Source organism: Otolemur garnettii, unplaced genomic scaffold (assembly GCF_000181295.1).
Source record: "Otolemur garnettii isolate 467f Iridium unplaced genomic scaffold, OtoGar3 scaffold00004, whole genome shotgun sequence".
In the NCBI taxonomy this organism is placed as follows: Eukaryota; Metazoa; Chordata; class Mammalia; order Primates; family Galagidae; genus Otolemur; species Otolemur garnettii.
The window spans coordinates 19313981-19386069 of record NW_003852399.1 but is presented as its reverse complement, the minus strand read 5'-3'; the positions used below and the strand labels follow the sequence as shown (position 1 = coordinate 19386069).

The window sequence follows — 72089 nt, the reverse complement described above, 5'->3', positions numbered from 1 at the left end:
TTTTGTTTATCCAAAGAAACCCCAAAGTAACTTAATTACGCCTCTTTTTATCTGGGCATGGTGGCTCACACCTGTAATCCCAGCACTGTGGGAGGCCAAGGAGGGAGAATTGCTTGAGCTCAGGAGTTTGAAAATTGCCTGAGTGAGAGTGAGAACCTGAGTCCTAAAAAAAAATGGAAAAACCCTGCTGGGCACTGCGGTGAGTGCCTGTAATCCCAGCAGCTTCCAGCTTCCAGAGGCTGAGGCAGCGGGATGCCCACAGCCAGAGCCTGAGGTTGCAGTAAGCCATGATGCCATCGCATCTGCTCAGGGCATAGGGTGGGCTCTGTCTCAAAAAAAAAAAAGTTATAATTTTCATGTTAATAACATGTATAATACCACCAATAATACTCTTATAGAAAAAGAAGCATCCAAAAAGTGTAAAATTCATGTTCAAATTAATAATTGCATTAGCTTTTAATGTTTGAATTTCTCTTAAGCATTTATTATGAGCATGGCAGTAAGCTATGTGCTCTATCTGCATTATTTTGGTTACCCCTCACATATATATTTTTTTCTTTTTTAGAGACAGAGTCTCTCTCCGTCACATAAGCTGGAATGTAGTGGTGCAATCATAGCTCACTGTAACATGAAATTCCTGGGCTCACACCATCTTCCTGCCTCAGCCGCCCAAGTAGGTAGGACTACAGATGTACTCCTAGAGAAAAAGAGGTCTTGCAATGTTGTCCAGGCTGATTTCCAACTCTCAGCCTCATTTCTCCTGCCTTGGTCTCCCAAAGTCCTGGGATTATAGATTTGAGCCATCTTGCCTGGCCATTTATCTTATAGTGATAATTCTATGAGTTAAGAAAAAAAGATCATTATATCTATGCTATACATTAACTCTACATATCAGCATTTTCCAGTATGTTCCATAGATTATTAGTTTTAAAATGTCCAGTGAAAAAGAGGGCCCTGTTGTGAAAATTTATATCTCTTCTTAGAGATTTAAATATGTTTTATAAAGGATATGGGGACTCAGCATTTCAGCAGGCTGAATAAGAAAACAACTATGATCTTCTCAATAAATACAGGGAAATAATTTGGCAAAATTCAACATCCATTCATGATAAAATATCTCAAAAAAATTAAGAATAGTCAGTAATTCCCTCATGGTAAAATGGTAAAAGATTGACGCTTTCCTCCTAATATTGAGAACAAGGCAAAGATGTTCTCTTTACCATCTCTGTTCCACAGAACAGATCATTCTGTTCTAGTCTTCACAGCTTCTATTCAACACTGTTCTGGAGAGGCTAGCCAGTGAAATAAAGCAAAAACAAACAAACAAACAAAAACAGTTGACTCAGATTAGAAAGAAAGAAGTGAAATTTGCTTTCTTTGTAGATGATATGATCATCAATATAGTAAATCCTACAGAGTTTACAATATAAAAACAAAACTCCCCCAAACCCAACCTACTAGAACTACTAAGCTGAATTTACTAAGTTTGGAGAATAGAGTATCTATCAATTATATAAAAAGCAGTGGTGCATATTTCTGATTACTAACAACAAACAATTGGAAGTTGAAATTTAGAAGAAACCATTTAAAATGGCATAAAAACACTTGGGATATATCTTTTGAAAATATGTTAAGACATATGCTGAAAACTTCGAAGTATTAATTAGAGAAACTGAAGAAGGCCTAGGTAAGTGGAGACAAAAACAAAGTCCATAAATTGCTACTTCAATATTGTTAAGATGTCATTTCCCTCCAAATACATCTCTAGATTCAACAAAATCCCAGGAGGCTTTTCTATAGAAACCAAGTGGATTTTAAAAAATGCAAAGGACCTAGAATAGTGAGAACCATCTGCAAAGAACAAAGTTGGAGGACTCACATTACATGATTTGAAGATCATGATGCTATAAACTTATATAATCAATGTGGCATTGCCCAAAAGATAAAATATATAAAAAAATGAAAGTTCACTTACAAAAATATCAAACAAATTCAGTGGGAAATAGATTTTTCAAACAATTACCATATGGCCAAGGAATCCAACTCCTAGGCATTTTCCAAAAGCTATGTAAATGTATATCCATAGATACATGTTATGAATATTCATAGCAGCTTTATTCATAATAGTCATAAACCAGAAACAACCCACCAACTGCTGAAAGCATAAACAAATTATAGTACATTCACACAACTTAATACCCTTCAGCAATAACAAGGAGCTAATTTCTGATGTCTGGAACATCAGGTTGAACCTAGAAACATGGTAAGTAGGAAAAATCAGATGCAAAAGTGATAAACTGTCTAACTGTACCAAAGTCTAGAAAAGGAAAAACTATAGCACCAGAAATCAGATCAATATTTGCCAAGGGCTGGGGATGGAGATAGGGGGATGATTACAAAGAGGATAGAGAGAACTTTTTGGAGTTATGAATTGTTCTATTTCTTGATGGTGGGGGTGGATGCAACTGTTTACTTTTGTCAAAACTCATAAAGTTATTCATTTTAAAATAGTGAGATTTTAGGCCAGATATAGTGGCTCACATCTGTAATCCTAGCACTCTTTGAGGCCAATGACATAGGATCACTTGAGCTCAGGAGTTTGAGAACAGCCTGAGCAATAGCAAGACCCCACCTCTACTAAAAATAGAAAAAAATAGCCAGGTGTAGTGGTGAGCAACTGTATTCCCAGCTACTCAGGAGGTTGAGGCAGGAGGATTGCTTGTACCCAGGAGTCTGAGTTTGCTGTGAGCTAGGCTGATGCCACAGCACTCTAGCTGGGCAACAGAATAAGACTCTGTCTCAACAAAAAAACAAACAACAAACCAAAAACAACCACGTAAAATTTTACTCCTGGTAAATTGTACCTTAAAAAAACCTAACTAAGGAAAAAAAAAGACTCAGAAATACTTTAGTAAGAAACAACTTTAAATATTTTTTTCACTCACACTTTCTAAAATTATTGTTATTAAAAATAATCCTTCTGCTACTTCTTCGTGTTGTAGAAGGTCTATAGTGCTCTACTATATTAATTCTGAAATGTCAATCCAAAAGATCTTCACTGCTACAGGATATGTGAACAGGCAACATAAGACATTAATGATTATTAAAAAGAAAAGACACTTTAATATTTAGGATTGCAGATATAATAGAGGCATAATATTCTGTGTGTTTGAGTACAACCTATAGAGAAGCAACATGGAATAGCTCCCAAGAGGAAAAGAGTTCATTTTAAAGGAATGTCTACTATTTATTAGATGCTGGAAGAGCTGCTGAGAATAGAATCCACAAGACAGAGTTCTTGCCTTCAAGTGTCTCAGAAATAAATGTGGGAGATAGGCCAATCAACTGTTATGTCCAAATTTAACATAATGGATGGAATTCTCGAGGTGTTTACACAGTGATATGGAAGCACTCAAGGGGGACATGCTGTTCTAACTCGGAGGGGCAAGCAAGCAGTGGCTCAATGAAGGGTTCCCCGAGGTGGTGCCTGGCTAACTCTGTTAGCACAAGCTGACTTTAGGTAGGCCTGGGATGTGGGGAAGGGGAGAGAAGAATATAGTAGCAGAAGGAAAAACATGTACAACGTAGGAGATGGGTCTTTGAGAGAAAACTAAAATAGTTAAACCCCACTGGATGTGGAGATTTTGTGGAGATTTTAGTGGTGAGATGATATCAGGTTTGGATTTTAAGAGGCTATTCTAACTGTAGTGTGAAGATTTGGAGAGAGAAAAGCAAAACACAGAAACTAGTTAGGAGGCCTTTATGTAGGTCGAGGTGGGAAGTTCTACAGTGTAAACTTGGGTAGATAAGCAGACATGGGAAAGAGCAGACAAAAGACAGAAATATTTAGGAGGTAAATTTGATACTAGCTGAATTCTGAGTAGACTTTGAGAGTGAAGTAGAACGAGGATCTTTCTGGATCTTGTAAAGAAAACACATTAAGTGCAGTTCCAGGTAAGAATTTTCTCAAATTACTAACATAATACATATCACAATACTTATACAGTTGCACTCCTTACAGTTCTCTGCAGTGTTTAACAGGCAAGATATTATTGAAAATAGCTTGTTGGGTGAATGTACAAATAATGTTCATAATTTCAAATAGGTAGAAAAGAGAGAATTTTTATAATAGAATTTCAAGAATCTATAATTGTTCGCAAGGCCCAGAAAATTTAATTTCTTCTAAAATCCTAAGAATCAAATCATATGAAAGATTTTATAAGACTTAAGACTCAGTATCTTTTGATACTAATATGTATTATGAAGCTAAAGATAGTTATGATAAAAAATAAAGTTCTTTTAGCACTATCAAAGTTTAGACGTTCCATTTCTTTAAACCTTTTCAAAACATTTTATTTGCATTTCTCTTATCAAGAACTGAGGTGATTTCCCATTGCTATTTAAATAGTTAAATTTTTATCCCGCTAAAGTATATGCATGATTTGTATACATTTAACAAAAGTAAATCTTAGTAAATTTTCTGCCTACTGTTTACATCAGTCTAAATCTTTGCTGTTTCTTCCCAAATTCTTGTTTCTGTTCTTATCTCTCTCACTTTCTGTTGAAGACCCCATCTCCAGCTTTATGAACAAAATAAAGATATCTTGCCTGAACTCCCTCTAGCAGGAATTTTCCTTAATAGAAAATTACTTCAAAGATAAAGTTGTAAAAAAGTCCTTCTTAGCTCTAAAAGCTACATGCTGTGATTAAACAGAACACCTGTGAATAGGTTATAGGTAAGAGGAAGAAAAAGATAAAATAAATTGGCTACAATTTATCAAATTAAATTCTTGTTATTTAAAATCTAACATCTTTATTTTTAACTAGGCGAAAAATAAAGTGTATCAGTATATATGTTAATTTATTTGAAAAATATTTACTGGAAGTCTAACATGTGCCAGGAACTTATCTAGGCTATTGGGATACAACAGTGAACAAAATAATCAATAATATCCTGTTTGTTTGGGTTTATATTCTAGTGAGGAGCAACACAGAATATAAAACTAAACCCAAACTGTGCTTTATGTTAAACAGTGAGACATCTCCAGGAATAACAGAGGAGAAAGGGGCATACTAATTGGCCATGGTCAGGTGAAGGGAAAGTTAGAGTATTCTAAGTAGGATTTTTAGGGAAGCCCTCACTAAGAAGGTGACATTGGAGTAAAGACCTGAAACAAGGCTCGGCGCCTGTGGCTCAAGCGGCTAAGGAGCCAGCCACATACACCTGAGCTGGCGGGGTCGAATCCAGCCTGGGCCCGCCAAACAACAATGATGGCTGCAACCAAAAAACAGCTGAGCTTTGTGGCGGGCACCTGTAGTCCCAGCTACTTGGGAGGCTGAGGCAAGAGAATTGCTTGAGCCTGGGAATTGGAGGTTGCTGTAAGCAGTGAGGCCATGGCAGTCTACCCAGGGCGAAAGCTTGAGGCTCTGTCTCCAAAAACAAAAAGACCTGAAACAAGAGAGGCAGCCAATCAGGGAATAACTGAGGTGAAATGACTGGGAAGAGAGGGGGACAGCAAGGCAGCAGAAGGATGTGGGAAAGTGATTTTTTTTTTTTAAGAGACAGGGTCTAGCTCTGTTGCCTAGGCTATAGTGAAGTGGAATTATTATTATTACTATTTTGAGACAGAACCTCACTATGTTGCTCTGTGTAGAGCACTGTCACATCACAGCTCACAGCAACTTCCAACTCTTGGGCTTAAGCAATTCTTTTGCCTCAGCCTCCCAAGTAGCTGGAACTATAGGCCACAATGCTTGGCTATTCTTTTTGTTCAGTTGTCATTGTTGTTTAGCTTGCCTGGGCTGGGTTTGAACCTGCTAGCCTTGGTGTTTGTGACTGGTGCTGTAACCACTGTGCTATGGGAGCCAAGCCTGGGAAAGTGATCTTTCAGGCAGGGCCAAAGCTTTAAGGTAGAATCATTTCTGTGCATGTTTCATGAACAAGAAACCAGGACAAGGTCAGTGGGGTTGGAGCAGAATGAATGAGGAGAGAAGAATAGAAATAGAAATAGTAAGATATTAGAGTAGCAGGCTGCTATAAAGGCCTTATGTACAGAGACAAGCTGTTGGAGGATTTTTGAGTAAAGAAATGATGTGTTTGAACTTATTTGAAAAAATACCACTCTGACTTTTATATTGACAATAAGAGGACAAGAGTTAAGCAGGAACTAGTAAGAAAACAATTGCAATAATTCAGGTAAGAGATAGTGGTGGCGAGGAGTGGTTAAAATGTGGATGTATTTCAAAAGCAGAGCCTGCAGGATTTGCTGACAGACTGAATATGGGGCGTGAGAAAAAGACAACAAGGATTTTGGCCTGAACACCTGAAAGGATCAAGTTGCCAACACTGAGGAGGGGGAGACTATGGGAGAAGCTGGCTTAGATGGGGCTGAAAGAATGGAATATCAAGTGTCAGTTTTAATCATGGTAAGTATGAAATGCTTATCAGATGTCCAGTTGAGATGTCAAGTAGGCAGTTAGATATCTGAGTGATGAAGTCAGAGGAGAGGTCCATGTTGGACACACCAACATAGAAGTCATCAGAAGAAAGATGGTATTTAAAGCCAAAGAACTGGATGAGATTATTAGGAGTGAGTATAGAGAAAGTATTCAATGACTCAGCTTTGTTGCATTCTGATGTTGCCAGGCCAAAGATACATGGAGGAACCAATGAAAGAGTTTAAGTAGAAGTAGTCAGTAGGACAGGAGGAAAACCAAAAGAACAAGCATCCTGGAAGCCACTGTTTAAAATGCTGCTCATAGGACTCAAAAGAAACTATTAGATTTAGAAAGGTGAAGGTCATTTGTGTCCTGGACAAGATGTTTCTGGGAAAAGGCGCATACAAACTTTTGATGGGAGAAATCACAACATGTTTTTATGCTTATGGTTCAGAAGAAAGAGAAGCATGATGATGCTGGAGAGAGAAGAATTTCTGGAATGATGGCCTGAGCTGATTAAAGGGCTTGGTGTCTAGTGAACAACTGCAAATAATGGCCTTAGATAGGAGCCCAAAAAACTCACAAAGGGAAGGTAGAATACATGTTTGCAGAAAATAGCTTATGATCATTTATTAGTGCTATTTTTCTTAGATTTATATTTTATCAGTATATATATTATTTTAATGTAAATTAACTCCTTTTTGTTTTAATATTGTATATGTTTTATTTTCATACGTGACAAAACAATGATCTGTGGCTTTCTTACCTTCAGTCCAAAGAACCCTCCTGAACTTAAGCAATTCCAGCATGCTGTTACACTACTTCAAATTGCAGAAATAACTTGAATCTGTAGCAGACAGTCCAAGCCTCTTTACTGGTTTTTCTTACCTGAGAAAAAAGTAACCAGTTTAACTCATATGGCTAGTCCATGAACAGAGTTAGGCCAGAACAATATTCTCTCTAGTCTATATTATTTATAGGATTATGTCCCTATATCGTATTCCTCATGTCATAATATGCCCCAGGATAATATGATACCCTGGGGTAAATAATATACAACGAGATAATACTTGGTATTTTTTATATGTAAGCTAAATAAAGTACATTGATCTTTTTTCCTATGATTCCCAATGTGGAGCAGATAAGGTATCAATACATTATGTACACTTCTCAAATATTATTATTGATTTATCAATAAATCTAATAAATCAATAACCTAAAATGCCAGACATACCATACCATTTCATAAATTCAAATTGTCTTAAATATAAATTAGAAACTATATTCTTTTTCAAAAATGTTTATATAATTCTATCTGTAATATGCACATATGTGCATACATAAATATATTCATCTACCATTCAGCAACTTAGCATAGTAGTTGAAGTTAAGATTTCATTCTGGGAACTTTAGTTTGCTGAAACAAAAAACAAAGCAAATTCCCCATATGTTATTGATGGTGCCAGTGAACACATGATTGGATACCAGTTTTATTCATGAGATTTAAAACATTCCCACCTTTTCTGTTAATAAAATTTAAACTAAAAAAACAGAATTGGGCATAAAATAAAATGAAACATCAAATTAATAAAACTACTGATTTTATCTATTACTAAAAAAGAATACTTGGATATTAGCAAAAGTGATTTTTAAGAAGAAATGGATTTTATCTTGGGACACTGACTTAATTATCTTTTCCTTTGTTTCATTTTGTCCTAAACAGTTTCCTTTGTTTCATTTGTCCTAAACACCCCAAAGCTAAGTAATTTTGTTAGGGCTGACATAAGAAAATACCACAGACTGTATGGCCTAAATGTAGAAATTTATTTTCTCTCAATTCTAGATGCTAGAAGTCCAAGGTCAAGGTGATGGCAGAATTGATTAAGTGAAGCCTCTCTCCCTGGTTTGTAGACTGTCCTGCCTTCACATGCTTTTCCTTTTCTGTACATACCATAATCACTTTTCTTATAAGGATTAGTCATATTGATTAGACATGAACCAATCCATGGTAATTTACCAACTCTTTAAAGCCCCTATCAAATATAGTCACTTTCTGAGGTACTAAGAGTTACAATTCAAACATATGAGGTTTCTTTTTTGTGGAGGAGGGTTTTAATTCAGCCCTTTAAAACCAGCATAGGAGTCATAGGTAAAATGCATGATTAGAGAGAGCCTTAAGAGATATTTTTCCTTTATATATAATCTTTTAATTAAATTGTAGCTCCATCAAATTAATCCATTGGAATTCATTTTATTACAATTATTAGAATGTTCATTCCTTATCATTTTAAACTGAATAATTCCCCAGTATCCTTCGAACAACTCAAAATGGCAGAATAAATTATATAGATTTCTTTATAATTTGCAATAAACTTTCATATATCCATGTTTAATTTACACGTAATAACCCTGTGAAATCGGCAGTCACAGAAATGTAGAGAATATGGCTCAGTCTAACATTTTGTCTTCTTATTTTTCACTCAGTGGCCATTTAACTACTTTATGCTGTATCTGGAAAAGAGTAGCACATGAAAATTTACATGCATGAGAAGTTGGGAGACCCAAACACTACAAGTTGTAAGTGATTTCCTATCAGACCAAGGGGGCAGAATCAGGGTGAAATTAAGAAGACAGGAGAGGATTATTTTGTAAACTGGACTGAGCTATCCTTCTGAGGACTTATATTAACATACAGTTTACAATCAGACTTTCCTCAGACTCAGATAAAGTCATTTTGAAGCTTTGGCCAATGTATCAAACTTCACATGACTCCCAGGGGAGGACAGTGACTATGGTAAACTAAAATTCTGTGCTCTATTTTTAACGCTGCAGTTTAAAGGGCAGAGCCACATTTTATAGCATCAGTGGCAAACACATGACCTTCCCTTCCTTTGGGGATGTCCCAGAGATAGTTCACCCAGCTTGATCAAATTAACTGAATCATTGTTCCACTCATTGAGCCAGTGTTTTCATTGCCTAAAAATTCACAACTCTGCCAACTGTGGCTACTATTATGGTGTGGTTTTTTTCCTCTTGGATAACACCATGCTTAAAGTTCTCTGTGCAATTTCAGGAAAATCCTTCATGCTAATTTTTCATGTTGAAAAAGTATTATACCCAGGGATAAACTCAAGATCTAGAAAGAATAAGGTGGTTCCCATCTTAAGAAGGGAATCTGAATCTGAATTTATGCTTTATGAAGTGAGGAGAAAACTTCTGTTTAAACATGACTCTATTTCTTTCTCCTTTCCCTGAAGCCTCAATAAAATAATCAAAGAAACTTTTAAAAGGCAAAAAATTAAGAATGATAAAGAGCATGAGAAATTCTTTGAGACAGAAAGCAGATGGACAGTGACACTCAGTATGGGAAGCTACAACCTGCTGTCTGCACAGAAGGCTTTTCACGAAAAACCTTCTTTCATTTTCCTTCTTCTGTTTTTATTTTTACTCTAACTTGCCCTCCAGAAGCCTGGACAGGTTTAGAACATGGAGGTTTGGTGCTAGGGGCGCTGGTAGTAAAGTTCAATCTGAAAACAAGAAGAGTGGTGGAAAGTGGTAGGTCCCCAGATTTTGTCTTCTGCTCCATGCCCCAAAGCTAAGTAATTCCTTCCCTATTTTTTCTCTATTTTGCATCCTGAAAAATACCAACAACTTTGGATTCCAATTGAATTACTAGACCTGAGAGGCTCTGGACAAAGGACACTGGTCAGAAGGAAGTACGAGAAGAAAAGGAGACTGAAGGATTAAGTCCAGACTTTCCTAGTGATTAGTGGAACATCAGTCCCCTCTCTCAACTGTGCTCCTGGAACACTGTCATTGAGAGAAGACAAGAGAATTCTTCTCTGGAGAACCCAATGACCCAAAGGAAAGACCTATTAAAACTGATTTCCTAAAGAAAAGACCTATTGAAACTTAGATACCTATGGAAATTGGGATGTACTAATTTTTTTAAAGTAGTCTCAATGCCAATCATCATATAGTTAAGGTACCTTGTTCACAAACATATAGAGTTTCCACAGACCTTATGAAATAGCTAAGTATCGCAAGACATATTGAGTCTTCAATACTAAACACAGGCACTAACCTACCAAAGCAAACAATCAAAGAAACAAACACTCCTAGAGGAAATGAAAACATTGAAAGGAATAGAATATAACTTTAAAGAACATCCTCTGAGGTATTTCAGACAATTATTGTAGTTCATTTCTTAGTTATTGGTTGTTAGGAACAGAAAATCATTCAAACTACCTGAATTATGGTGGGGAATTTATATATATATATACCTCTTACATAATATAAAAGAAAAACAGCATGCTACAACAGAACCGAGACAAGAAAAACTTTTGGAAATAAAAAATAGGATAATCAAAAAATTTCAATGGGAGATTTGAAAGATAAAGTAGAAGAATGATAACATAGAGGCGATGTAGAAGAAGATAGTAAACAAAAATATCAAAGATACAGAAAAAAGAAATGAAAAGTAAAGAACTTACAGGATCCAACAAAAGATCCAGCTTTAAACAAGAAAATGGAGAGAATGAAATTATCAAAGGAAATACACAAGAAAACTCCCTAGTACTGAAACATCCAGAAAACATTCTAGATTAGAGCAGAGGGCTAGAAGGAAAAATAAAAGGAAGAAGAAAAAAATTGATACTACTTGGAAAACAATACCAAAAAAACAAAAAACAAAAAACAAAACTTAAGTAAACTAAGGCAAATGAAAAACAAATAAAAACAAGCAAATGAAAACTCCAGGTAGTTACTAATTCTAGGGGAAAAAACAAAGCGTTATATCAGAAAGAAGGAGTAAAAGAGGTGTCCTACTTGGGTCTGTGACACAGTAAAGTAAACCCTATGAAGGATGGGGAAAGGGAAGTAATGCAGTAGAGATAAGACTGATACATTGGGATAGTGGAAAAATACAGAAATACTAGAGGAAACATATTTAGAAGAATTCATACTTGGTTTGGGAAAGAAGGACTGGCATTTAGTGAAATTTGGATTAATAAAAACTGTGTTCCATACATCTGATAAAAATAAAAGTCAATTAAAACTAATATAGAAGAAAAATCAAAATTATAACAAAGAAATTGGGTAAGAAATATTGAAAAACTAAGAGTTAAGACTTAGACATTTGCTATATATATATATATATATAGCATTGTCCATAAAGACCATTTTCAATTTAAAATATTAAACTATTTTAAATTGTTTGGAGATGTGGAGCATCCATTAGAGGTAGACAAACTATTTTAAAGTGTACACACACTTTATGGACACCCTGTATATGTGTGTGTACATATATTAATGTATAAACTATATACACATAACATCAAAGATACATATCATATACACTTTATATATATGTATAATGTATTTTAAAAATCTTTTAAATGTAAAACTGACCCCAACTTATAATAGATTTTTTTTAGCATGGTGAAATATTTCTCTTATTTTCACATTCTGTTAATGCCTTGATTTACTAAACTTATGCTTTTGTTTGACCTATTTAATTTTCCATGACATATACACTAACTTTTAAAAAACAAAATTTAAAGGACCAAACTGTCATCACGGCATTCTACCAAGTTAATAGTAGTAACTCTATAAGAATATATCTCTGCAAAACTTTGCTTTCAAAGTAAGGCCAGTGACCAGTTTATTTCTTGCTATTGGTTGTAAGGAACAGAAACTCACTAAACTAGCTAAGTTATGATAGGGAATTCATTTAAAGCAGCAGTTCTCAAGCTGTGGGTTGCGATGCACAGGAACTGTATTAAAGGGTGTATAGCATTAGGAAGGCTGAGAACCACTGATTTAAAGCAATATTGAAAGAATAAAGCACTATTTAAAATTCAAGGTTAGGTGAGAGTAGAACAAGGAAATAGAATGCAATCAAGATAAAAGACTGTTAGAATACTCCCAGCTATGCACACACACACACACACACACACACGCACGCACGCAATCTTATCTTTCAGGATAGTTCCAAGACCTCTAATGGATGCTCCAAACCTTGGATGATACCAAACCCTATACTACACATATCAAATATTTTTTTCTACACATATATACTATGATAAAGTTTAATTCACACATTATGTACAATAAAAGATTAACAATAAGAAATACAACAATTAATACACTGTTCACAATTTCATGGATTTATTCTTTCTGTAGATTTTAGAAATCTCAACATATTATTTTTTCTTTCCTTATTAAGTCAAAAACTTTCAGCTTTTCACTTAAAGGAAGAATTTTAAGGTTTCTCTCTGGCACATCCAAACTGCCAGCATCACTACTCTTGGAATTTGGGGCCATTTATTAACTAAAATAAAGGTGATTTGAATGCAAACACTGCAGTATCTCAATAGCCAATCCAATAAGGGAAAGGGCTACTCAGATGATTGACCAGTGGGCAATGTACACAGGGTAGATGCCTGGATAAAGGGATAATGCATATATGGGTGGGACAAAGCTTGATGGCATGATATTTAATTATGCTATTCAGAATAATATGAAATTTAAAACTCATTGTTTATCCCTAGAATTTTCCATTTAATGATTTCAGACTGCAGTTGGCCACAGATTACTGAAACTGTGAAAAGCAATCTGATGGGTGATCAGGAACTGGACTTCATTCTCTTTATTCTTTCTCCAGTCCCACACGGACTCTCATCACATGAGCTTTCGATCTGCCTGAATCATTGTTCTTTTTCTCTGTGGAAAATATTTCTATGTGTCACCCAAACCCAAACCCATAGCCATGCCAGGGTCAGCTATGTAATCTTCCTAAATAACCCAAAGTTGCAGACTAGGATTTCTAAGTTCCAATTCTAAATTCTTGGAAAAATGAATCTAACTGGCTAAGTATGAGTCAGGTGCCTACAATAGATCCAATCAGGTGTGTGTGTATGTGAAAGTTTTGCAGGTAGGATGTCATAGGATGTGATGCTCACTCAGCAGGGGCTGTAGGAGAAAAGGCTGATAAATAGGCAAGTGGACTTAACACATTTGCTTTACCTTTTCAGCTCTCTTGATAAGGACTAAAAAGTATCCCTAGCCCAGGTCCTCCAACAAAGTGCATATTCAATAAAAATATGATGTGGTGGTGACATGTGAAAAGTGTAAAGAAGAACATATGTGTCTCGCTCTTGTTATTCTTGAATATCTTTTCCACACGCATGCAATGAAATTCTAAATTGGGGTTATTACAAAGACCTCACAGAAATATAGATTAGTAAACTATGGATAAAAATGTAACAAATAAAAGTTACCTTTGCTTGTTGAAGTATTATTTTTAAATTTACTTCAGGCTTCTATTTAAATAATACCATGAAAATATTACACGGTTTGCTAGATTATGTTCTACGAGTGTTGAATGATGAATGAAAAAGACTGTAGAAATGGTCCATGAAATGATGACTTTATTGCAGTGCTTATTCTAACCACTTACAAGTTACTTTATTCATGTGTCAGCTGCTGTGCTATGCTTTCACAGACATTTTCACATTTATCTTCTCAAGAGCCTTCTGGGATAGGTATTATTACTTTCTATCAAATGCAGTAGTCAAATATTAAATGTAAAATTGCATTGGCAATAACTGCGAAACCCAGAAACGAAGTCAAAGCTTTAGGATCCTAATGAGTATCAGTGTTTTAATATATTAGCTGTGATTGAAAAACTACCTAAAGCAACAGTTTATTTTTGGCAGTTAACTGTGAGGAATAGCATGTCCTTATCTTTGTATCATGTATTTATTCAGATTGTTATTTGCATGCCTATGATTTCATTTGGGTGTCTATTCCTTAGTGACAATTAAAATAAATGTCTCTTCATAGGTTTGTCCACTTGTAGTTAAAAGATATATTTTAGAAGCTCAACTGCTTGAGTCTTTTAGCAAAAGAGTTTTTATATTTTACTGAGTAATAATGCGTATACTTTTTCTTTCTCAAATAAAAATATTCTTTATCTCTTCCACTTTTAAAAAAGCTGCCTATTTATCTGCATGTAACTGATATTAAATGACAGTACTCTGAAACTTTAGTGAATTCTCAAATCAGACTAGTGTACTCTGGTTGAACTTTTGTTTTCCAGCTAATTGTGCTTAGTGTGCAGCTCAGGTTGATAACTTGTCTGTGTTGACATTTGAGTATCTATTCAGATACCGCACTGCCAGTTGTAACCATTTTCATAACTGGTGAGCCAAATTTAGCCCCTGATAGTTCAAAAATATTTAACTGTTATCATTAACACTTCTCAAAAAATGATACTAATATCATTTTTGTTTTTCATTTCCTAGCATTTTTAGAACGGGAAAACTTGTGCTCAAAATTAATGGTTTGGGTACCATTTAGTCTACAAACTAAATGTAAACCTACCAGACAAGTTCACATTTTAAAAATATATAATGCGAATCTGACCCTTTCTGCCCTATAAAGGCATGTTGAAACAAGCTAGATTAGTAACAGCCATAAATACTATTTCTGGCTACTAAATTATTTATTCCTTAAATTAATAAACTAGGTAGTATCTTAATTAGGGTAACCAATACATTAAAATAGATTACTTTTCATGAATGAGACTGTACATGTGTATTTAAAACTGGAACCAAATGGATTAAATGTTTTTATTTTCAAAGAATTCTGATGACACAAAAAACATTATATATAAAAAAACCAATTTTAAGAGTTTTCAGTGTGTAGAGATCTGTAGTTCATGAGATTTCTTCCTATGTATGGATACTGCTTATTATTTTATTGAGATGCAGAACTTTAGCTGGGCAATTTATCTGCAAAATTATTTTATAACAGAAAATAACGTGCTTTGCTTTTTTGTGTGTGTGTGTGAGGAGGTCTCCCACCATTTCCCAGGCTGAAGTGCAATGAATGTCATTATCATAGGTCACTGTAGCCTGGAACTCTTGGCCTCAAGTGATCTACCCACCTTAGTCTCCCTAGTAGATGGCACTCTAGGCATGTGCCAGCATGCCTGGCTAATTAAAAAGAAAAATTCATAGAGACAAGGTCTTACTATGTTGCTCAGGCTGGTCTCAAAGTCCTAGCCTCCAATGATCCTCCCACCTCAGCCTCCCCAAATGCTGGGATTACAGGCATAATCCATCATGCCCAGACCTTAACATGCTTTGCTTTCAATATTACCATTTGTTCCACTTTTTCCCTGAAGTGTGTTTTGAATAAATATTATTATTATAAAAATAACTGACTGACACTAAAATATTAAGGGTTCTTTTCTCCCCCGATGGCCTCCCCAAGGACAAGGAAGTTACAACAGAAAGTGAAATAAAAATGAGAAAGCACGGATTTGAGCAGGCACAAGGTAAATCCAGACATTTCTCCCAGCCTAAAGCATTACAACAGACACTGCATGCAGGCGGGGTTTTTCAGGGAGTCTCCTGTACCATCAAGGGTCCAGATTACATCACCATTGATTTAATCTTTTCCATCTCCTAAGTTTAATGGTTCTGCTTTCCCAAAGGCTATAATTTATCCCATGGGTTCCCAAAGTAAGTGAAATTTAAAATAGAAATATTGCTTCTGTGTTTTCTTTATTGTCTTTGCCATTTGCAAATACCACACCTATTGGTAGAGATACATGTATCTTTTGCTGCAGTTCCAATGAAAATATTCTTCATATATTGACTATTTTGCCACTGAGATCAAGAAGAATTTTTGTGATTTATGAAATGAAAAACTAGTAACATATTTACTCTAGTATAAAATTTAACCAAAATGAATTTTGCTGAATTTATGAGACAAGAGCTATATCCAAAATAAATTTGCCAGAAATGTTTTGAGTCATGAGATACTTCAAGTATAATTTTATTTTTCTTCTTAGATCAGACTGGAGCAACCCTTCCCCAAACATGTTTTAAAAATAAACAAAATTACAGTAGTTCTTACTTTCTAATGTGTTCACTCCTTCAGAGATTTACTAGGAAAGGGGGAAAAAAAAAACCTTGAAGAGGATAATGAGTCCCAGCTGAGAATCATGTGGCAAGATGTTCAGCGACTTTTTTTTTCATTAAAGCCATAGACAATGAGGATGGGGGGGGGGAAGTTTTAGTTAAATGTAAATGTTTCTTTAAAAAAAATTAAAATTCCAAAGTTGCTATTTTAAATTAAGTGAATTACCATTTCATATGGCCCTGGTTTATCTATTAGAAGGGATGTAAGAAGTCAGTGGTTCTTCAAGTGGCTGCCATGTGGTGCTAATCCAGGTAGAAGTTGTCACTGATCTCTGATAACAAAGTTTATTCTACCACAACTATTGTTGTTTAGTGAATCCTTACAACTCCTTCGGTGTTATATGCACATATAACAATTTCAAGATGAAACAATGTGAAATTAAATTGTAGTTCTTACTTTTAAATTGTAGTTCTCACTTAGCATAATGAAAAGTTGGTAACCTTTTAATTTTTCTCTCTACCTTTTTCGTTACAATTTCAGTGGTTCATAAAGCCCCCAAATTGGTGAACACCAATTTAATGGAGATTCTGTCTTTCCACAATACTTACCGAAATATTCTGTGCACAGATCCTGAACATGACACAGGTGTCAAATAAAGCCTAGTGTCTAGTGATAGACACAAATAAGAATTATAATTGAGTGCTTTGGGGGAGATGTTAAGTGCAGAAAATACTGGCACGTATGAGAAAGACACCCAACCCCCATCTAGGGAAGTCAGAGAAGGATTTTCAGGAAAAAAATTAAAAATGGGTGTAGAGTATGTCGTCCTCATGAATAAAGTTATCTCCTATGTGGTATTTAGGTACTTGGGAAAGCAAACCAAACGGCTGCTTTATCATCATGCTCTTAGACTAGATGGCTTTAATCAGAGTCTGCTGAATTTTGATGAAATGATCATGTCCCTGCCTAAACAACAGTACTTTAGCACACAGGGTAGTGGGACAACATTTTTTTTTTTTTTTTTGGTCTACCTAGGTTTTATCTTAGGGTCCAGGAGAACCATTTTTGAGGTAAGAAGTGATATGTGCTGTCTCTGTCTCTTCTGAAAGGGAAATTTTTTTTTTACCCTCTTTCATGCTCTGAATCATTGTTTCGAGAGTGTTGGGGGAAATCAACTCAACTCTATAGCTCATCTCTCTGGCTTTGGTTTTCAAAATCCATCAAAGAGGGCACATGCAGGACCTCTGGATAAACCTCAAGACAATGCCTAGAGAATAAAGCCCCTGAGGATGAGCTGGAACTGCCCTTGGAGACTGTAATACTGTCCTCACAGGAATGGTGGAGGTGGGAGAGGTAGAGAGGAAGATTAGGGACCCCAGCATAACTTGAGGAAAGGTGTGGTTCCCAGGGAGAGAAACCATGTTTAGTCAGAGTCTGAGAGAGGTGAGAGCATTCGGGGGAAAATAAAAAAGCCTGGTAGGTGTTGCTAGGGAGGGAACCTCAAATTCCCCTGTGATCCAAAAGTCGTCAGGAGAGCCACAAGACCAAGAGATACTTGTGGAGAGAAACAAGGCCAATACTACTAACCAGAATACCAAGGGCCTTGAGACCACTGTAGAGGATGGCTGACTGTACTGGTTGATAAATCATCAAATTTAATAACTAGTCATTATCTAGAATCACTTGTCCTCCCCTACCTAAAAGAATAATGCCTGGAATAGAGAAGAAGTCTCCAGGACCCTGCTTAAGTCCTAAAGCCAGTGTCTGCTTCCTTTCTGATTGGTTGATACACATTTATTAGTCATCTATTTTCATATAACACTACTCTAAAAATTGGTATCTTAAAGCAACAATGAGCATTTTTTTAATCTCACAAAATTGCTATGGGTCAGGAATTTGGAAGCAGCTTGGCTGGATTTTTATGGCTCGAGATACATTTGCGTTTGTAGTCAAGATGTCTGTTGGGTCAGCAGTCTTGATGGAGGCTAGAGGATCAGTACTAGCATCTCACTCATGCTGCTGGCAAGTTAACACGGAATGTTGCAAGAACTCTCAGTTCCTTCACACATGGACTTCTCTGTGAGAATGCTTGACTGTTTTTATGGCATGGTGTTTCTTTTTCCCAGAATGAGTGATTCAAGAGAGGACAAGGCAGACAGAGGCTTGGAAGTCATACTCCAGCATTTCTGAAATATCCTACTGACAACATGTGCCATCCGTATTTAGTGCAGGAGGAACTACACTGGATGTAATAACCAAGAGGTGAAAATCACTGGGGACTAGCTATCTTGAGTGCTCCTACTACAAATTGGTGACCCTTCCATATAGGTTGTTAAATATTTTGAATGTCACATTCACGCAAGTCTGAGTACCCTGCAAAAAGGTAAAGGCAGCAGAGTAGGGCCCAAATGACTGAGATTAAGTTTTTCTCTTCCTTAAAGAGTGGTACTTCAAATAAAAATTAAGTTTAATAAAAATGCAAAATCTTACACACTAGAATTTACTGAGATTCATGATTACTGTGTATCATGTAAATGTTTCCTCAAAATAAATGCCAACATTTTCTTTCTTAGTCAGCCCTCTTCTATTGCTACAATTGTTTAAAGGATGCAATCCCTCAATAATTTGCTATTCACAATGTCTAAGAAGAACTCTGCCTCCTCCTATTAAGTGATGATTTCATTATATCTTTCCTTCTGGCACTTCAGAGTATGTACCACTTGTAAATACCTTCCCAGAAGAGCATCTGTGCAGCATAGCAGATGCAAACTAGGACTCCTTTGGCATCCAGAGGAGAGAACATCAAGTTGGCAGTGAGCATCTGTATATTAATGAAGCATTCATAATTCACAACTGCAATTAGGTATCTATTGTTGGAGGAAATACTAATATAAAGTTTAGCTTTGATTCAGTTTGTTAACAAACTGAATTAATGATAGCATTGCAGCTAGCAATGGAATTATCAAAGGGTATTCTGAGTGCAATGTACATGGAATTTTCTAGTATTTCATGGAGATCTTGAGTTCTAGAATTTTAGAAATGCTGCCATTTTCAGAGTAATCCTGTTACTCTTTGAAAGACATTTTAACATTCTAAATTACTTGGATATAAAGTTCTAGGTAATTTATCAATGATAGTAGTACTAATCCCCACCCAAGAAAAGAAAGAGTACTCATTTATGTCTCCTAAAAATAGGCCTCTGTGGATTATATACATTCTACCTCATATTTTCTTTAGCATAGATGGCCATTGCTGAGCTATTCATCATATACTAGAAAAAGATATTCTCTGGACTTGAAATATAATTTCCATATATCAAATAGCTAGCAGCTTCTGAGTCTACCTATTTCAAAACAACATAAACTCCTCTCATTTACCTAATGGCATTGAGGTTGTACAAGCCTAGAATGGAAAAATAATAATTATTTTTAATAATTATCAAAAAGAACTTGCTGGTCAGCTGCAAAGAATGCAGAAAGTTGCAGAAAGTTTAATACCTCCGGGTATTAAAACCCTCAGGATTTAACTCAGGTTTTGAGTCAACATCATGTCCTTCTGGAAAGTTCCCAGTCAAAAACTGAGCAAACAAGGCCTGACTATTTCTGGCCTATGGTGGGACTCATCTAAAGGGCAATCTTAGCTCTGAAGCTTCTCAAAAAGTTAGCTGATGCTTTGTCAGATCTAAATCATGGTCTGAGGCTCTTACTGTCCAATATTGCTTCTGACCCACTTTTCTTTCACAGGTTATCAGAAGTGTTCAAGCTCTAAAAGCTCTTCCTAGCCGATTTTGCCTCCTTCCCTTTTCATATCTCACATAGAAGGCTACCAATAAACCTCTTGCATTTTGAACTCCACCTCAGTGTTCACTTCCCAGCAAACCAAAGTAACACAGCTACTGTTAAAAACCTACAATGTGAAGGAGGACATCACAGTGTGTTTAGAGAAGTTAAACAATCTTTCCTAATGTGAAGGAGGACATCACAGTGTGTTTAGAGAAGTTAAACAATCTTTCCTAACTTTTCTCTCATCTGTAAAGTAGGGTTGTTGTAGGAATTAAATGAAATAATTTGGAAAGAGCAATTTGTACAGTTCCTGGTATATAGCTAAGTACTTAATAACTAGTATGTAAATTAAAAATATTCTTATGCCAGACACAGAGGAATCATATATTTATTGTTTATAATTCTTGTTATAATCAGCAAGCCATGCTCATAGTACATATGAGAAAACTAGACCTCGGTGAAGTTAAAATTACTTCCTTAAAATTACTTATTTTACATAGCTAGAATGTGTAACCTGGGATTCAAACCCAGTAAACTCTTTCCATGTCCATGTATGTTGGCAAAGAATCCACTGCTGTCACCTAGCACATAAAGGAGTTCCATAGCTTCTTTGACATGCATGGTACATAGAACTGGTAATCAACACAAACTATTTTGGGGATTCTTTTATACATTTAAGTCCATTGTCTTAATCTCACCAAATATACAACATTACAATCTATCAATGGATGCTTAAGACTAAGTATTTGTCTAAAAGCTTAGAGAGAGTGACTTAGTCACTTGTAGCTATAGTGAGGCTACCAAACCACCAGAGAGATTATTCAGAAATGAAAATTACATCTGTAACAGAATGACGTGTAGTTCTAACACTTATATAATGTAATATTCAGTACATTTTCAAATGAGTTTGCTATAATGCAATTTATTTATTGTGAATAAGTAACTTTTAGAACATTTTTCAAGTAAAAAATTTAGTTATGTTCCTATTGCAGAGAGTAGAGTCTAGATGGTCTTCAGTGACCATCAGGTCATAAGAAAAGTACTTAGGGATTCCTGGACATTTGGTACCCACAAGAGATACTTATGAAAATACATTTTGCCCAAGGACTTACACTGACACAGATGTATGTGTGCATCAGAACAAAAGATGTACTTTAAGGAAACTAAATAAAAATTGTTTGAAAATGTCGACTCTTAAGTATAGTTACAAATCTCAAAAAGAAACAGTTCTGATTTATTGCCCATGTGGGAGAATTCTGGGTGTACTCTTTCCGGATGTTCTTTCCTCTTCACTGTTACAACTATGGCACACAGGGGTAATTATCAGTTTGTGAGTTCTGTGAAAGGACCAAAATGATCTCAGTGGAAATATTTCCCAGAGACTTTCCTTTGCTTTCTAAAATAATATAACTGGGTATAAAATGAATGGCTGACACATTTTAAAACATACATTGCAAGCAACAGCAAACTTGGAAAAACTCAAAGCACTTAAATGCCACAGTTGTGCCAGTAAAGGGGGAACAGGGTCTTGTGTTTTGAGGAGAACATATTAATTACACAATCTTCTAAAATATAATAAAAGCAAAGTTTTGTAGATGCCTAAAAAATTACATGTTAATCTGGCTTTTGGTAAATAAAATTTCAAGGAAAAACTCCTTCCAAACAAGATGTGCTACTGACATGGAATGAAGATTAAGTAATATTTTCCTTTAAATAAAAAGAAATTATGGTTATTACCCACTAATTAGAAACAATAACATCATTTAAATCTATGGTAAATTTTATATGAGAGTTGTAGTGAGACCAATTTACTTTGATGGATAATTGTCATAGTAAATAGGAGTTATAAGCTCTGCTATGTAGTGGGACACTTTAATTCATTATGATTAAGACAGGACAAAGCAGACAGCAGATCCAAATACAATATTTGATGAAGATGCTGAACATTGTAAAATCAATTAAAATGATATTATGCTTTAGCCTGTTAAATAATGTACATTTTATAAATGCCATAAAGTTCGTTAAATTTAAAAAGTTGCTTTAGTCTTTTATACTGTCTGAAGATATTAACTGAATTAAGTGAACCATAAAAGAGATTACTCAAAAGTCTTCTGTAGGCCAATCTGGCTTGATAAATAACTAAACTTTATCCTGCCTCAGAGAAAATATGAGCTTATTCAAAGTTGTTCCTGTCTGAATCTACTTCATTCTGTTTTACTAACATTCTAACTGTTCAAACATAATCTTGTAGAAAAATAAAAAACCCAAATCACAATTTAGCTCCACATAAAAAAGTCATGTCATAGGCCACATTCATGTGTCTTTTTCTTTGTTGTTGAGATCATTAAATGAAATGTTTCCTATGATGTCTGACACATTTTATTCACAATGTGGGTACTAATATAACCTAATATTTGTTTGCCTGGACATTTCCTTGCTATTTGTCAACAATATTGGGCAGTATGCAATAAAAAAAAAAACTGGGTTAAATATTTGAAACATATGTGAATTGAGAACTGTTTTTCAAATGAGCAAGAAAGTGAAAGGCAAAGCTTTGAAAGCCCTTTTAAAGGTGGAGTTACTGAAAAGGACTGATCTTCCTTTTCTGTGTTAGTCTTTCTACAGAAGACTTTTCTCTTTTATTTACTTATAATTATACAATGTTAAAAAAGAATTTATAATTTTTGCCACTGATACACTAGTTTTTTCTTGAGTATATCTGAGGAAGGCAAACTTTATTAGATATTTGAAATGTTATAATCTATACACAATCACTTTCTCCACTTCAAAGAGTACTACTGGTGACAAAGTTTCCCTTAATTATGTTTTTTTCTCACAAATATTTAATCTTTCATCTGTGATCTAAATAACTTATCTCTATGTGTATATGAATCTCTATCTTGGTTACTTACTAGTGCCTAGAATTTGGGGAAATGATTTCACTTTTGTATAGTCTACTTGAAATTTGCTAAGATTGACCTTAAATGTGCTTACTGCCCCTCCCCCAAATGGTAATCATGTGAGGGAATGGACGTGTTAATTAGCTTAAATTTGGTAATCATTTCACAATGTGTATTTATATCAAATCATCTCTTTGAATACCTTAAACATATAAGGTTATGAATATATAATTTCTATTTATCAATTACAACTCAATAAGTTGGGAAATAATAATAAAAACCTTTCCAGTCTCTTGGCTTGTGGGACAGGACTCTCTCTTCCTCCTTCCTCAAATCTTGATGAGTTCTTCTTCACTGACCCTTACCTATGGCTGCATTGCAGAGATTTTTTAGCCTTCTTCCTTCACTTCACATATCTCCCTCTACAATCTCCTGTTCTCATTGCTCCAAATACTAAATATATGTTTACAACCTTCAAATTTTCTGCTTGCAGTCCACACATTGCTCCTCAGCTCTAAGAGACTAGGTCCAAATGTTTCTGAAAGCAGTCTGGTGGCACAGGGTGGGGAAGGAGGTACCCCACCCACTTAAAGAGTAAATAGGAGTGCTGCCAAAGTCTTAATTCGTACACTGCACAGTCATTCATCAGTTATAAGCACCGACACATTGATCGTAAGGGGTTTCAAATTAGAGTGCCAGGCAGAAAGAGACAAAGTAACTACATGCACGATAGTTAACTAAGGGTAAGGGTTGGTACCAGGGCATTCACGTGCACATTAAGAAGTCCTCAGCCACAGGAAGCTAAAGCGCAAAGGAAGAATTCCACTTAGTTCCTCCAAGACATTTAATAAAAATGTTGGAGTTCATCAATTTCGTCAAGCATTAAAAAGTAAATGGAAAGCAAACCGCTTTACGGAAGGAGGAACGTTGGGGACAGATCAGGGATCTGCGCAGCGCAGAACACTGCATTACGGCAGGCCACGTACAGAACAGGGTGTGTGTGTAAGAACCAATTCATCTATATGGAGAGAAAACTGAAAAACAGGAACCGGTGGACATTAAAAATTCAGCAACTGTTTAAAATCCACGGTATGAAAGACACCTCACCCCAAGTAAGACAGGTCCGCCGCCCGGCTGGCCGCTAGCTTTTCCTCAGCTTCCCAGCACGCAGCGCACAGCCCGGGTAGCTCCGCCCCCTTCCCCCGAAAGCCCCTCCGCAGAGCGGCGTGCACGTGCGTGGCTGACTCCGCCCCCTCCGCTCTTTTGGCCAATGAAAAAGAGCTTCGTAATTCGCCACCGCCCGGTCGCGAGTCACCTGACCACATCTCCCCGCCCTCTCTCCTGCCGCCCGGGGTTTTGGGAAGATGGCGAAGGTGTCAGAGTTGTACGATGTCACTTGGGAAGGTAACTTCGGATGGGGTGGGTGCGGGAAGTCCAAAAGCCCTGGAAAGCGGTTCAGGTATAACTGCTACCTTCAGAGAGCTGAATTCTCTGGTTTCTCTTCCGCACGGGAGCTCTCTGTAACAGGCCAAGCTCAGGTGGAGGTGGGGACTGACCCCTTCCTTGGCCGGGCCATGGATTCTGCGGCTTTCCTACTGTCTGCTCATCAATTAGACTGACCGACTTACTTCTACGCTTATCCAGCCGCCCGGGGCAGCTTCCTTTTATGAGGCGAGAGGGACCTGGGGTTGGGACTGTCATTGTCTTTCTGTGGTTTCTGGGCGGCGCAGAGGAGGCAGGATAGGTTGTTGCTGAAGCTTCTTTGGAACCAAGAAATACAGAGCCCCTAAGGCCTTATACTAAGTGTTGTATAAGGGGTACACCACTGTGCTGAAAAGTTGTATTGAAGAGAACAAATCCAATTCTCTTACACTGTCACTTTATATTTTCTTTCTCATCAAAACCGAGTTCCCATTTCTCCCTTTTTTAACTTTTGTTTGTCCCACTCCTTCTCAAAGCACATTTACACGTACAACACAACATCCTTGTTTTTTACAGATAAGGCCTCCCTCTGTCGCCCAGGTTGGAGTGCAGTGTGGCTATCTTACCTCGCTACAACTTCAATCACCTGCGCCCAAGTGCTCCTCCGGCCTCAGTCTCCCAAGTAGCAAGGACTAGAGGCCTGCACCACATCTGGATATTAAAAAAAAAAAAAATTTTTTTTTTTCCGTAGGGACAAGTCTGGATGTGTTGCCTAGGTCGATCTCAAACTCCTTGCTTCAACCGACCCATTGCTTTGTTCTCCCAAAGTGCTGAGACTGTGCCAGGCCCGTAACTTCCTTCTTACTCCCTACCAGTAATTCCTTTTCTGAAGGGGGAAGTAACTGGTTAACTCTGGGGCATGTGCTCATGTGTGATGTGCTTCTTTCCCTATCGTTTGTTGATGTAGAGTGGAGTGTGTTCTTTAAATTTGGAAGCAGCTAAACCTTGGACCAGTTATGTAAGAGAGTTTTTTTTCCCTCTTCAAAAACTTTAGTAGGAGGTATGCTTAAATGAAGAAATTTGGGTTCTTTAAGGCATGTAATTTGTGTATTTCAAATTCATATTCCACCATTTAGTATAGTGCAGTAGTCTGTAATAGCTAATTTAAATGAGTGCCTTTGTGGGATGTTTAAATAATGACCTGATAACATGTGGGCCAAAAGTTTATGTTTGATCATGCATAAATTTTTCAAGTGTTATAAAGTTGCAGACATGTAAGGGGAAAAACAAAATTCCTTTATACTTGAATTGAGTTCAGTGATTTATTGGCATTTTTTTGCCGTTAGCACACTGTGAACTTCAGTATTTCTACCTGTTTTGAGGGAATCCATTATACTAAAGAAAAGTGTTAAGTGCTTATTGCAAAATCTTGCATATTTCAAGTTAAGTTATGCAGTCCCTACTTTGGAGGAGTTCATAATTTAATGGAGAAGACAAGCCAATAAACATAATAGTTTTAAAAGTCTTGTATTAGGATATGTTCCTTAAGCTGGTTATTAGTTCTATGGCTGTTATTTTTAATGCCTTTTTTAAAAGGTGGTAATTTTTAAGAAGTGCTATTATGAAGGTATTTATTTATTTATATATTTATTTGAGACAGAGTCTCACTGTGTTGCCCTCAGTAGAGTTCTGTGCCATCACAGCTCATAGCAACCTCAAAGTCTTAAGCTATTCTCTTGCCCCTCCTCCCGAGTAGGTAGGATTACAGGCACAGACCACAATGCCCAGCTGTTTTTTTTTTGCACTTGTCACTGTTGTTTAGTAGGGCCTGCCTGGGTGTATGTGGCTGGCACCCTAACCACTGAGCTATGGGCGCTGAGCCTATAAACATATTTTCAATATAACTTTTTTACATGACAGCAGCATGTATAGTAGACTGTTCATTCAGTATAGTTTTTTCAGATTAAAGTAGCGTCTTTCAGGACACAAGTGGTGTGTAACTAAAGGCTGGCAGGATGATTTAATTAACTTGGATCATAATCTTTTGGGTATTCTAAAGAGGAGTGATGTAAGTAGATTCAGAATAATAAATAATAATTTCTTCACAAGTTTGCTGAAGAACAGAAGAGAAAAGATGTTAAAGTATTTTGGAAAAGTACTGTATAAAAGATTGTGTTATTTTTAGTTAATACTAATGTGATTATGTCCCTCCCCTGTATGTTTTGACTCTTGCAGTATCTCCAGCTTTATCTTGAGCCATTCTAATCCTCACTTTATGAGCTGACTGTGTTGTCTTTGTTAAATTCCCTAAATTCTGTGGGCAGTCTCATCCACACCCAACTTTGAGTGTCAGCTTACATGCTAAATAACATGTCTGTTAAACACATATTTGGATACTTTGTACCAGGTACTTACTGTTCCAGTTCTTGAAGATACAATTCTGAGCAAGAAAAGCAAAGTCCCAGATTTCATGCAATATGCCCTGAGATTTCTCTTCCAAAGATTTGTGTTTCCAGTAATCTATAGGGCACACGTACTAGGTGGTCCACAGTTTATAAAACTCAAAACTGAACTAACTCATCATTTGCCTTTTGCTTCAAGTACCACCATTGTTGCCAGTTTTTTTTCTGAGTTTTCCCTAGAAAAGCAGATGGCACCATGTTTCTGCCCTCATTCCTAAGACAATTCCTGCTCATCCTTTAAGATGTAGGTCTTTGAGATTTGTAAAGTACAGATACATATGGGAAATATATATATATATGGTAGGTAATAATCAGGTTTCAATGAAGTGTATGTTTTGTAAGGGTCATTTTTGAAAGATGAGAGCTAGAAAGATAGATTGGTGCCTTGAAGGCTAGACTGAGGAGCTTGGTCTTTATTTTGTACATAGTTGGGATCCACTCCTAACAACAACAACAAAAAAAGGAATCATTGGCTCCTTTCATTGAACTTAAACTTTATAACTGTATTTGTTGCTACAGGAGAGGACTTTTCTTTGATAGGAATCCCCTGATTGAAATGTTTTGTCATGTTAAATAAACCATTTTTTTAACAAGGAGCAGGGCCCTACTCCATGTTAAAAGACCTTGCTATAGCAGCTTTGGTGCATGAGTTTTAAATTTTTTTATTTTCCTTGCATTATTTTTAATTAAGTCCCCATAATTAATATGACAGCAGTTTTTCAGAGCTAATTGCTTTTATGGAGTCTTTTCTATGTATCCAGTGTTGTTTCATAGAACTATGTCTATCTTTTTGCACTCAAGTTTTCTTTGGCTTATTATGTTTCATTATACTATATAATTACATTACGTTTAACTGGCATGAACTGGTTTGGATCCAAGCAGTTGAATTTTTTAAATGTAATAACTGATGGAAACAATTAACCAAGAGCTAGCTGATGGGATTATTAGGCAAGAGTTTCTAAAGTGGTGTGGGCATCATTAGTATGTGTTGCAGAAAAGAAATTCTTTGAGTTGATTATAAGTGTAGAGTGGTTAAGAGAATTTTTATTGAACTTTACTAATCTCACTCATCATATTTAAATTACTTTTTCACATTCGTTACGCATGTAGATCTTCTCAATCCTTCCATTGACCAGCTTGGCAAATGCTTTTTTGTTTAATGAGTGAATGCTAGGGCATGAAATTTGTTTTTCAAGTTTGTTCAGTAGTATCTATAGTAATGGCAATAATGATGAAAATAGCTTACTAAAAACATTTAATATATATCATCTCATTTTATCTTCACATGTATCCTGTTTCGCTTTTACAAGTGAGGGAGCAAACTAGAGAGGGGAAGTGATTTTCCCAGTGTCCCACTGAAAGTGCTGAGATTGGAGTTGAATTTATGCTGCTGTCCTCCTCTCAGTTATTAGCTGGTTCATTAGACTGCCATGCTGTTATTCTTGGAACATGCCAAGTTAGTTTTTGTCTTAAGAAAGTAGATTTGCTGTTTATGGTTGACTCCTTATTCTTCCCTCCACTTAGAAACTGCCATCTCACTGAAGCTTTCTCTCCACTTCCACCCTTTTACAAAGGCTCCTCCTCCCAGGGTCTTGACTTTCCCCTATCATCCTTTAATTTTTTTCATAAGAATTATCACTATCTGAAGTTAATGTGGTTCGTTGCCTTTTTACCCTGCTGGAATGAAAGCATTATGAGAACAGGAACTTTATCTTATTCCTTTATCTTCAATGTCCAGATCAGGCCTGGCATGTAGAAGGCATTCAGTAAATAAGTTGAATGAGGAATAACTCCAAAGAATAACTCCAATTATTGCACTATACTGCCCAAAAGGTAGTGGGCATCATTGGGTATCTTTAGAATTTAAGTTGTCTAATGAAGTAAATATTTTTAAAAAATCTCTGGTAATGATTTGCAGATTGAATATGGGTAGAGAGTCCAGTTTGGAAGCTGTTCTAGCCATTTTAGCATAAGATGATTAGAGCCTGAGCTTGGGTAATAGTGTAGAAATAGTGGAAGGTATAGGTTTTAGAAGTAGTTTAAAAGAGCACACAGGAATTAGGTATCAATGGAGTAGTCAGAAACAACAGTCACACTGTATATAGAAATGTTTTTGGTCAATGATTGAGTATATGACAGTGGCCCCATAAGATTGAACTACCTGATCTTTTCCTATACCTTTTCTATGTTTAGATATGTGTAGAAATGGAAATTCTATTGTGTTATAGTTGCCGACAATATGTAGTACATACTGTCCAGCTTTGTAGTCTGGAGCAATAGGTTGTATCATACAGCACAGGTGTGTAGTAGGCTGTACCATTTAGATTTGTGTGAGTACATCCTATGATGTCTACATAATGACAAAGTCACCTCAGACTGCATTTCTCAGAAGATATCTCCATTTGTTAATCAACACTGTATAATTTTTTGCATTTGGGGAGGAAAATAATCCCTACACAATTCCTAACTTTTATCAGACTTGAAAGTAGTCCCTAGCTCCCCAAAAGTTAACACCCATAGTTACTTTAAAGGGATAGAGGACTTTTTGACCCACACTATTCATTATCTTTGAAGATAGTTGCAATGTTGGATGTTGTAGTGTCATTTTATTCTTCTAAAAGATTTTAATTGATTTTCTACCTTACCAACTTTGAGATATCATAGATTTCTACATTAGTGTGAGTTTATTTTCTTTACCTAAAAAGTTGATTTTGTTTTGTCAGATTTTCAACATCTGTCAATTAAGTGTGTGTATATATGTAAATAACATGCTTATTTTATTTTTTTCCAGAAATGCGAGATAAAATGAGAAAATGGAGAGAAGAAAACTCACGAAATAGTGAGCAAATTGTAGAAGTTGGAGAAGAATTAATTAATGAATATGCTTCTAAGCTTGGAGATGATAGTAAGTTCAATTAATTTATCATGTTCAGGCTCAGCACATGTCTCGTTTATGGGTCTTTGGTTTTTTAAAAACTGTCTTTTCAGTTATTTTTTTTTTCTCCTAATCATACGTATCTATTCTGTGACTTTTTGTCCCAAGAAGTTTAATGGTACTTTAAGGATTTCTAATTACTTGGTAGTAATAAAACAGTCAGATAGGCTGTTTTGTTGTAAGTTAACAGAGCTGGCCAGTTTTAAGCTCACAGTGTTTGGCCAAAATGTATTTCATGAAGATATTCCGGTCTGGCCAAAATATGTCATAAAGAAACTTTTAGAACAGTAAAAGTAGTAAGTAATTGGAGATTTTTACCTTATAAGACGTTAAAATATTTAACATTACTGAAAGCATGTAAGGTTGGTTCCTTTTCTTAAATTCCAGAAATAATAGAATAAAATCAATTTTCAGTTATAAAGATTCTTTAAAATGTCATAAGCTAGAAGAGTTCATTAATCTAATTTCTGTTTGGGGGAGTTTTATATTAAATTTAGTTTTCCCCCCCTGTTTGTGTGCTTAGTTTGGATCATATATGAACAGGTGATGATTGCAGCGCTGGACTATGGTCGGGATGACTTGGCATTGGTAAGTATTTAAACTAATTATATATTACCTTATATTTGCTAGTAAGTGGTACCAACTAGATACTTTTTAGGGTATAATATCTTATTAAATCTTTTAATAACCCTGAGAAATGTTATTTAGTATCCTAATTTTATTGAGATTAAATTAGTTGCTGAAGTATATCTAATTAATAGGTTACCTTTGCTGTATTATAGATTTTAAAATAAAAAACAACAGTGTTTAAAACTACTTTGGGGGTTGTTAAACAACTTTCCTAGTATATTGTGTTAAATAATGTTATACGTTAAATTATTTAAAAATTCTGACTTGTACAGAATATAACTTAAAATACTAATACTACTTTTAGAATAAGACCGTAACAACAGCTATATTTTTGGACTCTTATGTGCTAGACACTATGCTGATTGCTTTCCATTGTGCTTTTATTTAGTCTTCACAGTTATTTCATGACGTGATTTGTGTCGAATGTCCTCCTTATATTATTTAATAAATAATGAGACACAGGCTTCTGTTCTGCTGTTGCTGTCATCCTGAATTCTGAAGTACTACTTTATGCTGCCTGCTCATTTAAACCAACAGAAAATACATAAAAACAAATAACAGATCAGGAGAACATTCATGTCTGATCAGTATTGTCTTTTTGAAGGCAATCACCTTGGGTTGGCTATACACATAATTCCAGTGAAGCTGTAGTGGTAAAAAATATCCTGCAGAACTTTTGTTGGATTACCTTCAGAACCTATGAGGTCTGTCCTTTGAATATCCACAGAGGTGGCAATGTTATATTTTGAGAGAAATTTTGATTTCTTTTTGAGGTAGTCAGATGTCATTTCATACAGTAGGAAGTCAAATTAGAGAATAGTATTAGTAGATAAAACAATTGATTAAATTAGACACTAACTTATATATCACAGGGCTTTCTTTAATGATTCAGATTTTTAATACAGGTGGCTTGATTGATTGCCTAAGTAATATGATTTTGTATGATATCAAAGAAATAATTAACATATCTTCATTTTTAATAACTTAAATAGTTTACTTAGTATAGCAAATTTTTAGCCACAAATGTTATTATGATTTCAGATCATAATAAAACTTATGAATAGTTTATAGTTTTTTTTGTTTTTTTTTTTTTTTTTTGTAGAGACAGAGTCTCACTTTATTGCCCTCAGTAGAGTGCTGTGGCGTCACACTGCTCACAGCAACCTCCAACTCCTGGGTTTAGGTGTTTCTCTTGCCTCAGCCTCCTGAGTAGCTGGGACTGCAGGCACCCACCACAACGCCCAGCTGTTGTTGTTGCAGTTCGTCCGGGGCTGGATTTGAAGCCACCATCCTCGGTATATGGGGCCAGCACCCTACCCACGGAGCCACAGGCACCATCCTAATAGTTTATAGTTTTATCATCAATTAAATGCTTTTCTTTTTGTCACTCAGGCTTAGGTTGCTTGAATAGACAATATGTATAATCTTCAACATTTCTAGCACTTCCAAGACTCTTATAATCCCTCATGTTACTGAGAATATAGGTACTTAACAAATATCTGATCATTTATTTAGTTGAATTGATTAATACATTATAGGTAGCTCTCCAAAGAAATTGGTATTGCTTCATGAAGTTGGTGCTTGTATTTTCCGATCTACATGTCTAAGTCAGGATATGTAGATGAAAAGAATATATGACTTCAATAGGAAAATATTTAAACTGTTAATATTTACAAGGGTATCTGGATGACTACCAAAAATCTTAATTCTTACAGGAGAATGCTTGTGTTCTCATTAGGAAGAAAAAGCCTAAAAACTGCTATTGGCATTTGAGTAGGGTCTGACACATTAGGGAAGCAGATTTTAAGGAGAAGCAATATGATTATAGTATTTGAAGAGTTACTAGTGCATCTCGTTATGATCTGCATATTTTCCTGGCTAAGAGTATGGTCATCTTTATCAATTATTTTTTCAGTTTTGCCTTCAAGAGTTAAGAAGACAATTCCCTGGCAGTCACAGAGTCAAGAGATTAACAGGCATGAGGTTTGAAGCCATGGAAAGGTAAACAAATCTTGTGAACAATGTGATGTTATTTAAAATTGACAAACATCCAGCCTGAGCAAGTGCGAGACTCCATCTCTAAAAATAGCTGGGCATTGTGGTGGGCACCTGTAGTCCCAGGTACTTGGGAGACTGAGGTAAAAGGATTGCTTGAGCCCAAGAGTTAGAGGTTTTGTTAGCTATAATGCCATGATACTCTACCTGGGATGACAGAGTAGGACTCTGTCTCAAAAAAAGAAAATAAAATAATGACAAGTGTGAAGCCTGTTAATCTTAGTAGTGTTAATCATTTTTGATTCCAAGCATTCCAGTGCATGTGAAATAGTATGTCACTATGTCTTTAATTTGTATTTCTTGATGACTAGTGAGGGTGAAAACCTTTTCATGGCTGATAGAATACTTATATAACTTCTTTTTGAAACATCTTCTTTATCTTTGCCTATTATTTTTAAAATTGGGTTGTTTTATATTTTATTGTGTTCCTTATACGTATATTGTGGGTAAAAAGAGCTTTGTCAGATATATGTTCTGAGGATATTTTCCCCTATCTCTGTCTTGAGTATTTTTTAAATTGTGCCTTTGGAATCATAGAAGTTGTTAATTTTGGAGAAGTTCAGCTTATCAATTTTTCTTTTATAGTTAATGATTTTTTTCTAAGACTTCTTTAACTACTCCAACATCTCCATGATAATCCCTATTTTTTTCTAGAAGCTAGGACCATTTTAAGATAATTGTTTTTCTTTTTGGTTTATTAGAGTGCTTTCAGATCATTTTTTCCATTGTCATCTACTTTTAAAATTTTATTTTCAGTACTTCTGTGTGATTGCTTGTGCTTTCCAGTCCACTCTGTCCTTACTGATTATCTGCCTAATGCAGGCGTCCTCAAACTATGGCCCACCTAGGATGTTTATCTGGCCCACCGGATGTTTTTGCTGCTGCTGTTTGTCCTGCTTAGCAGCTGACTTGTCCTGGGGATGCAGTCCGGTCCTTCAACAGTCTGAGGGACAGTAAACTGGCCTCCTGTTTAAAAACTTTGAGGACCCCTGGCCTAATGTGTCAGTCAGTTATTGATAAAGGAGTATGGATTCATCTATTCTTACAGTTCTATTAGTTTTGACCTTGTATATTTTGATCTGATTGTCAGTCACATATGTAGTAAGGACTGCAATGTTTTTTTGAGGATGACCCCTTTATATTATGTAATTCTCTTCTTTATCTCTGGTAATTTTTCTTGCTTTGAAGTCTGCTCTGTCTGAAATTAATAAAGCTACTCAGTTTTTTTTTTTTTTTTTTGATTGGTGTTACGGTGTATCTTTCTCCATCCTTTTACTTTTAATGTATTGTGCCTATATATTTAGAGTGAGTTTTGTGTCGACTTTTAGTTAGGTCATGACTTTCAGTCACTGTGGATAGTCTGTCTTAACTGCAGTGTTTAGAACATTCACATTTAAAGTGATTATTGATGTAGTTGGTTTAATTCTGTATCTACCATATTCTTAACTATTTTTTCTTGATTATTCTTGTTCGTTCTTATTTCTTTCTATCCTCTCATTGTTTCTCTTTCCTTCCCTAGTTTAATTGAGCATTTTCTATGATTTTATTTTTTCTTTTTCAGTATATCAATTAGACTTTATACTTCTGTTTAATTTTTTTTTAGTGGTTGTCCTTATGTTTGCAATCTGCATTTACAACTAATCCAAGTCCTCTTTTACATAAAACTACACTGATGAACAGGTGGTACAAATACCTTACAAAATATTTTAAAATGCTCCCTTTTTTTCATTTTACTTGGCCATAAACTGTAATCACTGAATATTTTGTTATTGTTTTGAACAGACTGTCAATTAAAAATAAGAAAAATAAAAGATTCTATTCACTTACTCATTTTTACTGCTATTTCTTTATATAGTCAAAGTTTGGTTTGTTTTTCAGAGAAAAACAAATATGGTTTGTTTTGAAGAGCAGCTTTTAACTTTATGTGTAGGGCAGTCTGCTGTCAGCAAAATTATTCAATTTCTTTTGTCAGAGAGTTTATATTTCTTCCTCACTTTTGTGGACAGTTTCTCAGGGTACAGAATTCTAGGTTGGTGGTTTTAAATATTTCACTTCACTCTTTTCTTGTGTGGTTTCTGGAGAGAAGTCTGATGTAATTGTTACTCTTACACCTGTATAAACGAGGTTTTTTCCTCTGCCTTCCTTCAAGATTTTCTGTCTCTGATTTTCTGGAGATGTCAATGTGTTATGTGTAAGTGTAGTTTTCTATATATGTATTCTGCTTGCTAGTCTTAAAGCTCACTGGGTCTGTAATTTTGTGTAATAAATTTGGCAAACTCTCAACCATTATTATTTCAAGTATGTCTTACATTCCTTTTTCTCTTTCTTTTCCCTCTTTTTCTCTTTCTGTTCCTTTTTCTCTTCCTTTTCCCATTACACATATGCTACATCTTTTGTAATTGTCTTAGATATTTAGTCACATTGCTATATTGTTTTTTCTCTTTGCATTTCAGTTTTGTTAAGTTTTTCTTGATACTTCTTCAAGCTCTTGGTTCTTTTTGGGGGTCACATCTAGTTTATTGATAAGCCCATCTTCAAAGGCAATCTTCATTTCTATTGTGCTGTTTTTAATTTCTAGCCTTTCCTTTTGATTCTTTTTTTTTTTTTTTTTTTTTTTTTGATTCTTATTTTGTGTTTTTCATTTCTGTTTACATTCCTGTCCCTTTTTTTAGTTTTGAGTCTTGTTCACTTTTTCCATTAGAGCTTTACACATATACATAGTTGTTTAAATTCCCAGTTTGCTGTCTCTTATTTCTGAATCTGGTTTTGATGCTTGTTCTGTCTTCAACCTGTGTAACTAGTTTTTCCCTCTGTATTTTGGTCAAATTGAATCAGCATATTTTTGGAATAAGTTTTTTCATAAATACTTTATACATAATTTGTCTTTGATAAAAAAGTAAGACTATAGTAAAGTTCTTCAGTTAAAGGAAGATGAGAAAATTTAGATAGCAATTATAAATGCACATAAAGCCATGCCATTTTAATCTTTAATTTTTGTATTGACTATCGCTATATTTTTAAGGTAATATTTCCTGACATTTCTTTTTTTTGTAAATAGATATGATGATGCTATACAGCTGTATGATAGAATTTTACAAGAAGATCCAACTAACACTGTAAGTTTGCAGATTGTCTTGAACATAATTTGGAGTTTAGTTTAAAACATGAAATTAGGAAAGATACATGAGGAACCAGGTTTTTTTTTTTTTAATCTAAGATAGTTCAAGCTGGGTCACATTTCATTTTAAATAGATTTATTACTCTCCAATAAAATTGGACTTTTAGTAGATATCTTACTAGAAAATAAGCTAATTGAAATTAGAAAAGATAGACTATGTACTTACATGAAAGCCCAGCAAAGCCCAATGTTTTATAATATTTTAAAGCTTATGACATGCTAACTTGTCTAGTTTGTATAGTTAATTTTTAGGTGTCTTAATGAAAAATCTATCTCAACAATAATTAGGAATTAATAAAAAAGAGGAATTAATGAAGTATTTTGTTTTATTTTTGCTTTTATCTGCCTGATACATGCATAAGAAGATAGGCGTTTTTGTGTGCATAGACATTTAATTTACTCTGATTTTGAACAACTATTTATTGAACAGAATATTCTAAAGATACTTATATAGTAGTATTTTTTTTAATGTTGAAAATTTTAGTTTAATATACAGGGCGGACATAAAGTTCGTGTGCATTTTTAAAAAGTAGTTTAACAGTAAATTTTACACGAACTTTATGTCTAATATGGGTGTATTAGCTTCCTCTGTCTCCCTTTTACTCTCTGTAGTAAAAGGGAGTATTGCAGAGAGACTTTAATAATATAGCAATCATTTTAAAATTTTATATCATTTCTACCAGGTGTACATATGCCTGCTAAAAGAAAATAAATATGTTTTAAATTTTTAACCGGAAATCAGATTGAGTTTATTTTCATTTATAGAAGGAGAAAATATAGTAACACAATACAAAGTGAAGGTTTTTCTCTTTGGCAAGTATTTAAATAGACATTTAAAAAATCATAACATATGGTTCTGGATTTTAAGATGTAACATGCTTGACAAGTAAGCAACGGTAAATTGATTCATTGTAAATAAATTATCGTAGCATGGGAAATTAGTATTAAAGTGTATAATTCAGATACCACATTTATTCCAAGCATTGACCATAAATTGTCATTTCTGTTTATTTCTTTTGATATTTTCCAGTAATACTTATGTATTACAGTAGTCGGTATGTTGGTTAAATGACAGATTCTTTCTTTTAGTAGTATCCTATTCCAGGGATTTCTTTTTTCTGGAAATTTACTAGGGTTTTTTTGGGGGGGAGGGGAGGATTCTCAGAATACAAAGTATTCAGGGAAAAGTTTTGACAGCTGCAGACCTATAATAAAAAGCAAGAATAAGAAATAGGTTCTGTTTGTCTGTCTATAATATACCAATAAAGAGACAGTTAAAATTGGAAAGTTTTAGAATAATTTTCTAATCTTAACTATCCTAATAGCTTACCATCAGTCTTAGTATTACAAAACAGTTTCTTATAAAAAGCATCATTTTTTTCTTACGATTTTCTCATATACCTACTTCAATGATAACACTTCATGGCAGTCAGGTATATTAGTTTTCTACTTTATCATAAATTGAAAAAGTGAAATTAAATTTCAGAAGAGTTTCTGAGTTCTGTATATTTTTCTTATACTAGGTTAAAAATCATTTTTGTTTTGAAATCAGGAGTTAGATATTTTACTTCTGTCTCAGGGTAAAGTGAAGATCTTTTTTTTCTCTCTTTTTTTTTATTGAACGATAACTGTGTACATCAGTGCACTTCTGGGGTACAGTGTGGTGTTTTCATATACAATTTGAAATATTTTCATCATACTGGTTAACATAGAAAGTGAGGATATTCTTAATAAATTATTTCACTTCAGGATGTAAGATAATATGTATTTAAATATTGTTTTGTCTTTTAGTAGTACTTTCCATATTTTATGGTTTTTTATGACTTTCACGGTATGTTAAAAGAGAAATCTAGATGGTTCCCCCCCCATAGAATATAAGTGAAGTGATGCAGGTTGAGAGCATCCCTAATGTGAAAATTGGAATTCTGAAATGCCCCCAAATTTGAAACTTTTGAGTTCCAACATGACACCACAAATGGAAAATTCCATACTTGAGCATGTGATGAGTTGTAGTCAAAACTTTGTTTCTTGCACAAAATTACTTAAAATATTGTGTAAAATTACTTCTCTATATGTACAAGGTACATAGAAAACAGACGAATTTTGTGTTTGGCCTTGGATCCCATCTCTGTGATATCTCTTTATGTATATGCAAATTTCAAAAATCCGAACAAAAATCAAAATCCAAACACTTTTGGTCCCAAGTGTTTTGGATAAGGGATACTCAGCCTATTGTAACTAAATCCCTTTGTGGCTAGGTAAACATTGTAAACAAGGTGACTAACCTCAGCTTTGCTAAATGTATAACTCTTTCATCAAACTTACCTAGTTCACTCAGTTTCTCTTTTCCTTCTGTAAACACTTGTTGATTGCCTCTCATGACCTGCCAAGTGTTGCTGTTACTAGGAATAAGGATACCGTTTCTGTAGGAACCATGAGAAAACAAAGCCCTGTAAGACCTAGAACTAATAAAGACTAGTAGAAGACTTAGTTTAAAGGCAGCAATGAAGTTACTGTGTAGAGGACATCACTGTTTATATTTTTGCAACTTAAATGTGTTATCTCAAAGGTAGAAAAGTTTAGCTTTATCCCCATCCATGGTTGTAATTCATACTTTTCTGCTGTTACTCTCTACATTGTTTAAAAGTGACCCTTTTGTCTTGTTCCTTGGTATCTATGAACAGTGTAGAAATGAGGTTGTTTGTTCAAGCTGTAAGAGCACTCACATTCATTATTCTTTCAGAAACACGTGTTGAGTGCTTTCAGTGTGTCTGGTACTGGGAACAGAAGGCTGAATAAAATATAGATAGCATCTTGCCTTTGCTTTTAGGGAAGCAACATTATGAAATGAACATATTGTGAACTTTGAAATAGATTCATGAAATTCTGATTCTTGGTGACTTGCTGCTGATTCTTGGTGACTTGCTGGTGAGTTTTGAGCCTTGTAGGCTGTGAAGGATGAGTATGGCTTATTAGAGGTCCTCAAACTTTTTAAATAGAGGGCCAGTTCACTGTCCCTCAGACTGTTGGAGGGCTGGACTTTGGGCCCCGGGACAAGTCGGCTGCTAAGCAGGACAGGCAGTGGGTGGCAAAAACACCCCGTGAGCCGGATAAATGTCCTAGGCGGGCCGCAGTTTGAGGACGCCTGGCTTAAATGAACTAAAGATAGTGGGCTGGAGAAACAGTATTACAGTATCCCAAGTGATAGTGTGAATAAGCATGAGCATTATTAAGTGTAGTGTCTGCTTAGGAAAGAAAGAGTAAGATGATTAGAACAGAAGTTTTCAAATTTTTCTTTTGAAGGGGTGGTGAAATGAGATATCTTCTCCCCATTTATTTTTAAAAGTTGTGAAATACTCTTTTGAAAAAGTAAGGTATACTCATGTTAAAAATCACAAATGGTACAAAATAATACATGCTAAAAATAAGTCTGTCCTCTTACCCCTGAGCTCAAGTCCTCCTTACCCTAGGCAAATACTGTTAATTTTTTGTGTTTGTTTTCAGAGCAGTTTTTTCATGCACAGACAAATAGGCATGTGTGTATGTGTATCCCTTTTGCAGAGATAATGCTTAGAATTGCAAATGTGGCATATTCTACTTAATATATTTTAAAGATCCTGCAATGTTAGCACGTCCTTTATCTTATTCTGTTGAGTAGCTGCATAGCATTGTAATGAGTGGATATATTGTCCCTGGACTTGATTAAATTGTAGTTTCTTTAAGTTCTCTTGGTGAGCCCTTAGGGTGATTCTGATACCTTCCTCTCAGAAACAGGGTTCAGTGGATGCCATTTGTGGGATGAATCCTTAGAAGTTATGAAATTTCACCCTAAAAAGGCTTTATTCACTTCTGTGGTCTATGAGAGTGCCACTTTGCCTGATCTTCCCATATGGTATATTATGAGCTTTTTTTGTTCGAATCTTTGTAAGTCTAATTGGCTAAAAATGTTATCTTATAATTTACATTATGAGTAGTATTAAACATTTTTTTAATATTCTTAAAGACGTATTTTACTTTTCTTTTTAACCTGTCTCTTTTTATACCTTTTTCATATGAAATTCCATTTCTGTTCTGGTTGAAGATGGGACAGATTTCTGGTACTCTGCCTATTTAGTTACTCGTCTCCGTCCCCACTGATTTACCTCTGGGGACAACAGTGTTTTATGCCACTACGTGGCTCACTGCAGCGCAACTAGAGATGCAACAAGAGGATCTACATTTATGAATATTCTGGTGCATTATATTTCAAAATTTTAATTTTTATTCTTAAAGAATGGAGAATAAATTTTGATTTGGTAAATACCATCAGATATTTTTGGAGGTAACTTCTCAGCAATATGGAGTATGATATGGAGGTGAGAGGAAAAAAGTAATTTGTAGAAAAAAGTAATCCAGAGATTATGGGGATCTAAAACTAGGGCAAGTGGGATTAGAGAGGATAGAGAGATGAATAAAAGTATATATTTTAATAATACAAATAAAACTTAGAGTGAATATGTTGTTTGAGAAGAATAGCTCTCGTGTATAAAAATGTTAGTCACTGGGCTTTCAAAAACAAGTATTGGAGTAGGCTTACTGTGACCTTTTATTCTTCAGATTACCCCTGTTTTGGTGGTTTTTGTTTTCCTTGCTTTTTAAATAAAGGTAGACCTTTTACCCAAAGCAATCTATAGATTCAATGCAATCCCCATTAAAATAAAGATAGGCTTTTCATCCCTTCAGTGTTCCTTGAGGGAAATGTTCTTTACATAGAACGGTGCCCAGCGTTCGGTAGACTTTCAGTGAATACTTGTTGAATGAATGTCTTTCAGAATGAAAATATAGTAATTATTATATTTTAATTGGTTTTGCATTTTAGAAAAATTAGGTTTTGCCCTGAATTACAAACTATATTGTAATATGTCAAATATTTGAAGTCTTGTTTGGAATGAAATATAATTGCATGTAAAGATGTTTTTTAAAACTCACATTTCCCACATTTGTGAGCATAGGCCTTGGGGGCAGGAGAACCAGACACTCTGCTTTCTATGTCCTTAAAACTGAAGTGGACTTTAAGGTCCAGCTCCCCTGTTTCTCCTTTTATTGTTTTAGTAAAAAATAACAATAACCTTTTTGTTTGCCCTGAAGTTTAAAAGATATTGTACCCAAGTGTTCATTCTTGAGTTTATATTATATTACACATATATCAGCTAGAAAATGTGAATTATTTGAGGCTAGAGATTGAATCTTTTTTATTTCATGCTCACTGAAGAAAACAGTAGAATGTATGTTGCTGGCCAGTTGATTTACTTTTAGTGGAGTGAATTGTTCATGGTCTATGGTATTCTTTTAGAAGAGTGGTTCTCACTATCATACATGGACTTCTCAGAATCATTATTGCATTTCTTAAATCTTCAGATTGCTTATTGAGAACATTAGTTAGGGCAGATACATAACTTGAAGTGACGTAGATTAAGATTCTTCTGAACTTTGTGAGGATAGAAAATGCAATAGTTAGCATCGATTAGGGAATGGTAAAATTACTAAATGTGCTCTGATTTTGTGAAATTTTAAAAAAACTTTTGATGTAATAAAGCACGTTCATTTAAAAGAATAGTTTATATGATTATCTTCGTTTTTTTCTACTTTACACGTGACTTAGATTAAAGCTGTAGCTTTCTACAAAGCAGAGGTTGTGATAAATATGAGGACAGGGATGAAAATAGGAGTGGTAGAATTGAAGAAGATGGTGATGATGAAAGATAATGGTTATTGAATATTTACTATGGGCCTTCACTGAGCTAAGTACTTTACAGATGTATCTCATTAAGTATCCCTGCAGTTGTGTCAGATATTGTCCATATTTTATGGGCAAGCAGGATCATAGAGAAGTTAAGTAATTTACCCAATATTATACAGTTAATAAGAAACTATGGAAAGGCAGTTGGATTCCAGAGCTAGACACTCTTAATCATGAAAAAAGAAAGAACCCATGGTAGTGAATGGAACTGGGACTAGAGAGTTAATAGACATAGGCAATCAGCTGTCCCCCCTACAGAAATTTCATTATGTAAATTTAGTTATTTGACTAGACTCTACTTGTCACTGTCAATGAATATGTGAAGAGTAATAATAACTTGTTACTATTTTTTAAAATCTCCTAAGCATATATTTTGCTTTGTAGAATATTACTCTCGGGAAGCCATAATAGAAAGGAATTTGTCTTGTTGTGTGTGCTCTAGGTAAGATCCAGAAGCCAAGGATCCCTTTTTGGAACCTTACTCAGGTTGCTAGGGTTTTATGTGGCTTTGGGTGATGTGGTGGTTGCCTGTACTCACAGTGAGACATATGAATAAGTAATTGGACAGTTGAGTGCTAAGTGTACAGAGAGCAAGAGGCTGTGACAGAAAAAATGGGAATAGATTCAGGAGCCCTAAGATTTGCTGTGTAAGGCTTGGCTTTGATTTGTATCTATTTAAAATGAAGAGATTTAATTGTCGCTGCCTGTTCCTTAAGTTCTTTCCAGCTGAAGATTCGTGGTGATGGGTGCTGAGCGTCTACTTCCTGCTGTTCTGTGTGAACATGCAAACACTGAGGTGGATGTTTCTGTTTTTGTCTTTAACTTTTTGAACCAGTATCCTTGTTATTAGTTATATATTTAACATGTGATACCTTATATATTCTATGTTTATTTTAAAATGTAGATATACTACAAGTCGATGACAAAACTTTCAAGACTTTAAATGGCTTTTCTTTTATAATTTATTCTAAATCATAATGAATACTTTTTGAAGTTTCATATTTTATAATACAGATCTGTACTCCATATATTAAGACAACCTACAAAAGGTGGAATAGTTTTCATTTTTAAGGCTTAAATTTACTTTTGCAAAGTGATCCAAACAAGGTTTCCAGAAAAATTTAGAACTTAGGCATGTTTTAATGCAAAATTAAAGTGTGTATGTATTTAAACTTGGCATTTAGTCTACACTTCTTTTTAACCCTTTTAGCATATAATTAACATAGAAGAAACAGCACATATTTAGGGTGTAATTTTGATAAGTTCTGACACCTGTATAGATACCTTTGAAAGTGTTACCGTAATCAAGATGGTGAACGAAACTGTCGTCCTCAAAGATTTCCTTTTTCCTCTAACAATTTTTGTGTTTTTATAAATATTCTTGGGTTTTTTTCCTGGGATGTAGTTTTCAAACAGTTTGGAGACAGTTTAAAGCTTTTGAGTCTTAAACCAGATCAGAACAGTGTGTAGAGTTAATTATTTGCCATTACAGAGGCAGTAAACACAAGGCTTACCTGCATTCTTCTCCACCTTTCAGGGATCACTGTCTTTCATTGGTTGGGTCTTATACCTTAAGACAGGAGGAATAAATTTGGTCCCTATTACTTTATTTTGGCCAGTATTAAGTTTTAATGCTAATTTAAAAATGATCAAGATAAATAAAAGGTTGATACTTAAGCCAGAATGTGGTATTTTTTTTCTTTAAAAGAAATAACCTGGAAAGAGCAGTTATTTAGTATAAAATGTATGTCTTAATGACGTATCTGTGCTCATACAGTAGTGATTGCTGAGTAGGTTTTTCTTTGAGCTGCCAAGTATAGCAGCTTAAAGGAAGACAAGCTATTCATAGCTGAATGGTCACCACTTAAAAGTTTGTTTAAACTTCAGAATATTAGGATGTGAAATACTGTATCTTAGGTTTTACATGACATTGTTCATACGATTGAGTTTTAGGGGTATGCTTTCCGAATTGATTAAGAAAGGTTGTGTTTAAAAGCTTTGCTTAAAACTCATTGATGTTTTTGTTAAGTTGAAAAACTCTTAGTTTTTAAAATTTGCTATTTCAAAGTTAGTGCTAACTTTGTTTTACATAATTATTAAAGAATTATGACATTCTACCCACTACAAATTCACATCATTCAACATAATAGCATAGCTTAGCATTTAATTTGGAATATTTTAGCTTCTTCCTTTCAGGAAGTCTCATAGAAGAATCTAAAATGGGAATCAGAAATTTTGGATCTCCTAATTCTGCTTCTTTTGATACATTTAAGTTGATTAAACCTCTGTGTTTGCATCATTTTCTAAAGTATTGTCTTTGAAGTCATTTTTAAGACTAAATGTTTTTGAAACACTATAGAACAGTGCTTTACAAACTGTGTTCTGCAGAATGCTGCTGACCTAAAAATGTTAGTGCTTGTTCAGCAGTAGAGGCATGTTCTTTAGTCAGACAACCAGAAAAGATGAATTTAACAAAAAGGTTTTTTAGTGCACTCTTTGTGCATGCTTTCAGAGTATGTGATAATGTTCATTACAGTCTTCATATCACATTCTCATTATGAGTAAAGATGTTTAATTGTGTTAATTTATATTTATACTTTGACGTTTTGTCTGATGGGTGACCTTTTTTTGTTGTTCTTGAGACAGAGCCCCACTACGTCACCCTTGGTAGATTGCTGTGGCCTCACAGCTCACAGCAACCTCAAACTCTTTGGGCTTAAGTGATTCTCTTGCCTCAGGCTCCCAAGTAGCTGAGACTACAGGCACCAGCCACAAAACCTGGCTATTTTTTTGTTGCAGTTGTCATTGTTGTTTAGCTGGCCGGGGCCAGGTTTGAACCCTCCACTCTTGGTGTATGTGGCTGGCACTGTAACCATCGTGCTACAGGCGCTGAGTCATGATGTGTGACGCTTGAATGCAAAATTTTCAATAAGTTTTCACTGTAGTATCTCATCTCAGCTGTTACAAGTCCTTTAAGGATTAGTGCAAGGTATAAATATAAAACAAGTAAGTCTGTGTTGGACTTTAAAGATCTCTTAGAGCAGTGGTTCTCAACCTCCTAATGCTGCGGCCCTTTAATACAGTTCCCACAGAGAATTGCTGTCTTAGAGCTTTGTGGCAAGAAAAGTTCTTAACATAGAACTGAAGGGTTTTAAAGAAGGGAAGTTAGCAAGTACCATGTTAGTTGCTTTACGTTGATACTTGGAGGTAAATCTTTTCAGTGCGGTTTGGAGAGATAAAGAAAGCTGATTAAGTGACGAGATTTTTTTTCTTCTGCCTTGTTGCCTGTGGAAGAAATAGTGTCATGAAAAATGAAAAGAATAGATTTTGCAAAAATCTGGGGAAATCAGATATGATACGCCCAAAGGAAATCTGTTTCTTGATTATATGTCAGTTTATCCCGCACAAGGACAGACTCCCAAGTCTAATATTCTTCCCAATGGCCTTAGGATTTGAGTTACTTTCCAAGATTTACTTTTCTTTTGAATCCTTAAGACTTTTTAAACTTAACATTGTGGTACTTTTTTGTTTTACATAGTAAAATTATTTTGAAAATATTTAAGTGTGCCTACTGTGTGGTCAGGCTTTTGGCATGACCCAAATAATCAGGGATAGACATTCTTAAAATATATTTTTTAATTTCTAAAATGTTAATCACAATTATTATAAATATTGCTTTTGCCTAATTTATTGAGAGTGTCTTGGTCTCTCTCTTCTCCTTTTGACTTCGTCAGAGTCAGGTTACTCATTGCCCACCCCAGGACATGTAGTTTCTATTACTCTGAAGAGGCCCCATCCATTTACTTCTGTCTGCTTTTTGTGGGTGTGCATTATATAAAACAAAAGAAATAATGTTCATATTATTTCAGTATGTTCATCTTATAATCAATAAGCTTATCTTTACATTCAGTTGTAGTGTGTTTTATTGTTTGTCCTGTGTTTGAGTTAAACAGAGATGGAAGGATATGCATTTAGTGATTTATAAGGTGCTGCACAGTCCCTGACTGGTCACTTCAGCCTCAGACTTAGAGTTGGATTACACACAGTGCTGCTTTCTCCCGTACCCCTGCTCACGGGTTCCTCCCATTATGCAGTGTCCCCACATTATCTTTCTGTTTTGCTTTCTTAGTGTGTACTCATTGTTTCAATTTCAGTACCAGCATCACATCACCTCTGGGACCCTCTTTGCTTTCTGTTCTTTCATTTCCTCCACTCTGCCTCAGCCTCTGTTAAGGTCTCCTGCTTGTTGTCCTGACACCTCAGATATCTCTATCATTGCTCTTAGAGCATTACAGTTTTTATACTAGTTGATGTGTCATTTTCATGAGACTGAGCTCCTACAAAGCAATACCTATTTCTTTTTTTTCTTTTTTTATTATTTTTTTATTGTCTAGCACAGTACTGGTGAACAATAGAAGTGATACACATTTGATGAATGCATAAATAAATGGCATTCATTTCTATATTTGTCATTTAAATAACTATAAAATGCAACTTTCAAATGTTTTGTTTACTATAAAATATTTCTTTCAGGACCTGTATTATTCTTTTGAAAGACGCACAGGTAGATTTTTCTCTTAAAATTGTGAAAAAGTTGTCAGAAGCCATATTTGTATAATGATATTCAAGTGGCCATGGTGAGATTTTCTTTCCTAATCTCCACTATCCTTCTTCCTCTTAAGATACAGATCTTATGAATGAGACTGAGTGAAGGACTTTAAGTTGGATAAAGATTAGGATTCCCTGCTGGCTTGTAATTATCAGAATCTGGATAGTTATTTATTTGGATGAAACGATGCATACATTTTGTGCATCAAAAGTAAAGCATATGTGATTGTGAAAGGAATGTTTGAATTCCCCAGTGGGATGTCATGGGGCATGTTTATAAACTCCCACTAAGCAGTAGTTCTACAATGGAATTTCACTGGCATTGAGATAATAATTTGCACAGTCAAATTACCTTCTTTACAAAAAACCCAAGGAATCATGAGGGCCTAATCCTTTATTAATGTCAACCCATAGGCTGCAAGAAAGCGTAAGATTGCCATTCGAAAAGCCCAGGGGAAAAATGTGGAGGCCATTCGGGAACTGAATGAGTATCTGGAACAGTGAGTGTTTTACAAGAGGATTGTGTTTTGTTATTCTGATAAATCTTTTTTTTAATTAAAATGGAATTTGCATTTAATTTTCCTGTTTGTCTGCATGCTGTTCATTTATAGAATATCACACACTTACTTTTTCCCCTGCGTTTCTTCCTACCAGATTTGTTGGAGACCAAGAAGCCTGGCATGAACTTGCAGAACTCTATATCAATGAACATGAGTAAGTTAAACACACATAAAATTTTGTCTAAGGGCAATTTTCATCAAAGTTCAACAGAAGGTATAGTGGTTTCCAAAGTGTAAATCACTTATCATTTAAAATGAGCAACAATAAATCAACAATTAAATGAAAAATAAGAAGTTAATAATTTGTTGGTTTTAATATGTGAATAGCTTTAACTAGGCTATTTGTGTTTTGCTAAATTGTTTTTGTTTGGGAAATAAGTTTTTCTTTTAAATAGAGATGGTATTCTTTGAAATCATAAAGGCCTGCATTTTCTAAGTGAAGGTTATTTTTGGTGAATCAAAATTGAATTTTTAGAGTTCAAATTGTTCTTGTATACAAAGAGTATTATACTCCCTGCTGTTTAAAAATTCTGTCAATTGTATGCATGTATTAGCTTTAGTACCAAGAGAATCAACTCTTCTAAAATGAAGCATTCTGTTGCCTGGGTAAAAAACCGAGAATAATCAAGAATGTTGAATGCTGTAGGAACTTGCTTATTGGATATTTAATGTTTTTGTTAGCTTTTTTATTGCTGTAGTGACAGGAGGAAATCCCAGTGTGAGAGGATTAGTCCAGAGTCTCGGTGCAAGTTTTCTAATATCACAGCATTAACGCTAACCTCCATCTAGAGGCATAATTTTTTTTCTTTTTTCTCTTAGTTCTTTTGAATCTGAAGTATATTACATTGTTTCTTTTCCTTCTTTTTGAACAGTATAGAGTCAGATTCTCACGTACATTTCCTTATTATGCATGAATAACAACTTCTTATACTACAAACAGCTGACACAGGAAATAAAAGAGAATGAAGACATTTGTCTGTTGTCTGTGGTGTATATATAATGTGAATTAGGGATTGAAGTAGTTATTTGCATAAGTCTTATAAACGTGGGAGTTAAAGTAAAACTGATAGGTGTTATTTAATTAATTTGTGCTATGTTCTGGGGACTATATTCCTCTGGCCATCAGATGCTCTGTTTTGGGGCAGGAGATTATTTTCGGGTACATGTTCAGTACAGATGTACATATGCTTATATGTACACATACATAAACACACTTATTCTCTTATTTGTGGGAGGCAGTTTATAATACTTATGTTTAAATAACATGAAACTGAATTTTTGGAGTATAGTAAAAAAAGTAATGTTAGCTTGTTTCTAAAATAGGTGACAGTCATTTAAAATTTTTTTGTACCTTGTGAAAATTTTCTGACTATAAATGCATTTTAAATATCTCAAATCATCAAGGAAATTATTTTTTCAGGTTAAAGAAATACCTAATGTGGAAAATTTGGGAAACCCTATAAAGTATAAGCCCCAAACAAAAATTACATGTAATTCCATCATCTTAAATTATAGTTTATATGTGAATTTTGTTCTTCCATACCTCTTAAAAAAACAAAATAACATCTTTTGTACTTTGTTTTCTCTTTTATTTTGTCAAGAATTTCTTATCACTGTAAACATTCTGCAATGTAGTTTTAATGACCTTATATTGTTTTATTATATCAGTATACCTTGTATTTTTAACCAGTTTGCTGGGGGGGAGTATGAAGGTTGTTTTATATTTTCACTGTAATACCATGGTAATCATCTTTGTTTCCTTGCACTAAAGTCTTAGAAGTAGAATTGCTTGGTTAAGTGATATGCACATTTTCTGTGGTTTTGATAAATAATTTCTGATTGTTCCCTAGGAAGGTAATAGCAATCTACTTTCACACTGGTAATCATTAGAGTATGTTTTAAACAGCACTAGGTGCTGTGATTGTAAATTTGATAGAGAAGTCAATTATACTTTATTATTCTTAATAACTGTTTATATAAAGGTGCTCAATCATTTTTTAGAAGTATATCTTTGCTTATTATATGCCTTTTTAATACTGACTTTTTTAAATTATGGAAACTTTACATTTTCAGGAAATCAGACATATCAGTACTTGTCACTTTCATGTCTTCTGGCCACTAAGGATTATGTCAATATATCATCTCTTTTGTTTTTGTATTCCATTTGCAGGGGTTTTTTTGCATGTATTTGCAATATTTCTATATTTAATCATCAAATTTAGTTGATACTTTAACCTATCATTAGATTTATTTATTGTTTCATTATGTAGGATCATATTCAGCTTTGCTTTGCTTTGTTTCTAAAGAGTCTCTTGAAATAGAGTTGCATGTACACTTGAGAAATAAACTGAAAAATCCCAAGAAATACAAAAATACAAGAGCACTTGAAAAATAATTCCTTTATAGAGGAAATGATAATTGTGGTCAGCCTACTCTTTTATCTAGTATCACTAAACATTTTTCAGTCTTAAAGGTAGTTATAAAATGACCATTTAATTTTTTCTAATTGAACACAAAAGAAATAATTCAAATTTAGCCTGAGTGGCTAAATAAATAAACCTGAATAAATAAATTCAGATTTTTTGGAGACTGTCTGAAAATTAGAATGAGTTCATTTGATTAATTTGACTTATTTGGAGAAAGTCATTGTAGTAGATAGAGATTTTATGGTGAAGTGTTAAATTATTATGGGATGTTGGTAATAGTTCACTACACAGTGGCAAAAATGTATTGATGTAAAATGTATTAATAGCAGTTTAGAAAATGCTAAATATATTTAACATTCAGCATTCTTTTCTTTATATGAACAATTGCAAGCTTTTTATGACTCCAAATAAATTTCCACAATAGAATTTTTACATAGGCCTATTTAATGTTTTTAGAAAGGGAAAAGAGGATACACAGAATTCTGCAACATAAATTATTTTATCATTAAGTTACTTTTATTACATTTGATTCTGATTTTAAATTATAGTTTGTCTTTATGTCAGTGGTGATTATCACATTCATTGACCAGATTGAGAAATTTTATTTGTTGTAAATATTAAAAATTATAGTTATAATTTGTGTATTAGTAGTGCTGATATGTGTTACAGGTGAAGTATCTCTAATCTGAAAATCTGAAATTTGAAATGCTCCAGAATTTGAAACTTACTGAATGCCAGTGGCATTCAAAGGAAATGCTCATTAGCGCATTTCAGATTTTAGATTTTCAAATTAGAGATCCTCAATCAATAAGATAACACAAATATTTATTTCAGAATAAAAAATCTAAAATCTGAAACACTTCTGGTCATTTTGAATACAGGATATTTAGCCTGTATAAGAAAAAGTACATTCATGTTATCAAAACTCTTAATTTTTTTAACTTGATTTGTAATTGAAACTAGATACTGTATCAGCAAATCAGCAAGTCTTATGCATTGATTATGATGGCAATTATTATTCTTTTTTGTAGTTCCAGACTTGTTATAAAATTCTGTATCAAAGAGAATTATCAAAATTCTATAAGGAAAAATCATGATATTGGTAAAATAATATAGGAATAAATATTGTATGCTTTGGTTATATACTTTTATGAGGAGCAAAAGAAATCTTTAGTTCTAGTACTGACCTTAATAGATTAATAATAAAAATTTCTTATTTTAGATTGATTAAAATTATTTTTATTTTTCTAATCTTAGTATCATTTAATCATTATGTATAATGAGTTAACTTCTGTATGAAGCTAAAATTGTACTGGCTGTGTACATACCTCATTCCTGGCAGAGTCGAGGAAATAGTCTCTTAATCTGTGTGGCCTGACCCTGTTGGGCAACCCACCTGAGAATGGCTGGACTGGAACTAGACCATTTCTGGAGTGTCTTCTAGCTCTAAAAAATTGAAAGAAGGGATTCTTTTCTTATATGTGATGCTATTTGATTTCTTAGAAAACATTTTAGTATTCATTTTGCAACAAAACTCCTGCCTGCCCATTATATTATGCTTCATGCTGCACATGAAAGAACCAGAGTCACAGTCCTGCTCAGCTCATTTAGGTCTCTAACAACTTTTATACTTAGCCTCAGTCTGAATTTTTGGCAGCATCCTAGTTAAAGGAACATATTTAGAAGAGAACTATCTTTGCCCTTTTCTTTTAGAGTAACAAATAGTTATTAACTAGGTAGTCACAATACTTTTGTTGTAGACATTTATTCAATCATTTGTTCATTCATTTGCTTAATTAAATACCTACTATGTGTTAAGAACCAATGCTAGATTTTGGATATAAACATGGAAATGAGTGTAGGTTTTTGGATAAGAATCTATATGTAAGGTGTTTTTCATAAATCTAATAAACTATAATTCTTGGGTGGTCTGCAGGGTGTGTTTCATCCTTAGGCTCTTTTGTTTTGAATGCTGTATACATTTTTTAAATGTTGCCATTGACGTCTTCATTACTGTCATCATCGACTACTACAGTTGATCATTGTGGTGTGTAATAACTTACAGGCTATATACATAGTAGTTTTTTCCTAGATTCAGTTTATATCTCTGTGTCTCAGTGGTCTCACCTAGGGTTTTGGTAGGATTAATTTAACTTATAACACACTTAGAGCAATGCATGACACATAATAAGCACTTAATAAAAGTTAACTATTATTAGTATATGTACAAACCTGGAATATGTATGTTTTAACAGGTAAATATAGCAAGCATTAGTGTAAAGGTAGATACCTTGGTATATTGGTGACAAATGCCAAATTAAAGTAGCCTTTTTCTGCAGGTAGTGTCATCGCTTGCTCACTGGGAATAAATCTTGGAACACCTGTGTTCTTTGGGATCTCCTGTAAATATGAAGATATTTCATAACATTAAACATTTAAAATATATTAATGTGAACTATAGTCACATGGTTTAAAGCTGCTTTTCCATATCCTTTTCTGGCGGTTCCCTCCTTATATTTTCAGTAAGATTTCTATTTTTCTTTTCTTTTTTGTTTGGCAGGGGTTGGGTTTAAACCCACCACTTCCGGCATATGGGGTCGGTGCCCTACCCTTTTGAGCCACGGGCACTGCCCTAAGATTTCTGTTTTTCTACCATGTGATTTAATAGTAGAATGTATATCAAAACTAACTTTATTTATTTTTCATGCAGTCAGATATTTATAACTTCATTATTATTGACAGACTTTATGAGAAGTCTTTATATAAAAATAGACTATATTGATAAATAAATGCCTGTGAAGAATTTTTAGTGAGTAGGGAATATACATATACATATGTATATGTGTGTGTGTGTGTGTGTATATATATATATATATATGGTTATTTTGTGAGTAGGGAATATTTAATAAACTGTTTATTTACTCCTTGCATTTTAGCTTTTTGAATATTTTACTAAGTGATCAATGAGTTTCTAGAAGTTATTTTTATGTAACTTGATCCAAAGTCTTGAAATCTATGTTAGTAATAATGTTTGGATGTCATAGCAATGATCCCGTTTTAAAAATATAATATCTATTAATTGTTCATAAGGTGTTTTAGAAATGAAGCCTGTTCATTTCATTAAAAATTTTAATGTTATTGTTATTTATGAATTCAGGATGACAGGTATTTTATTAGCAAAGCTGCATAAATTGTTTTGGGGAATAAAATGGTAACCACCACTAACATTGTTTTTGAGTCATTTTAAGGTATAAGATAAAATTTATGACTTTTACAATAAGTTTCTCCTCTTGCTATTTTTTAGCTATGCAAAGGCAGCCTTTTGTTTAGAGGAGCTTATGATGACTAATCCACACAACCACTTATACTGTCAGCAGTATGCTGAAGTAAGTGTTCTCAGAAACAGCAATTGTATGTGACTTTAGTTTTGTTGCTATTGGGTATTATGGAATAAGATATTTCCTTCATGTTGGGCAAGTATATAAATCTTTAAAAGAATTGATGAGTGTCAATTCATGGCAATAAAAGTTTTAAATTTTAATATTGCAATGGAAATACTGATTTTTAAAAGCTAAAACAGGGAAAGTATTTGTATTTTTACTTTCCTAATTATAAGTTAATTATGCCACGTTTGTCAACATTTAATGGTGTCCATGATATTTATGGAATAATTTTGATTTTAAAATTCAAATTCCAGAAAATTTATATTTAGGCCAATATTTTTAGAAGTTGGAAATATTTAATTTGCTTACCATAAAGAATAGCAGTACAGTTAAATGCGATACGTTAGAAGGACTTCATTATTAAGGAATGCTGGTGCAGACGTAAAAGAACAATTCACTATCCAAGTCTATATTTATTATGCTAGTTGTAGAAGATATAATATTGTGAAGTAAAGGGTTTCCAAGGCAGCTGAAACAGAAATTATAGTGGCTTTTTTTATTGTGGCAGCATTTTTGTTTTAAAAACCACTCAGTGATCTTAGTGTTCCATAGAATTGAGTAGTTTTGGGGGGAGGTTATGTTTTAAATTTTAGATTAGCTTTAACAATTTTAAGGTGAATTCTTTAAACATCTTATATTTGTTTACAGAATATCTGTTTCAATTACTTAATGTCTGTGGTATGATGAAACCATGCTATATTTCAAAGTAGTAAAATAAACAGGTTTCAGCACTCTGCCATTTTAACAGGTTAAATATACCCAAGGTGGACTTGAAAATCTCGAACTTTCAAGAAAGTACTTTGCACAGGCATTGAAACTGAACAACAGAAATATGAGAGCTTTGTTTGGGCTTTACATGGTGAGTTGAGGTGCATGTTTAATATTACTTTATAAAATCTGTAACTTAAAATCCATTTAACTATCCTCGTCAAACACTCCCCTCTTGTTTTTGGTGTTTTATTGATGAGCATATGATTTTTTTCTTATAATTATAAGCAATAAACATTGTAAGGCAGTTTTGATTTTGAATGTTAATACATCCTAGCTGTTTGACATTTCATTGTTAAAATCTTATGTCAGAGCTGAAATCTGCCCTTACAAAATTAAACAGTAACAGATATAAAACCACATTATGTATTTAATTGTTTTGCTATTCTTGGGTTTATGCCCAGCCTTACTATATTTCTTTCCTGAATTATACTTGTATCAGATCTTTTTAAATTATACTGATAAAAGACATATTAGAAATAATATCTCTATTATGTCATTAAAACATTTTTTATAGTATAGAAGTGCAGTTTGAAAATTGTAGAAAGTACAGAAGTATCTGTTGTTCCTGTATGCTAAAGGAAGAGCTTAGAGGAGTGAAAAAGAACTGTGTGAAATGCAGGAAGAATTTGCTGACCTTTAAAATACATATAAAATGAACACCTCTCTGCAATCAGATGGCTGGGAAAATAAACTTCACTAGGTCAGTTAGTTCTTTGAAATTTTGATTTATCTTAGTGTCATGGACTTTTTCATAAATATCTAATTGTTTGGACTCTGTGAAAAAAATTAAAGAAGTGGAGGATAGGAAGAAACATAAATGAAATACTTTTTCAAAAGAAATGGCCAAATATGGTTAGAAAATGGCTCAAAGAAATTTTGAGAAAATTTTCCTGGATTCTACCAGAGCCAAATGAAGTGGCTTAGAGATAGAATATCTCTTTACCAAATAAATTAAATACTAATTTTTAAAACTATATAACAACAAACTATTAATAATAATTTATGTGTAGCACTTTATGTGCCAGGCAGTGTGTCTGAGCTCTATTTTTGTGTAAATCTTCACATCAGTCATTTGAGTAGGCACCCCTATTTGAGTAGGTGCTCGTAATATTATTTCACAGATGTTGAGACTGAGATATAGAGAGAAAGAGTTGATTACTTTGTTGGAAGTTAGACACAGAGCTCCTGATTCCAGCCCAGGGAGTTGACTCCAAAATTTTTCTCTTAATGGCTTCCTTAACTGCAATTTTTATCCAAAAAGTGGCATTAAAGCCATAGTGGTATAAAAATCAGATTTTGGTATATAGATTTCTCTTTGGCAGATAAGGAGAGAGGAGAGGTAAAAGGACCTAGCACAGGTTAGGTATAAAAGAAACATTTAACTTTTTTTGAATCATATAGACAAATCTATAAAATATATTTGGAGTATAGCTTATTTTAAAAATAAGACAAAAGTTTATCTTTCCTCAAATTAAAAACATTTAAAAGTTAGTGTATGATTTGGGGCGGGGGGGGGTTACATATTCTTACATGGATTCCCACTTATGAACCCCTCATTTAGGCCAGGCACAGTGGCTCACACCTACAATCCCAGCTCTCTGGGAGTCTGAGGCAGGAAGATCGTTTGAGTTTGAGACCACCCTGTGTAAGTGCAAGACCCATCTCTACTGAAAATAGAAAAATTAGCCTAATATTGTGTAGTCCCAGCTACTCAGAGAGTGAGGGCCTAAACCCAGAAATTTGAGGTTGTTGTGAGCTAAGATGATGCCACGACACTCTAACCTGGGCAACAGAATGGACTATATCTCAAAAAAAAAAAAAAAAGAATCCCTTATTTAAATACATTTTTTAAAAAGGTGACTGTAGATGAAATTGAGGTGGCTAATCAATTCTATGAAACAGTTTGAAAATTCTTGGTATAGTGAAAAGAGAAATAGACTTCAGATAAGGAGGATCTCCTTTGTTTCAAAGACTTCCATTAACTTGCTTTTGTGAAATGAAATCACTCCTATTAGACTTAATTTTTTTTAACCTATTAATGTAGTAACTTTGGGTAAATTATTTTTGAGAGTTTTTTCTATTTCATAATTCTGGCATTGGAAAGCTGATACAATTCAGTAACAAAAAAAAAGTATCAATAGTCTATGGTGGAAAAGTGCTTCTGATTTATAAAGTCGTCTTCCATGGCTTGCCTCTTTAAGGATAAGGGATTTTACCTTTAAGAGCTATAATAGGGCGGCATCTGTGCCTCAAAGGAGTAGGCCCCATATGCCAGAGGTGGCAGGTTCAAACTCAACCCGGGCCAAAAACTATAAAAAAAAATATATATATATATAGTAGTAGATATATAATTAAATAATTTTAGATATTCTGTAAAATACATATTCCATTACTTTTGGTTATGCTATATTTTAAGATACATTGTCACTTGTAAATACTAACTTTCTTAATCTTTATGTGTTTGATTATCTTGACTTCTTTTTAAAAAAGAATTTAATTTTGATTTTGATTTTTTTGCTTTTAGTCAGCAAGTCATATTGCTTCTAATCCAAAAGCAAGTGCAAAAATGAAAAAGGACAACATGAAATATGCTAGTTGGGCAGCTAGTCAAATAAACAGAGCTTATCAGGTTAGTATTGATATTCTTTATCAGTGGGTCTGTTAACCTATTTCTTATTTTTATTTCTACAGACTATAAAGTCACATGTCTGACATTGGACTTTTATTCTTTGAGTCTTTATCAAATATGATTTAATTGTGTAGAATTAATTTTTAGTTTTAGGACCACTTTCTTCCCCCAAAAGGAATCTGTATTATTATCTCATAATTAATCTTACTATCTGGACATCTCAGTGGTTCTGCATTTGTCAAATATATAGTAATTCTAAAAATCTAGGAAAGATAAATTATGTGATACTTTTCAGAAGCAGGTTGGATATGTGAGTATAGTATTAATCATAGGTAGTCTCAAGAAGTAGAAAAGCATAAAAGTAAACTAATAAAACCTTACAGCAAAGTTTGTACAGTTTGCTTACACTTCCGACCTTATACTAAAACTTTTTCATTTATTCCTCTGTTTTCTAAAGCTTATCCCTAAGGAGATTTTTCAGGAAATTTTTTTCATGGGAAATTTGTTCATTGAAAACATCCTCTTACATCTTGCATGTTTATAACTATCCATTTATTACTTTTATATTTAAAAGACAATTTGGCTATTTCATTTTAGCTTATATTTATTTTACTCATCTTAAATGTATTGTTCCATTGTTTTTTAGGATAAAATTTTTGATATCAAGAAGTCTGATGTCATCCTGATTTTCTTTCTCTTAGAAGTGACTTAGACTCTTTGGTTACTCTCACAAATTTTATCTTTAGTTTTAAAATCCAGTAGTCTTACTACTTGATACGTTTGCTGGTTATTCTTGAGTTATTTCTCCCAAGTACACAATTTACCCATTTAGTATGTGGATTTAGTTCTCTTATGTGAGAAAAGTCACTTTAGAAGGTTTTTTTCTGTTTACTTAAGTTTTCCTTTTCAGGGTTCCAATTGTAAGTTTAATTATGTTTTCTTTCCCTGTGTCCTCTATTATTCATTTTCTTTTCCATTCTTTCCTGTCATCTTCTGTATTTTGTTTTTTTAATCTTTTTTCTCCACAGTAGTTTTCCATGGAGTTGATTCACGTTCCTTTCTTGTTCTCAGGTGGTTTTCTGGATTAGCAGGAAGAGGTGGTTGTGGAATGGGAGGAGTTAGAGATAGGATCGGGTATCCTTCTCAGCTTGACTTTTGAATGATTTCCTTCTTTTTGTTACAGAGAACTCAAATATGGCCTGTCTATACACACATAAAATGTATTATCGTTACAGAGTTTCTGCTTTGTGAGCCAGCTTTCCCTCTTACCTCACTGTTTCTTCCCTAACCAATTTCATTTTAGTTTCCAGTAATTTCCTTTAGTGTGTGAGTGTTTTGTCTTTCTAGAAGAGAATGTTTGCTGGATATTTCAGAAGTTTTGCAGTATTAGATGGTTAGATTTGTCTGATGCATGCAGTTTTCACACTTACCTTTGTTTTGGAGCCTGTGAACACTTTCTTAGTTTTGTAGGCTATTTGCAGGTTTATCACCCCAGGTCCTTTTGTTTGGGGAGGATAAGTATTCATAATTTTTTGATTTTAGGTTTTTGCAGAGTAGTAGGCTCTGCTAGTGTTATATCCTGTTGTTCCTGCCACACAGCTCTTGACCCTTTATACATCCTGCTATGACTTAATCACATTCTGGGATTTTAGAAAATTGCTAATTTGTTAATAGTTTCTTTGAGGATATCTGTGGGCTTGTTTTCTATTATGTTGGTTTGGTACTGTTTTGTTTTTTGTTTTTTTGTACTTCTGGTTGGAGAAGATTGGAGAGATTAAAAAAATTTAGTGCCCCTATAATCACATCATTGAAAGTTACCCTTATATATTTTTATTATCTGTTATAGAGGGTGTTAGTTCTGTTGGCATATCATAAGTCAGAAAATTTTTAAGTTTTAGCTAGGCTTTGCTTCTCCCCATGCAGTTCGGGACAGCTCAGAGCTATAATGGAGTTCCATATAGAGTAGGCTTGGAAAGTGTATTTGTGTGTGATATAAAGTTAAGACTTGTGTAGTATAAAACTAATGGTATGCACATACTGCCTTGGTTTTAATATAATTTTGAGAAACAACTAGCTGCTCAGAGAGTGCTTTTTTGGACATATCATTACTATTTTTAAATCAATTTTTATTAAATTATAACATACATAGAAAAAAGAACTGCCAAGTTATAAATGTACATTTCAGTGAATAATATGAGGTACGAGTAAGTGTGTCCAGGTTAATAAATATAAACATAGCATTCCCAAACCTTCTTGGTTTGCCCACTCCATATCTACTCTTGTCCTCCTTAAGAGTACCAACCCTGTAATTTATGTTATTTATTTTTGTCTGGCATATTTCACTCACTATTAGCTTATGAGAATTATCCTTTGATATGTCTGTATTTCATTCATTTTCATTGTAGTCTGTGTGTGAACATATTACAATTTATTTAGTCAGATGTTTAGCATTTGTTATTTCCTATTTAAGGCTATTGTGTACACTGCTATGCTGGACATTGCTGGACAGGTCTTTTGGGATATTATACCTTTGAGTGGAAATGCTGGGTCATAGAATGTGTATATGCTTAACTTTAGTTGATAAAGGCAAATTAGTTGTGTACTCCTGCCAGCAGTATTTGAGAGTTCTAATAGTTTCATTTCTTCCCCTACACTCAGATCTGTCAGTCTTTGTCAAATGCGTGTGTCGTAGCATTTCATGGTTTTATGTTGCTTGCCCTTGGTGATCAGTGAGTTTGAACACTTTTATGTGTTGATGCTTCATTTGGACATCCTCCTTCATGAAATTTCTCTTTCTCATTGGTTTGTATGACTCTTAATTTTTTAAGTTTCCTAGTTATGAGCTCTTCTGTTCATGTGTAGCCAGTATCTCTTAACTCCTTACTTGCTTTCATTCTCACTTAATATAGATGAATACAGGTTCTGAAATTAAAATGTGTTCATTTTCTTTATGGTTTGTGCTTTCTGCAGTTTTTTTTTTTTTGGCCGGGGCTGAGTTTGAACCCGCCACTTCCGGCATATGGAGCCAGCGCCCTACTCCTTTGAGCCACAAGTGCTGCCCCGGTTTGTGCTTTTTGTATCCTGTTTAAGAAATCTTCTGCTACTCCGTGATTATAAAGACAATCTTGCATCTTTAGAATTTCTGTCCTTTTACTTTTCAGGCTATTATAAACACACTTGGAATTGATTTTCATGTATGATGTGAAGAGGTCATTTTCTTCCCGTGTGGGTATGCAGTGTTTCTGTCCATTTCTGTCTTGTATCATGAGCCCTGTTCCACTGAAGCTAATTCAGTGTTATAGTTGAGGGGAGATCACAGATGCTAGATCCATATTGTCTGGGTTCAGAATTTGGGTTTGATACTTACCTGCTATGCAACCTGCATAAATCACATAACATCTTGCATGAGGCCTAGCTTTTCTTCTGCTTTATGGACATAATATAATTATTTTGTAAATTAAAAAATTTAAAACATGTATTGCATTGTGTTATTAATCACATACTATAAGTTAAATTTATTATTCATGCTCTGATCATTGCAGTAATAGCAATAACAATAATTATAATAGCAAACATGTATAAAGAATTTATTATGAACTGGGCACTTTTTCTGTTTTAGAAATGAAGAAGTTAAAGCATGGAAAGATCTAATAACTTTCCCAAAGAGGCACAGCTGTTTAATGACAGAGCGATTTTTAAACGCAGGCAGTCTGACTCCAGAGTTGGTACTCCTAAGGGTCACAGTAAAGTGCCTCTGTAAAGATATGTCAGGTATAAGTGCATCTTAAGCCATCACTGTGGTGTCCAACTCCCTCCTCATTTATTTTCTTATGTGAACACACACAAACACATTTTATCTTTTCATTTCAGATCCAAAGCTCTCAAAAGTAACTCAGCTCACAAGCTTTGTTTTGTTTGGGTCTTTTTTCTTTCTTCCTTATGTCCAGTGATACAAGGACCCCTTGATTAGATATCTTGGGAAAGACGCCCTTCCCTGACTTAAGAGATGCATGTTGCCAGCCGTAAATCTGTCTTTTCAGTATTTTAAACCATAGTTCATACAATCAAATCTTGTTCTTTGGTAACATTTGCCCTCTCTACCATGCACGTTATCTCTTTTGGGATGTTATTAGATCCATTTCCTTTTCATAACTCCTTATTTTACAAAGTCTTCATTCGATACTGTTGAGAAGAGTTTGGTGGCATCACTTGTGTTCCTCAGTCTTTGAGTTTGGCACCATGAACTCCATAGCACCCAGCAGTGTTTTCCACATCTTTATTGAAGGACTAACTTGCCGCCTTTTCTTCAATTCCTAGGAAAGGATAACAGGAATTTTTCTCAACAGTTTTTCATTCCTTTTGGATACCACTTCAGGAAGATAATATACCTCTCACTTAGTTGTGTGAGATATATTTTCTTTCACAAAATGTAGCAACTTTTAATACTTTTTAATTAGGAATCAACTCTTTCACAAAATTTATTTTTACCTCTTGTCATCAGTTATAGGTTTAAAATAAAATCTCTTGGTGCTTGTGAAGCCTTTGTATTTTCTGCTTTCTGTGCAGAGGTTCTCTGTGTTTTTCCTGTGTCAGATTCCATAAATTTTTGTACCCCTATAATTAGTGGTTTAAAATATGAGCTTATTTATGATTCTGTAGGTAGGCAGTTTAACTTAAGATGTTGAGTAATTCCACTGGGGTCCTTCTTTTTTCTCTGGTGTGCTGGTGGTCACTGGCCTCATATAAACAACAGCTTGGCAGTTGGCTTTCTGTCAGCTGTGCTGGGCCTTCTGTCTCTCATTTAGCAGTCTCACTTGGACTTACTAAGTCACATGGTGATCTCAGGGTTTCAAGAGCAGCAGACAGGTAAACTCCAATGTCCACATGCTTTTTAAGCCTCTGGTTATATCACATTTTGCTGTTATCCCGGTAGCCAAAGCATGTCACATAGTCAGCCCAGATTCAAGGGGATAATACTTCACCTCTCAGTGGGAAGAGAAGCATATGTGGTCATTTGGCAGTTTGTTACATATCCTACTGTATAACTCCATAATTTCTATCCTTTTGTTTTCATTTATTTTCATCTGCTTTATTGAATTATAATTTATGATCATAAAACATGCACATTTGTATAGTTTAAAATGTATACACCCCTCCTCACTGCCACCCCCAAGATACACAGCATTTCCTACCACCCCCCAAATTTCCTTCTGCGACTTTGCAGTCAATCCGCACCCTCCTTGCTGGAAAGCAGGCAAGCACTAATTTGATTTTTATCACCAAACATTAGTTTGCCCTGTATTGGAACTTTGTGTAAATGATATCATAGTAATATGCTCTTCTGTGTCAGGATTCTTTCACTCAGCATGTTTCTGAGATTTATTCACCTATCTTTCTTATTACTGTTTCTACCCTTACTTTTTGCACAAATTGTGTGAAGGTGAATTATAGCTCAGTGTATCCCAGCTATTAATCATTGATATCTGAATATGATAAGTCAGTTTTTACAATTTGGCTATTTTTGTGTTCTTCTAGTAATTTTTCTTTTAGATCTAACAGAGAAATGTGGAAGAAGAACTTAAGTAAAATCTAACTGTATGAAAACAAAAATGTGGAATTTGTGAATAATGTGGAAATGTATAACTTTCAGAGATTGACATTTTTGTAATTAGGTAAATCTCCGGGATCTGATTGAGAACTTCATGACTCATATCTAACCATATAAGCCAGTATAAAGTATACAATAAATATTCCTTATGTTATTTTTCTAGGTATATTTACAAATTAGAAAAAATTAGGTTTTAAGAACTGGTTTTCTTTCTTTGTTTCTACTTAATAATGAAACAGAATATGGCTACTACTTGCTCTTCAGTTAGGTAATTGGTTTAGCATGTTCACTAGAGGCAGGCACATTTGATTAATGTTCATGAAAAACTTTAATGTAAACCTACTCACAATAATTTTCCAGATAAATGCTTCTTTAGTGTACTGTTAAATCTGTCTGTGCTAGTGATCCGCATGTTATTTATGATTGCAGTGGTGATTCTGTCAGTATCCTTTTGGGAAATAGAAAATTAAATCATGATTTGAGGAAAAAATATGATTCCAACTTAATCAGTTAAATTGCCATATAATTCTGGAAAAGACAGAATAATTGCATGTCAGATAAAATTTCAAGTGATGGATTTGAATTTCCAACTTCTTTTTTATTTGTTCTGACACAAGTAAATTAGTTTGGTTTATTCTAAATTACACTGCTTGTCACTAGTGTTGACACCATCTTAGGTGACCATTTTTAAAAATTGCACTCTATTATTTTTATTATGTGTAAGTACAAAGCAAGAAAACTGCCATATTTTAACATCTATGTTATGACTTTAGTGGTACAATTTGTTTTCAGTTTTACTTTGCTATTTAAAAACATCAGACTAAATGTTACTATGTGGTGTCTTATTTTTTACCCCTCCTCCAACCCAGCAAAGCTTTTTCTCAATTAAACCTTTAAGTATCTGATTAGGACCATTCTTGTTTATGTTGGATAGCAATGGTAAAAGTAAAGGCTTTCTGTTCTTGCTAAATCCTTATGAAAATGAATATATCAACTGAGTAATAGAAATATTAAGCATGCCCCACATCCTTCACTCCCCAAGGGAAATTATGAAAAGATGAAGGTTTAAATGTGTTGTCACTGTTACCATATTTTATAATTTTAACATTCAAATTCCTTAAGTTACTTATGCCTTATGAAAGGCAAGGTGATCTTGATTTCTCTAAAAAGCTTTTCTTGCCTGGCATTTCCGCTAGAACCCCCTTTTATTTACCCTGTCAAATCAAGATTCAACCACAGAAGCTAATGGTTTAGGCTAGGAAGTAGGGGAATCACATTGTTAGGCTGTAGCCAGAGGGGTCAGAGGCAGGTTACCAATTCCTAAAGCTTATGGCTTCTATGATGTTACCTGTGCTTGATCACTTAATCTTTCTTAACAGGTCATGAGAAGTTTGCCAAATTAAGTTAATTACAAAAGAGAAGAAACACATCATAAATCAAGTACTAAGTACTTAAGACAGAATTGCTATTTGAAGGAATGAGCAGTCACTTGAAAACGTATTGAGTGGTTAGATGTTAACTTAAAAATACTACATGTTGTTAATACTACATTTTAGTCACTACTGTAGGGAGAAGCGAGGTAACATAGATGTAATAAACTTTCCCTCACCCACACAAAGAACACGTACCCAGTAAATCTGTTGTGTTAAATCAGACTGATAAATGATGGGAATTGTCAGTCCAGTGAGAAAACTCATTTTGAAATCAGCATGGGGTATTCAACAGTTTTGCCCCACTGCTTATGTGTACTATATTGAACCTAATATGCCAAGAATTTTCTTTTAAATGTGCAAAGATAGTGTATACTTTGTGTATATACTTAAACATAATATTTTGTTTTCATTGTAAAGTTCAGTCCCAGTTAAGTTTTATATAGCAGATTATAACTTTGCATACTTTAAAACCTGTTTTTATCATTATAATATGTAGAATTGTTTTGTTTTGTTTTTTATTAATCCAGATTCTGCAACATATAGTTTTATTTGAAAATTCTCTGCAGAAACATAACATCCATTAGGCAACTAATCCGGAAATATAAAAAATAATGATCTACTTTAAATAATTTTAGAGATTATTAAAAATTTTAATAAAAAGTACTTTCATTTATATCTTTGTTTGAAATTGTAAAAATCTGATTACAGACATTACAGACCAAACAAATAGAAAATGATTTATATTCCTACATAAATATAAGTTAAATTTTATTTAAAAATAGTATACTTTTTATTTCATAAATGTTTTTGGGTCTCAATAGGATAGTTTTAAAATCAATTCTATAACTTTATAGATTATTGTACTGTTTAAACTGACCAAGTATGAGGTGAAATTTTTGTGTACTTCAAGTGATGATGAAACCTTAATAATAATGTCCTTAAAACCCAATTTTATTTTTATTGGAAAAAAAGAACTTGATTTCATGCTAATGATAAAATAAATAGTTAATGTTAAATGTTAAGTAAGGTAAGATTGTGTTTTGAACCTGCCACTGAAATTGAGCCTAATTGAGCTTTCTTGTTTTTTAGTTTGCAGGTCGAAATAAGAAGGAAAGCAAATACTCTCTGAAGGCAGTCGAAGACATGTTGGAAACATTGCAGATCACCCAGTCTTAAGGTTTCAAAAACTCCTTGACATTAGATTTCACAACTGCACAATTGAACTTAATGGCCTGTGACTTATTTAATAAATGCCCAGTGCTATTTATATACTACAGTAATTTTCTGTTAAGAAGGCACTTATAAAGAATGTGTTTATATAAACCTAAAAATGCCTTTTACTGCTAAGCAGAAAGATGGGGGAAACCCATGGACGAGAGATTTAAGACTTAATGATTGTACATCATTCTCTTCATATCACACACACATGGATATATAAAATATCTCTGATGTAGAAATAACTCTGTTAAATAAACCACGATGATTTATTAAACTTGCACATGAAAATTCTAGCTTCATTTTATAGTGGTTATATTTTAGAACTCAGTTTCTTTCTCACTGGTGATAGGAAATGCACAGCATTCACAGCTGACACAAGCAGATTATCTTGACTTTGTTTATACTGTCAGGTTGGATTTTCTTTGGACTCCACTGGGCTAATTGAATTGTTTTATCTGCTATTATGTTATTCTGAAAAATCTTGCTTAAAATACGTCATTCTCTAAACTTCAGCAGTATCTCTCAAATTTTTGTTTTGACATAGGACATAATTCAGATTTTTACATACAAAATGCCTTAAGTTTAATTTGTGTTAAACACAAATCTAACCTTTACTCACCTTACATTAATATTTATTGAACCTATTAATAGTAAATTACATAAAAGAATATTTAAGGATCATAGAGAATAGGGATGAAAGGAGTTGTAGTGGCTGATTTATTTTTATTTTAGAAAAGATAAAATCTAACTGACTTTAGAAATAAAATTATCACAAATTTCATATCCTATCACTTCCTCTGTTATAATTAGTATTACTATTTTTCTCATTTCATAGTAACCATTATGCTATCTTTAACAACATTTGCATGTTTCAATAGAATAGAAAGTACTTTGAAAGTCAAACTTTATACACACATTAGTTTTTTTTTTGCAGTTTTTTTGGCCGGGGCTGGGTTTGAACCCGCCACCTCTCGTGCCCTACTCCTTTGAGCCACAGGTGCCACCCCCACAAATTAGTTTTTAAAACAAGCAGTTACTCATTCAGGGCAAATATTTATTATTACTATTAACTTCAGTCACTAGATTGGTGTTTAGCAATTATATTTTTGTAATCGGTAATTTAGTGCCTTCCATAGTTGTATCGGTTTCACTTTTTAAAAAATTTTTAATAACTTCTTGGGAAGAATTTTTATTTGTTAAGTGCATTGTCAATGTGCAATAATTTATAAATTTCAACTGAAATGTACAAATGATCCTGTGGGGCAGACAGTTGCTCATCCAACTGCTGTTACCTTTATCTCCCCTTTGTTAACAATACCCTATTTTGGGCTCGGGGCCCTTAGCTCAGTGAACACACACCAGCCACATACACTGAGGCTGGCAGGTTCTAGCCCGGCCTGGGCCTGCTAAACAACAATGACAACTGCAACCAAAGGTAGGTGGGCTTTGCAGTGGGCACCTGTAGTCCCAGCTACTTGTGAGGCTGAGGCAAGAGAATTGCTTAAGCCCAAGAGTTTGATGTTGCTGTGAGCTGTGACTCCAGGACATTCTACCAAGGGCAACATAGTGAGACTCTGTCTCCCCCCCCCAAAAAAAAAAAACCAAAACAGGGTGGTGCCTGTGGCTCAAAGGAGTAGGGCACTGGCCTCATATCCCAGGGGTGGAGGGTTCAAACCCAGCCCCAGCCAAAAACTGCAAAAACAAACAAACAATACCCTATTTTGATCGAATAGTGGCAAAGATTCCTTTTCCTCAAAGAGATTAGGATCTCACCCCAACTATTTTCAAAGTAAAAAGTCAGAGCTTTATAAGGTGATACTTGTTGCCTTTTCTTCTTCTTTCTGTCTGTCTTGAATGCCAGCAGGATGCCTAGAGGCGTAGCAGCCATCTTACAGCCACATCGTGGCAAATGTGAGAATGAAGGTTTTGTTTCAAAGGTAGAAACTGAAGAGGGACTAGAGAGGAGCCTGGGTCCCTGATGGCATTGTTAAGCTCTTGCACGAGCATGAGCAAGTGCCAAGCTCTGCACTTACTGTTGCAAGATAAAAAAGAAAATGTTTAAGATTATCCAGTTACTATAGGCATGGATTGACTGATTGATTGAGACATGGTTTTGGTCTGTCACTGGGCTGGAGTACAGTGGTGTCATCCTAGATTACTTCAACTTCAAACTCTGTGCTCACGCAGGCCTCCTGCTTCCTGAGTAGTAGGAACTACAGGCACACACCGCCACATCTGGCTCATTTCTTGTAGAGACAGGGTCTCACTATGTTGCTCCAGCTGGTCTTAAACTCCTGGCCTCAAGTGATCCTCCTAACTTGGCTTCCCAGAGAGCTAGGAATATAGGTGTGAGCCACCACAGCCAGCCCATGTATCTCTGACCAGTATGTGCACCATTCACCTTTTTAAAACCTGTATAACTCTTATTATAGACGTGTCTCAAATGCTATTTTGGAATATAATTGTTTAAGCAAGTAAATAATTACATATTAAAAAAGAAGTTATATCTTAATTGCTTATTACCTAGCATTTAGCAAGCAAGCTAAGGTAATAAAGGTGAAAAAGAGGCATATTTATACAACTTTGACCATAACATTAATATTAATTTGGGGGCAGAGGAGAATGTAGGAAAAACAGAAAAGGAAGACCCATGTGTCAGTATACTGAAAACACACAATTCAACTTTTGATTGGTAAATATTTCAAAGAATCTTTTTCTTCTGATACCATAGCCCACTTAATCTCAAAATAACTTTATGGTACTTCCTTTCATAGAGCTATTGGACTTTAGAAGGGACTTTGGAGATGATTTACTCTGTTTAAAGAAGAAGAATCTGAGGTTCAGGGAAATTATCCTCTGACAGCAGGAGCTAGGACCATGATGTCAAGGGTTCCTAAGTGAGTGTTCTTTCTCATAACTTGTGGTACATGTGTCTATCCTGTGACATGTTGTTCCCATTTTAGAGTGACGAAAACAAGAGCCAAATATATCCAGGGGTTATAGTTTGTTAGCAGAGGAAGGATGAGAATTCAGGTTTTCTGATTTCTGAAACAATCTTTTAATTGAATAAAAAAGTCAAAATTTTATTTTAAGGTAAATTTAAACTCAATTACCTATTTAAGATGTGATTTCATTTATAATCAGTCTAGGAACTATTTGAAAATATTTGCATCTATTTCAAACCTCTTTCACATTGAACCTTTGCTGTGCCTGCCCTATCTTTCCTCTCACTCCCAGCAGTTAACTTCTTCTTATGAGCAGAATTGTATCTGTCTAAAACTCTTATGTTGGAATCCTGACTCTCAGTACTTAAGATCGTGATCAGATAGGTTCACTCATAAGTCAGTTAAGTTTAAATAAGGTCATTAATATGGGCCCTAATTCCCTGTAACCAGTGTTCTCATAACATGAGGGCACAGGCACACAGAGAGAAGATAGACCATGTGAAGACATAAAGAGAAGATGGCCAGCTATAAGCCAAGGAGGGGGTCCTCGGAAAAAAGAAATCCTGGTGATAACTTTATCTCAAACTTCTAGCCTCTACAGTGGTGAGCAAATAACATTTTTGTTGTTTCAGATACCCAGTGTTGGGAAGTTTATTATGGCAGCCCTAGCAAGCCAATACACCTCTCTTACCATTTCAAAGAGAAAAGAGAGATCACCAGGTAAAAACATATCCTATGTCACACATGCCGAATTCAGTTCCCAACTTTCATCCCGTCTCTTCTTCAACAGTAGAAGAAAGTAGCCTACACTTTTCTGAGCTATCCTCTAAGCCTGTCCCCTCATTTTCTTTTTAGCCATACTTTAGTTTCATGAATTCACCCTTATTCCCTTCTACCCCAGAGCATTCTGCTTTTCCCAAAACCTCACATCATCCCTTTCTTCACACCTGTCCTTAACACTGTTTCTTCATCATCTCTTCTTCCATTTGAACTAGATTCTTCCTACTAATACTAAAATACGCTCAAGTCACTACCATGTTTCCAAATAACCTTCATTTCCTCAAGCCTCTTCCCTCTACTAACTCATTTCTCCTTTTTCACTGCCAGATTTCTTTGTCTAAACTTGTATCCATTTTTTACTATCTCATTCTTTAAATATGTCTATTGTTTTTTTGAGATAGTTGAGTTCCGTATCACTAATCTAACGAGTGTTATCATGACCATGTCCCATCTATTTTATGTAGTGTTACACCTCTCTGCTCTGTCCGTCTCTCTCTAGCTCCTGGACTGCTGCAGTAGCCTACTTTTCTTGTAGCTTCTCTTCCCCTCAGTCTGTTCTCCACTGCAGCAGAATGTGACTAGACACCACAAATAATGCCATTTTGCTTCTCACTCTCCCAACTCCTCTGGTGAAACTCTTCTGTTTTCCATTTCTTGGCTCTTAACATAGCTATCAAGGCTCTGTATAGTGTTAGAACCAGGAGGAAGATTCGGATTTTCTTGATTGTAAACCATCATCTCCCCCTCTGAGTTCAGTTGCACTTAAATTTCATGAAGTTGTTATGCTTCCTTTCCTACCATGTTTGTACTCATTGCCTTTGTACAGAGCAAAGCCTTTCCTGATTCTTTTTTCAAATAACTGAGATCAGGCCCCTTGGGCATAGATCTTTCTCTCTCTCTCTCTCTTTCTTTTTTTTTTTTTTGCCTATTTGTAACTTGGTTTATAACATTGCATTTCTAAATACTTTAAAGACTCAAGAGAAGATGTAACCACAGTACATTGTCCAAGTAGGTGATGATATCCCAATCATATTGTTAGCTGAGGTACAGACCTTACTCAGATTTTATAATTTTTATATGTCTTTTTCCTATTTATGAAATGTTATCATATGCTTAGATTCATGTTACCATTATCACAATCAGGATACGGATCTTTACACCATTGCAGAGAAATTCCCTCTTGCTACTCCTTGAAGTTGCGCCCTCACCTAATCCTACCACCCGGTATTCACTGATTTGTTCTCTATAACTATAGTTTCATCACTTAAGAGTGTTGTTGCATATATATGAATGGAACATAAACTATATAACCCGTACTCAGCTTACTGACCTTTAGAGCCTTCCTGTTGGTTCAGCAGTTTGTTCATTCTGTTGATAAGTAGTATTTCACTGTATAAAGATGCCATAATGTTAATCCATTCATCACAAAGGACATTGGAGTTGTTTTTAATTTTTGCCTGTTGCACATAAAGCTTTTGTGAACATATATGTAGTGAGTTTTATATGAACATAAATTTTTATTTCTCTAAATGCCTAAAATGGGCTGGGCGCCTGTGGCTCAAGTGGCTAAGATGCCAGCCACATATACCTGAGCTGGCAGGTTCGAATCCAGCCTGGACCCGCCAAACAACAATGACGGCTGCAACCAAAAAATAGCCAGCCATTGTGGCAGGCACCTGTAGTCCCAGCTACTTGGGAGGCGGAGGCAGGAGACTCGCTTGAGCCCAGAAGTTGGAGGTTGCTGTGAGCTGCGATGCCACAGTACTCCATCCAGGGTGACAGCTTGAGGATCTGTCTCTAAAAATAAAAATAAAAATAAAAATAATTAAAAAATAAATAAACGCCTGATATGTCATTGCTGGGATGTCTGGTAAATGTATGGTTAACCTTATCAGAAATTGCCAGCACTTGAAGAATATATACCAGTTTTATACAATCTTTTCCAGAAAATACAGGAGGTAGGAATACCTCCTAACTCATTATCTGAGGCCAGTGTTACCTTGATACCAAAACAAGAAAACAAGAAAAAAAATTACAATAAATGAGAACTACAGAACAATACTTTCATAAACATAGACACAAAATATTAGCAGATTGAATTTATTAGGTCATTAAATATGAAATGTCTGATTTCAAATCAAAAGTTTAGTGTATTATATCTCAAGAAGCAGTTCCATTAGTCAAAGTATGCATCTAAACTATTGACATAATTTTGCCATCTTATTAGCTTGTTTATGCCAGCAGTGAAGAATCCTGGAGAGGGAGTGGAGGTGAAATCATGAAAGGCCTTTTGCACAGCTTATTGAACATTAAATATTTTTCCTTGTAAGAGGTGGTCCAAAGCCTGGAAGAAGTGGTAGTCAGCAAGGTCTGGTGAATATGATGGATAATAGAAAGTCCAGCTTCCATAGATTGAACAACATTGTTTATATGACAGTGTTTACTTGCAAGAGGATTGACCTATCTCTCTTGACCAACATGGGCTGCTTAATTACAAACAGTTTCATCCAGTTGGTTGCAGTAGACATCACTGTAATCAATTGACCAGGTTTCATGAAGCTTAGTGAACAATACTAGCACTAGACTGCCAAATAGAAACCATTAGCTTTTTTTTTTTTTTTTAATATTTCATATTCTTTATTTTTATTTTTATTTTTTTTGTAGTTTTTGGCTGGGGCTGGGTTTGAACCTGCCACCTCTGGCATATGGGCCCAGCGCCCTACTCCTTTGAGCCACAGGCACCACCCCACCATTAGCTTTTTTTGATGAATATTTGGTTTCGGGCTATGTTTGGCACTCTATCTTTATCCAACCATTGTGCCCAATGCTTGCAATTCTCAAAAAGAATTCATTTTTCATCACATTGAATGATATGGTGTAGAAGTGTTTCACCTTAATGTTACTGACAGCAAAGAAAGGTAGACTTTGAGACTTTTTCTCTTCTAACTCTCATTTAATTCATGCAGAACCCATCTATCCAGTTTCTTTACCTTGACAATTTGTTTCAAATCATCCATTGTTGGAATAGTAATATCAAACCTGGCTGCTAATTCACAGGTAGGTTGAGATGGATTCACTTTCGCTACAGCTTTCAGCTCATTATTATCCACCTTGGTCTTGGGTCACCCATGTGGCTCATTTTCAAGATTAAAGTCACCAGAATAAAACTTCTTAAACCACTGATGCACCATGTATTCATTAGCCACATTCTTCCCAAACATTTTCTTAATATTTGGAGCTGTCTGTGCTGTATTGGTTCCATGATGGAACTCATTATTCAAAAATAGCACACAGATTTTTGACTCATCCATGGTTTCACAAAAATTGCTCTTAAAAAAATGTTAAAGATACTCATAAGCCAAAATGTGTGTTTGAAAGGAGTATGTACCTTCACCAAAAAAAAAAGTGTCAAGGTGAAATGTCAGATATCAATTATCAAACAGCAGTACTTAAGGAAATCAGACATTTCATACTTACTAACGTAACATAAAAAGAATAATACACCACAACCATGTTGGGTTTATTCCAGAAATTCAAGTATGATTAAGAGTTTAAAAATTGGGTGGCCCCTGTGGCTCAAGGGCAGGGCGCCGGCTCCATATGCCAGAGGTGGTGGGTTCAAGCTCAGCCCTGGCCAAAAAACAAAACAAAACAAAACAAAGAGTTTAAAAATCAGTGTTATCCGTCATATTAGGAAGAAAATGAGAAAACGATTATATCAATTGATAACAGAAAAACATGAAAAATGTAAGATCCATTTCTGATACAAAACCTCAGCAATAGAAACTTCCTCAGCTTGATGAAGGACATTTATAATATTTAATGATGAAAGACTGTGTATTTGCCCTAAGATTGGGAACAAGTCACAGATAGGCACTCTCACCACTTCTATTAACACTTAACCAGTCCAGTAACATACTGAATGGGAGTAAAGGCATGCAGATTGACAAGGAGGAAATAAAACTGTTGCTAGTTGCATGTAACACATTCATTTACATAGAAAGTCCTAAGAAATTTCTAAGAACTTATTGGAACTGTTAAGTAAGTTCAGCAAGATTGCAGAATACAAGGCCAACACAGTAAAATCAAATTGTATTTCTGTGTGCTAACAATATATGCACCATTTACAGTCAGTCAAAAAATGTAGAAATCCA

General features: G+C 34.5%; 1 protein-coding gene across 1 annotated transcript; it reads left to right on the top strand.

Moving 5' to 3' along the window:
- Window positions 1–24343: 24343 nt before the first annotated feature.
- EMC2 (ER membrane protein complex subunit 2) lies at window positions 24344–64509 on the top strand. Its single transcript, XM_003782409.3, has 11 exons — window positions 24344–24457; window positions 29729–29842; window positions 30396–30460; window positions 32418–32503; window positions 35616–35673; window positions 46537–46622; window positions 46777–46836; window positions 52413–52494; window positions 53300–53410; window positions 55847–55951; window positions 64082–64509. The coding sequence occupies exons 1-11, from the start codon at window positions 24418–24420 to the stop codon at window positions 64166–64168; spliced, it is 894 nt and encodes a 297-aa protein (XP_003782457.1). The 5' UTR covers window positions 24344–24417; the 3' UTR covers window positions 64169–64509.
- The last annotated feature ends 7580 nt before the right edge of the window (window positions 64510–72089 follow it).

Excerpts from the sequence above, each read along its gene's own strand:
- EMC2 (XM_003782409.3), top strand. The coding sequence starts at position 24,418 with ATGGCGAAGGTGTCAGAGTTGTACGATGTCACTTGGGAAG. Across the intron at positions 24,458-29,728 it reads GTACGATGTCACTTGGGAAG|AAATGCGAGATAAAATGAGA; the intron begins GTAACTTCGGAT and ends ATTTTTTTCCAG. Across the intron at positions 53,411-55,846 it reads CTTTGTTTGGGCTTTACATG|TCAGCAAGTCATATTGCTTC; the intron begins GTGAGTTGAGGT and ends TTTTGCTTTTAG.